Consider the following 72,089-nt stretch of genomic DNA (forward strand, 5'->3'; position numbering starts at 1 on the left):
CCAACCAGAACTGATTGTCTGACACTCCCCAGTGAGATGAACCCGGTACCTCAGTTGAAAATGAGAAATCACCCATGTTCTGTGTCACTCACGCTGGGAGCTGGAGGCTGGAGCTGTTCCTATTTGGCCATCTTGGGCGTGCCCCTGTTTTTTAACCTGTATATTTTTCTCTTGGAGACAATCCCTTCTCTGAATATAGCTTTCCCTGCCTTCATTTAAATGCATTTGCTGCAACTTTAAGAATGGTGTTAAATAGTGGTGCAATAAGAATCTTTGTTTCCTTTGTTAAGTTAGAGGAATTTATATATACATGTTATATATACATGTTAACTATATGTGTGTGTGTCTGTGTGTGTATGTATGTATATGTATATATAGAGATCATATTCTCTTCCAAAGATATGCTGAAAACATACTTTGTGAGTTGAGTAATTATCAGCATAGTTGTCATGCCAACACTGAGCAGGCCAGAGAGGCCAGAGCCTGGAATTCAGCTAAACTAATAAGACCCTAGGAGGTCAAATGTCAGATACAGGAAGCAGGAAAGAGTAGGTGGGTGGTAATGGGCCAAGCAAAGGTCATGCTCAAGGAACCCATAGTGAGACATTTGACCTCTGTTCTTAGTATTTTTAGCACATGACAGAATGGGGAAATAATTTGACTTTTATGTGGTTTCATGCAGGTTGGGAAGATATCCTTGATGGTTCACATAATAGTCTTCTTGTTGATAAGTTCAGGTTTGATTTTTTCCAACAGAAAAGCAAGTGATTGTCAAAAGGGCTTTGAAGAAGGTGGAAATATACTCTCTTATGCCCATAAATTGATATAGTCCAGTTGGAGTGCAAGTTGTAAGGCAGGGGTAAATTGGCTAAGTAGATTTTTTTTTTTAATTTCCAAAAAGAAAGGATATTTTTTAAATGCTTGAAGATAGCTTTGGGGAAAGGTGATTTTCAGTTATAACAATAAGTATGAATTTTGAGTAGTGGCAGTTATTATAAAGACTTGACAGGTCCTTTGACCTTTCCAGAAAATGTAAAGTATATGATTAGGAGAAAGGTGATACTGGATAGAGAAACATGTTTCTAGTATGACCTGAAACATGACATGTGGCAGACGTTAAATGTGAACTAATCAAGGAAATGTGTTTTCTGGGGGAAAAGGACTCTTTCGTTCTAGTAAAGTTGATCTGAAAGAGGTCCTCCAGCAATATATGTAGAAAAGAAATCAGATTCACTGTCTGTTGCTGAAACTCTGACTTTCCCTCTCCATTCCTAGTTATTCAGTGTTGCAAAGATTCAAAACTTTTTGATAGCTTTTAAGGGGAAGTTTGAGATGGCAGAGGGAGATAGAGGGAATTAGTTTTTCTGAGAAACAAGGCAAAGAGAGAATCCTTAAAACTCCTGAATTGTCAACATTGATGTTGGAGCCCCACTCCAGATTCGGGCTGGAGTGTGACTCCACAAGTAGACGTTTTGGAGAAGGAGGAGTGGCTGATGCAGAACCTGTGGCTTAAAGTAGGAGGAGGGAGAGAGTTTTCTACTGAGAAGCATATGTGTTATACAAGCTTAAAGACAAAGTGGAGAAGGAAACAGTAATAACCACATTGTCCCAGATTCTCCTATGACAGGCCATATGCCTGATCAAGAAAGCCATGAGCTGTGTGTGGTGGATTCAGAGTGAAAGTTTGAGTTCTTTTTTTTTTTTTTTTTGCAAGAAGTTATTAACTATAAAAATGGGCATGGCATATGTTCTTCTAAAATGATATTCTGGCAAAATAATGGTTCACAAATACAAAGCAGCCCACACAATTGCAGTATAATTTGTTTTATTAAAATAAAAGGGTATATTTATTTTGTAAGATGTCGTTTACAAGGAAAATCCTCAACTGAACCTCCAGAATTATATTAAGAGCAGTAGGGGTTGAAAGCAAGTAGGATCTTCCTGGAATGAAATATATTATGGTCTTTTAAAAAACACTTGGCCTTTTTCCGGTTTTGTACATGGAGTGAGGAGAGTTAGTTCATCTTTGCCTAGGGAAGAAAGTCCCCCTCTCCTTTGTAGATGAGCACAGAGCTTTTACCTTCCTAACACCCAGACCTGCTGATTTGGAGAGGACTAACTGCAAATTCCCCAAGGACTGGGCCTCCCAAGTCTTCACACTTAATTATTCCTGGTGAAGATCTCTTGGGTGTTCAGTGTATATTGGCTGAATGCATGAATAAACTAATCACTTAATAAGCTTAGGCGAGGGAATACATGGGCAGCCAGAAGCTATTTAGTGTTCATCATTTATTTCTTCAAGGTTTAAAATATTCTCAGGCAGCCTGGGCAACATAGTGAGACCCCGTTTCTACAAACAATAGAAAAATAGAAAAACGGGCATGGTGGCACTTCATGTAGTCTCAACTACCCAGGTGGAAGATTGCTTGAGCCCAGGAGATTGGAGCTACAGTGAGCTGTGATCGTGCCACTGCACCCTGGCCTGGGTGACAGAATGGGACACTGTCTTAAAAAAAAAAAAAAAATCTCAAGTACATAAGGGAGATATAAAAGTATAGAAATATTTCTTTAGAAGTGAACACATTGGCTTTTCAGTATAAATATACTGGAATTTTAGGTGAAAGCAAAATACTTTCTTGGTCTGAACATTTCTTATTAAAGAATATCAGGGTAGTGATATTTTAGTGTGTTAAGATTATTCAACTCCCAGAGCCAAGATGATGTTATCACTGGGGATATTTTGTTTAGCTCAGAGAGTACACTGAAACTAGCTGGTTCTTCCTGCCCTCAGTGTGTTCTGGGAGGCTCCCAGCTACGTCCTGGACTGAAAAAGGCAAGGCTGTTTGATGTTAGAGAAGCTGAAATATTCTGAGTATCTTTCTCTTCTTTCCTCTGTGCCATGGTCTAGTCAACAGGAGGGCAGAACATTGTCCCAGCCTTTTGTAAAGCCAAGATTACCCCGCAGAAGCTACTTGGAGCCGGTTTCCAGTCTCCTGAGCTAAGGTTGCTCCCAAGGGAAGGCAAGACTCAATTGCCTCTGCCTGAAGTTGTTGTTTTGTATAGTATTCTCATAGGTGTGTTGTATAGAGGCTTAAGCTACACTAATGCTTTCTCTCTTTTTAAAAATTCTCTTACTTTCTACCATTTATTTTGGCATTTGTACTCTTTCTTGCAGTTTTCTTTGAATGTTTTACGTTATATAACTCTCATGTGCCTGGCCAAGCCCTTCTAGGGCGTGAGTCAGGCAACCCCTAAGCTAGGTATTCAGGTTAATTTTTTCCCAATGCATAGGTGTTGTGCCAGCACAGTATATCAAATAAACTTGCCCCTGCCCCTGCTTCCTTCCCCACTGTTTCACTACCACATTTCTCACACATACTGTAGTTGGTTTCTGGACACTGCTTTCTATTCTGATGTATTTACCAACCTGTATTGTTTGATTTTGAGGGTATCAATAATTGATTTTTGAATCTGGTTCTGTCACTTTTAGCTTTAATAATTGGGGACTATTTTTAAGCATTTATTCTGTATGAACTTGAAATGATTTTATCTCTTGTGATACATTAAATGTCTATGTTAAGACATCTTACGTACAGAGGTAAATTATGACCATTCTTTTACTGTAAAGGTAATTATATAGAAAAAGCCAAGTAAGTTGCCTTCCTAGTGCTGGTTCCTATAGGTGTTATCGGTGTATTCTTCCAGACTTCTATCTATGCATAATACATACACATGTTCCTATAGTAAGAAATAAATTCATGTGTGTGGATTTAAATAAGTTCACTAGGGAGCTAAAGCTGGGACTGCAGCTTAAACCCAGCATTATGTTGTTCTGGTTTCTTTATTATTACCAAATAAATTATTATAAACAGTTAAAATTATCCCAGTACTAGTCTCTTCGGTGGAGCAGCCCTTCCCATTTTCATACAAGGTCTTATTTTGCCGGCAGCATTCCTAGCTGTCTCCAATTGAGCCAGCAGGCAGCAGCCAGAACTACTTTTGCCTGAGGGTCTTCCCTGAGACAAAGAATTCTGCCCTTGGCCTTCTTACTTTCGGATATTTGTGAAGCCCAGGATCTCTCTCTCTCTCTCTCTCTCTCTCTCTCTGTCTCTCTCTCTCTCTGTCTCTCTCTCTCTCTGTGTCAACTTCTGGAGCAACCAACTATCTTAGGGGCATAAATTAATTTTAATATACCTGGGTGGCCTTTAATCTAGTTCCATTTTTTGAAGTTTTTGGCTTTTGGATAACATATTTTCCTGTGTTAACATAGCCTCTCCCTAATTTTACCTGTTTTTGAACTTGGGATTTGGAGGTGGAGGAATGTAAGAGAGGGAGGAAGGAATGTAAGGTGTCTTTTATAATCCTTCCTTTCTCAGGATCCAGAGTTTTGTAAAAAGAAAAAAAACAGGTTTTTTTTTTTTTTAAAGCATGCGTGAACTAGTTTTTCCTCTGAAAAATGAAACCTTTATTTACTTAATTTTATATCCTAATCATTTATTCACATTTATTTTTTGCTTACTGTTTGGTTCTATATTGATTACTAGGTTACATTTCTCATACTGGGTGCTTATTCTTCCAAGTTATTTATAGATGCTTCACAGTTTTGATCACAAACTAGTAAATAAGGTATCCTCTGATAGGACAAGCAGCACTGGGTTTTACCGGTGGACCTCTGGCAAGTTGGTCACTTTGTGGGAATTTCCAGACCTGAATCTGCATCTGTATAAAAGGAAGTTGAGGTAGATGAATCTCTATGGCCTTTCTTTCTCTCCTAGTTGGTTTTCCAGGATCCTTTCTCACCTTTTCCACTGCCCATATCTTGGGTTTTCCTGTATTTCTTAGTTACATTGCTGTTTTCAGTACCCTCTGTGCCCTCTTCTCTATCTGTGGATTGCTTTAAGTGACATTCAGACAGGCAGAGGTCGAGAGGCCATTTGACATAGAGGAATTCCATCCTTCCAAAGATCTCTTCTCATAACCAGGAGTTTTTTTGGTTTTTAAACAAAACAAAACAATTATCCTGATTGGATCCATGAGGACTAGCCTCACTTGGCTGTGCCTCAGGAGAGATCCAGAATGGCTTTCGTGGACTTGAACAAGCTCAGAAGCATTGGCACTGTCTCGTTTACACTGGCCTTGATTTTGGGTAGAGGTCGAGCAGGCTGAAGTCCCCTCTCTAAAGCCATCATGGGATGGTAAAAGGCATCTGCAAAGTTCCAGCTCTAGCAGGGTCACAACTGCACTGAGATGAACACAAGGGGGCAGCCTTTCCCACAGATTTTTGTTAAATCAGCAAGGAACCGAGTGCAGTTTCAATGTGAGTGCCTGCGTGAGCCTGTGCTCTGTCCACACCAGTGCTCATGTGCTAAACATGTAGCCTATAACTCTGTTTTTTATAAAGAGCTGTAGGGTGAAGGACATATGAATGCTGAGTAGATTTTGGGCTTCACTGTGCTAAAGTTTCGTTAACACAATCAAGGCCTCCTCAATGTAGGTTATAGATTATATCCCCCTGCCTAGCCTAGAGTCTTACACATGGCAGGCAGGCAGGCAGGTTGGTAGGCAGGCAGGCAGGCAGGCACTTTTTATTATTGGAGGCTTAGAGATGACCAAATCATTAATATAGAGGAGTTGAAATTCATTTAGCCTGCTGTTTCAACCTGAAGAATGACTTCAAAGCAGTCATTTAAATTATTTTTGCCTTTTTTTTTTCATTCTCCTGCCCCTCTTACCTTTCTTCCAACTGCTAAAGGCATTGTTTCAATTGTATATATTTTCTTTTATTTTTGTTTTCTCTTCATCTTGGAAATTGAGTTATGGCTCCTTTGGTGGTTTCTAGTTGGAAAAAGCATTATTATGAAAATATATGCTGTTTAGTGAGCAATGAAGCAGAATATAAAATATCACTAATATCCTGAACCCCCTGCAATTAGAAGCACATTGTCACTAGTTTTGTTTTATGTTTCCCAGATGACTGTCAATTTAGCAGTTCAGCACATAATTGCATTGATGATCATATTTCAAAGGATTTGAGTCTATTAATTCAAGCGTAGAATTAAAGTAAAAGTTGTTATTCCTTCACCGTTGTATCTGAATTTATTATTTGACTCTGTAATGGCTGGAAGAAATCTGATATGCTTTGGAAATCAAAGGTAAATTTTATGTACCCTGGGGTAGGGGTAGGGGTGGGAGGGAAAGAGGACTTTTTTTTTTTTTTTTTAAGCTCTAAACAAATGGAGCAATTAGTGGATTTATTGTATAATAGTTGTTTTTCTTCAAAACCACAAGCCTTCAATTTTTCTAAAATGACAATAGTAAATTTTCACTTTCTAAACAGTTTACATAATCAGTTTCATTATATTTGCATTTATTTTGTTAACTGATACTAACAATGATGCCACATTTTTTTTTTTCTTTTCTGAGTTTCGCTCTCTGTCGCCCAGGCTAGAGTGCAATGGCGTGATCTTGGCTCACTGCAATCTCTGGCTCCTGGGTTCAAGCGATTTTCCTGCCTCAGCCTCCAGAGTAGCTGGGATTACAGGCACCCACCACCATGCCTGGCTAATTTTTGTATTTTTAGTAGAGATGAGGCTTCACTATGTTGGCCAGGCTGGTCTCGAACTCCTGACCTCATGATCTGCCTGCCTTGGCCTCCCAAAGTGTTGGGATTACAAGCATGAGCCACCACTCCTGGCCAATGCCACAATTGTTAATGCACTTGAAAGATATATCAAATTAGATTTAACCAACGTTTATTTTGTACCAACTGCATGCCAGGTGTTCACTGAGTCAGTTTTGTTTGTTTTCTTAAGCCTTGAAATAAACTTTGGTGGTAAATTTCTCTTCATTTTGCATATTAAAAAACTGAAAGGGTTTTGACTTGCTCAACAAATTACACTATCCCAGCCATTGCTTGTTAGCTATAATTTTATTTTCTGTATAGTTGTGTAGCTGAGATTATTTGAAATACTATTACTGATTCTCCTCACTTACTATGATTATTAAAAATGAAAATATGCTCTAATGATTTTTGACACTCTGCATATAGAACCTTTGAGTTTCATAGGTGCTGTAGGCCCTTTCTCCTATAAATAAAGAATCTGACACTCACAGAGAGGCTGGGTCTCCTCCAAGGTTGGGCAGCTGATAGTTTGAGAGTTGATCTAGAACCCAGGTCTTTCCCTTCATAAGGGGCAAAACCACTGGAAAAGACAGGCGGAGAAATAGCTGGCTCCTCAAAAGGAAGAGAGAAGCTGACAGTGAGGATCTATCAGTTCTGCTCAGTTTGGAAAGAGACTCTTCTCTGTCTGCTGTTCTCTTCTCTGCTGACTTCCCTACGCTTCAGTTCTCAGCACTCTGAATATACCACAATTTTCATGCCTCTGTGTCTCGGCACATACTGTCTCTTCTCCTCAAGTGTTCTTTCTCCCTTCATTGCCAGCTCAGATGTCACCTCCTCTTGGAAGCCTTCCCCAACTGCATCAGACACATACATCTGGCTCCTTCCTTCCTTTGATTTCCTATACTTCTTTTAATAGATCTCTCTTAGAACATCTATTCCTTTACATTATTTGTGTTTTCAGTTAGTGTCTCGGAGCTCCTGGGGCAAGGGTCTTCATTCTTCAGGCTTATCTCTGATGTTGAGCCTGGGTGCACTTTACTAGGATGCATGTTCAAGTATGGGTGGGAATGAATACATGAATGACTGTGTGCTTCCCTCCCAGGTGCTGCTTCTGGGCACAGAAATGGAATAGAAGTTTGAGCCGGAGGAAAATGGAGTCTGTGGAAGTTCTAGGAGATATTCTTACAGTTAGTCATTAGTTTGTTGGCATCTAGCTTCTAGGTTACATATGGGAAAATTGAGGGACAGTAAATCACAAAGAGAGACTGAAGGTCCAGCTTATTAGGAAACCTGAGTTTCTAGGATGTGGCCACTAGCTTGTGTACATCTTCGTTGATTCTAATGTTCACTGTGTTCACCAAGAATTATTTTCGTCCAAGGGCCTACATCAGTTTAGAGGTATAGAACTTGGAGTAGGCAACAAGGTTGACTGTGTGTTTTTCATTTGTAGATGTATTCATCTGCCCAGACATGAGATGCCCTAGCACTGTTCACAGCCTGAAAATACAGCTGTAAGAGTTAGTGGGTAATAGAACATTAGTCTTACTTAAGTCTTTCTAAATATCTTCACTCCTCAGAGTAACTCTGAGTGTTTTCTGGATTTGAGTTTGGCTCATTAAACTCTGATTTCTACATAATTCAGATACATCCATAGTTTTTTGTATAATACATTTGAAAAATTTCCCCTTATGAGATTAGACAAGTTTATAACCGAAACCAAGTTCGTTAAACCTATGCTAAAATATGAAATTGTTTTTAAGAAAAGCCCAAACAGGCAGAAAGTGACAGTTTACTAGTATAATTATAATGATAATTTGAATGTATTGATATTGAACTCTATATGATATAAAAATACAGTATTTCCCAAGGCCACAAATCATTACCAAGTTTAAATTTATTTTAAAATGTAGCAGATCCATAGTTTTGTTCTTTGTATTCATCATATAGTTTTTTGTGTATCCTGTTTTGTTTTCTTTGCCTCATTGATTACTTGATTCCGAAAACAGGACTGTGGAAAAGCAGAAACAAAGCTGAGCATTTGAACCCATTAACTCCATCTCTCGTTTTGAGTAAAGCAAGCTATTTATTTTCATAACTAGGGAGGCCTCACAACCTGGGTTGCTGAGGACGTCTGGTTTATGCCTGTCGTCTTGGAGAAGTTATTAATAGTGTCTCCTCTCACTGCTTAAAATCCTAACTTGGACAATGAGTTCTATGTGGTCACCCTTATTATCACTGATATATTTTGTCCTTGATTATTTTATGCTTTGATTTTAATAATTTGCATTTTTGACTAAACTTTTCTGCATTTTCAAATTCTCTGATGTTTTGGAAGGTATATCCTATTTTATTTCGATTAATAGCTGCTTTTTGTGTTTTTCTGATCATTCTTTAAATGTAGGTCAGTTCTGAGATGTTCCCCTTTGTGTTCTACCAATTTAAGATGTAGAGATTATAAGTTCTTTGAGTATGGCACCGGATTCATTTTTGTGTCCCTGACAGTATTTAGTAGTCTGCTTTGAACAAAGTACTCAAGAAATAAGTACGGAATGAATCTTAGGAAGCGGTTCGGTTTTATCAAAATGAAGAGCGAAGTTTGGTCTAGTCTGGAATGGTATAGGTGCCTCCCGATAAAGGAACTGGGATTGCACTTGGGCTGAAGATCCAGTCAGCCCAGTGGCTCTACTGACCAAACCCAACTGCGGAAGAGATTTCAATGATCTGTTTTCAACTCCCCTAGGGACTCCCAAGTGAGTTTTCAGTAAAGTCTTCTCCAATTAAAGATCTTTCTCTAAGATTACACTGCTGCTAAGTATAAAGACAAAGGAATTTTCCAGTGCCAAGCAGAGACAGACAGAGAGTAGCCTGGTTCAGCCACTGTGGCTGCTCACAGTGTTAGCGACAGCACTGTGTTCCAGAATGAGGAGAGTGAGGCCCCGAGTTGGGTGGGAGAGCCCAGATGGAACAATAGTTTGCATGGCATGTAAAGAGTTCTTGAAAGAGGTTGAAGGTTTTTGTGAGCACCTTCAGTTGATTGAGCCATGTGTATTTCCAAATAATAGATTTGGCCTCTTAATTTAAAGTAGACATAGTAATAGAAAGCTAGGTGTAGTCAGTAACAGCCAATCACTTATGAGGCAGGGGAGGGAAGAATGACCTTTTTTAGAATTTAAGTTGCAAAATATGCCTTATACTCTGATAGGCAGTTTACAATGCCTGACAAAATGAGTCATCTTTTTGTTTTGCCAAATTTTACTCTAGCTAAGTGCCTCCAAGTTTAGGCAAAATAAGGACAAGTTAACTGTTCTTAAATGTAATAATGCCATGGACTCTCATGAATAGAAGTATTTGACAAGTAGAAAATAGTTATCTTTGACTTTGTGTTCAAAGTATAGGGGTTGCTTATGTGTAAACCTGAAAGGGGATATAATTGGGTATGTATGAGGAAGGCTGTGCATGAATTGAGTACAGGTGCTTTCTAAGTCCTAAGTTACTGCAGAGCTGTTTAGTACAGTGTCTAATACCTGATGGTGCTCAATACGGACTAATGGAATCTAAATTTCTTTCTCTACCAAGATCTCTGTCAAGTATATGTGATCATTAAGTTAACTGTTCTATTTTCAGGATCCAGTAGTCACAAACAATAGCAAAATCCTAGGGTGTTTTATCTTACATTTTAAATAATAAGTAATTCAATTTTTTTTGTTTTAAAAGCAATACCCATTCTTTGTTAACAAATTTAGCTGGTAGATTTTTATTTTGGCTTCACTAATTTGAATTTCAAAAGTTATACATGCTTATCGTGAAAATCCAGACAATAAAGAAGTGTTCAAATAAAACAGTCTCCTCATCTTTGCTACCACTTCTCTGATATAACCATTGATCACAAATCACCTTATAGCCTTCTATAGTTTTTCGAATAGTGCTCCCCTCACACAGGTGCTTTTGTACTTTTTTTTCCTACCTCTTTCTTTCTTTCTTTTAATAAAAGTGGTATTGAATGTATTATCAGTTTGGTGCAGTTCAACAGATATGTATTAAGCTCTTGCTTACACAGTGTCAAGAGCCACTGTACTGTAAGTGTATATAATCTCTGTCCCTGGGCAATTTCTCACATTCTCTTTTGTCATATTTCAAATTCATTACTGTTGCTGTTCTCTTTATAAGTTCACAAGGTCTTTCTACCTCATGGTGTTGTGAAACTCAAATAATGTAATGTTTATTAAAGCACGTAGTTAAGCTTAAAGCAGTGAGTATGACTGCATGATTACTGAGAAGTGGTTATCCATGAATAATTCTACTTTTTGTCACTGCTAAAGGGAAATATGCTTCCTCTGCTTATACTTTAATTATTTCAGTAGGTTCCATACATTTTCAAAACACCTGATTTTACTTATTGTTTTTTTACTTCTTTTTTTTTCTTTTTCTTTGAGACGGAATTTCACTCTTGTCACCTAGGCTGGAGTGCAGTGGCATGATCTCGGCTCACTGCATCCTCCGCCTCCTGGGTTCAAGCGATTCTCCTGCCTCAGCCTCCTGAGTAGCTGGGATTACAGGTGCCTGCCACCACGCCTGGCTAATTTTTGTATTTTTAGTAGAGACGGGGTTTTGCCACGTTGGCCAGGCTTCTCTTGAACTCCTGACCTCAAATGATCTGCCCACCTCGGCCTCCCAAAGTGCTGGGATTACAGGCGTGAGCCACAGTGCCCGGCCTGTATTTTTACTTTTACGTGCAGTAGGCCCGGCCTTCTTTGTCTCAGCAGATGTTTTTTTTTTTTAAATTCCTACTAGGTGTATCTTTAACAATTTTTTTCTTCCATATTCTTGGCTATATTTGATAGATGAGATATAATAGCAGATATTATAAATTTCATTCTGTTAACATGTGTTTTAGAGTCTAAGATTTCTTCTAGCTTGTATTCCATGTTCATTGTTGTTATTTTATCACTAATTAGTTACAGCCAGAGATTTTAAGTCAGTTGCAAATATAAAGTTATTTGTCAGAAAGACCACACACACCTCTTGAAAAATTACTTTCAGATTTGATCACATAATTTCCAAGTGTCTTCCAAGAAAGTGAGCATGATGGCCTTGAGTGAAAAACCTGTGGCACTTGACCAAAACCTCAGTTTGTTTCTAATCATGTCTGGATGGAGTGTAATTTGATTACAGCTGACTGGCCTGAAATGATCCCAGTAAGATGCTGAACTGGATCTGGATGAAAGTCTCACTATTTTCTGCCCTCATCCAAGCACTACGGAATCACTGAAATGAATAAGTTTGGGATTTCATGTCCAAATCCATTTTTAATACTACCACCTTATGTTTTCATAGTACCGTATGCTTTTCAAAATGCTTTTATCTGTAGTATTTGATCTGTGCAGTCTGCTTTTAGCTTCTATATTTCAAAGGCCAGTAATGGTTAGGTTGGAAGTAATACCTATTAGAATAGTGACTTTGAGAACTTTGAAATCATTTCCAGGTGTTTTAGATAGGCTACATTTGAGTGATGAAACTTTAAACTTTCTTTTTTATAAAAGAAAACTTTACTGCTTGAAGTAATCTTTTTAGAAATTAGTAGCCCCAAAGATTTCAGGGTGTGTGGTATTGTTCCTCTTTTTTATATTTAATGGGTGTAACTTACTGCAATGTGAATAATGCATAGTATTTGTAGGGAAAAGTAGGGAAGCAGCCAAGGAGAAAAGATGGGACAAAGAAAACTGTGAGTTTTCTTTAAATATCTGAGGCGATTGAAAGGAATTTTAAGCAATTTCTTGACAAAAAGACTCTCCTTTTTTTTTATTACAGTAGGAATGGCAATCAGATGGAAAAAAAAGGAAAATTGGAGAATAAAATAATACCTGCAGAGTATATATATTTTGGGGGCATTGTTGAGGTTGTACTTGTGATCTAATATCCATTTTTAAGTGTTTTGTAGATATTAAAGTTAATTTGCATACATACATATATATCTATATATATACACATATAATAAATCCAGATATACATGTATTATATATCTATGTATAATACACATACATAACACATGTATAATAGATACTCCTATTAATCAGTATTATCACTTAGATTACACAAGACCTGGAATATGTATTTGGAACAAAAGTAAAATCCCTTATTGTGATTCTACTTGCCAGCTCCTTATTATGGTCAATGTCAGGGCTCTGGGCCAGGCGGGAACTGAAGTAGATGGTTGGCCCTAACCACTGAACCACCTGCCTTGAGCCCCTTGAGGCACGAGAGATGGTGGAGAACCATCGTCACCGCTCAGGGAGCATGCACCAGCCGCTCTGTCCTGCGGCTCTACCTGCATCCTCTCACTTGAATCTCATAAGAACCGTGGTAAGTTGGGATTTTGAGCCCCATTTTTCAAGTGAGAAAACAGGCACAGAGAGGTTGTGACTTTTACACATAGAGTGGTGGGGCAGGGACTCAAACCCAGGTCTGTCTCTTCTCTGGAGAGGCGCCTACATTTGGAGGTGAAAACTACCCCTGTGGCCATATGACAGTCCACTGTGACCGGACACTGAAATGACCAGTCCAGGGGGCTTGTGGGCTGGGGTCTCAGCTTCACCATTGTGCTGCTGGGTGACTTCGGGCAAGGCCCATTCCTCTCTGGACCCTGGTTCCTCATCTGTGTACTGTGTGTGTGTGTGCATGCATGCATGTGTGTGTGTGCGTTTTGTAAAAATCAGCTTACTTTCAAAATTTAAAATATATCCATGAAAGTAAACACAAAGTTAAAATAGCAAATGCTCAGCTCCATGTACCAGCTAATCCTGTTTTACGTATGTGCATGCGCGCGCGTGTGTGTGTGTGTGTGTGTGTGTGTTCTGGGCTACCTCAGAGATCCATTCTTGAAGGGGTGGCCTGCCCCTCCACACCTGTGGGTGTTTCTCGTTAGGTGGAACGAGAGACTTGAGAAAAGAAATAAGACACAGAGACAAAGTATAGAGAAAGAAAAGCGGGGCCCAGGGGACCGGCGCTCAGCTTACAGAGAACCCACGCCGGCCCCATCTCTGAGTTCCCTTAGTATTTATTGATAATTATCTTTACCATCTTAAAGACAGGGGAGTGGCAGGACAATAGGATCAAAGAAAAAAGAGGAAATCGGCAGTAAGACATATGAACAAAAACCTCTGTGACATGAATAAGTTCAAAGGAAAATGCTGTGCCTTGAGATGCATATGCAAACATCTCCATAAACCTTTTAGCAGCATTGTTTCAGTCTATCACATGGGGAGAAACCTTAGACAATACCTAGCTTTCCTAGGCAGAGGTCCCTGCGACCTTTGGCCATGTACGTGTCCCTGGGTAGTTGAAATTAAGAGAATGGTGATAACTTTTAACCAGCAAGCTGCCTTCAGGCATTTGTTTAACAAAGACACATCCTGCACAGCCCCAAATCCATTAAACCTTGAGTCACCGCAACACATGTCTCTTGCAAGGACAAGGTTGGGGGTAGGGTCACAGATTAACAGCATCTCAAATACAGAACAAAATGGAGTCTCTTATGTCTACTTCTTTCTATATAGACACAGTAACAGGCTGATCTCTCTTCCTTTTCCCCACACATTCTGGCTTTGAGTGTGGTATGTCCCATGGTGGGCAGGTCCAAGGGAGGGCATGAGCTATCTGGCTTTGGGACAGGTATGGGGCTGGCCCTAGAGCCTGGATGTTTCTCCCTCTGCTGCCTGCCACAGAGGGGAGTTTGTCTTGCAGGGAATAGCCTCATCCATTAGCACCAATGGTGGGCTGACAGCGGCCACTCCTTGCCAGCCCTGGCTGGAGGCAGACTCATAAATCCCACACCAGGCCGGGCTGTAAATTCATGTGATTCACATCTGGCCTTTTGGAGGATAGAGACATTTGGGGCTGTGGGACTGGCTGTTCTCTCCTGGGCAGAACAGGCAGGTACTGGGGAGAAGCCTCTTCATGGGCCCAGCAGTCTCAGATGGCCTCTCCAAGGAGATGCAATGCTGAGCCCCCTGGATGCCTCAGGCCCAGCCTGAGCCACCTCTGCCCAGGCCCAGGCCACCTCTGCCTGGGCCATTCCTGTGCCCTGGCCCATATATCCCTGGAGGTCACCTTTGTGGACACGCTCTGTGGCCTCAGAGATCTTGTGGGGCCTGTGGCCTGGAAGGTCGGCTCCACCAACCCCACAGTGAGGTCCCCTGCCAATCCACATGGCATTCTGTCTTGGGGCTGTGAGGACACAGTGGGAGATCGAGGCCCAGTCTGTGTATCCCTCATTCCAGGGAGGCTGGGGACCCAAATCCACTGTCCCTTAGGCAGGAAGGGGACAGGGACACTCCTCAGGCCAGGGCTGCAGCCATTTGTCGTCTTTCATCAGGACTTTTGCCACAGTCAGATGCCACTGGAACTCTACTTAGCATTTTTAAAAAATCAGCTTACTTTTAAAATTTAAGTGTGCGATTTAGCTTCTTCTTTAGCCATATTTGTGAAATCAGGGTCTGATATACTAGTCAAATACTCACACACGTACACATACACATGTGCACACACACACTCACACAGACCCATACATATACACATATATGTGAAAATATACACATGAAATATATCCAAGAAAGTAAACACAAAGTTAAAATGGCAAATGCTCAGCTCCGTGTACCATCTAATCCTGCTTTAGGTTTAGAGTGGCTCTAGTCTCCCCCCATTATGGGTGATTCCTTATTGGTGATACAAAACAGGTTCAGCTGGCTCACAGAGCTGAGCATTTACCAGCCATTCTAGCCTTCCTCCACTTTACAGACAAGAAAACCAAGGTCCAGAGAGGTGCAGGGCTTGCCCGAGGTCACACAGCCCTGGGATTAGTGGCCAGCCCGCCTGACTCCCAGTTGAGTGCTCCTTTTACAGAAGCATACTCCCTGTCTGCAGTGTGCAGGGCCCCTTCCTCCAGAAGCACATGTGGACTTTCAGAGGCCTTTTGGAGACTGTGCCCTAACAGAGAGTTCATTGCAAGGTGAGCTTCCTAATGGCAGGCTGATGGGCAGGCGGACGGTCTCCTGGGTCCTGGTGGGACCATGCACTGGCCCCCAGCTCTGTCTGTGCTTTATCCTGGTGCTCATGGCTCCTGCAGCACCTCAGGATTCGGGCAAGAGGGGAAAGGGGAGTTCCAGGGGAGAGAGAGCAGGGCTCTGGCAGCAGCCCTTCCCCAGGGAGCTGCTTACTGAAGAGATCATTAGTGGCACCGGCTCTCAGGCTGGCAAGGAAGGTGGCCTCATTAGCAAGCACCTTCCCCTGCGCCACCTCCACCTTCCCACCTGCAGGCTTCTGCCACCCACACTGCCACTGCCACCACTGCCATCACTCCAGAGATGCGGCACGATGGGCCTCCTGTTGGGGACAAGGCTGCCAGCTCAAGGGAGCCAGGAAGGAGATGTGTGTGCAGGGTGGCAAGGGTGCGTGTACACTGAACACACAGACACACAAACACTGGCACACAGATACGCTCATATGCATGTACACACATACTGCATTAATAGAGGTGCACACATAGGTCTAGCGCACACACAACACAGAGATTTGCACAGTAACACGCGCAACTCCCCAGACACGCTGTGCAAGCGCACAGATCCAACAGAGACGTGTATACACAGGGGCGAGTTTCAGCGTGAAGCCCCACAGGGCACACGTATAGAGACCCGTGTGGAACATAGGCGCACGTGCACCCCAGGAGATGTATGCATGTATTCACACAAACATACAGTCCTGTCTCCAGACTCTGGAGTGTGCATGGAATTGTACACACATGAGTACGTGTCGACAAACCTGCAGACAAGCCCGGGGCATACCACTGTGTGTGCAGGGATGCCCACATGCACATGTACATGCACACAGAGCACACATCAGTTATTCTTTTCTTGGAATCTAACAAGGCCCAAGGAGCCGGGAGTGGCTAATTCCCTGGAGGAAGTGAGGAGACCAGAGCTGAGGACACATTTAATTAATTCTTCTTATTCCCAACAGAGAGAGAAAGGGGGGAAAGGAGAGAGAAAGGAATGAAATGAGAGAGAGAGAAGAGGAGAGGGGAGAGGGGCAGCAGGCGGGTGAAGGTGAAGTGGGGAGGAGCCGGTGTGGGCAGTGAAGAGGCTGAAGGACCCCGGGCCCAGGGGCATTAACCTGCTCAGCTTAGGGCAGGCCCAGGGACCTTATCCCTTAGCCCCAATCTCAGAACCAGACAGGCCATTCAAGGTCAAGTAGTGGGACTGGTGCAGAAGTCCACCTGCAGTGCCCCCTCCACACAGCTCTGGGGTCAGGGTGCGCACGTCTTTCACCTGCTCCCACTGAGTGGAAATCTGCCCCCCAACCCCAAACTTCCCACCCTCAGTCCCACTTCTGCTCTGTGCCTGCATTGGCTTAGGGCCTCGGGGGCTCTCCTATCATAGGTCCGGGGTGGGGGCGACACAGCTGCCCAGGGAGGCCCCTGTTGGGCACCAGGACAGCTCCTCCCACCCCTGCCCTGACCTCAGCCTTCAGACAAAGTCAGGGAGACAGAGATGGATAAGGACAGGGGCTCTAAGCGGGAGGGAGGATGTGAGCCAGGAGAGAGGGGAGGTGGGGCGGGGTGGGAGTGAAATAGGGAGATAGGGGGCAGTGAGAGAGATGGGGAGACACTAAGCCAGAAATGGAGAAAGATGTGAGAGAGGCTGGGATGGTGAGACTCAGACCCAGAGACACACAGAGAGGATGCTAGAGAGAACCACACAAACAAAAAAAGGTCTGAGGGTCCGGAAAGGCAGCCAGGCTCTGCAACTCTCCCTGGTCAGGAGGGAGTCACTTCGCCTGGGGCATGAGCAAGGAACCCTGGCCTAGAGAGGATGCTGTGTGACCCCACCTCTCCGAGCCTTGGCTGCTGGTCTACTAAGCAGGGGGACCGGCTCTGTCTCCGAGAGGGCCCTGAGGCTCTGCAGAGAGGCTGGTCTGGTCCTTTTCTTCCCTCTACTCCCTGCTGAGTCATGCGGGCCTGCAGATGGGGTGGGGGGCTCCCTTCCGGGGCCCTGAGTGGGCAAAGCAGGTGAGAGAGGAAGTCGCTGTGGGGCTGGTGTCGTGTGCTGCAGCCGTGAGCATGGAGTGATGGAGCGTTTGCCCGGAATATTGAAAATGCATAAATATCCATTTTCAGGCACCAAGGCAGATATAAATACAGAGGAGAGGGTGTGCAGCCCTCAGCCATAATTTACCAGCTCTGCTACCGGCGGGGGTGTGGGCACTTGTGCTTGGCTGTCAAGAGGCTTTTCCAGGTGGCTTTATGACCGCCAGTGGCCATCTGGATCCCTTCTCCTGGAGAAGTGGCTCCTTGGGATCCACCGCCTGGGGTGAAGTGGGGCAAGGCAGGGGGTGTCATTCCTAGGCCTGCTCCATCCTAGGCCTTTGGGGCCTCTCCTGCCTTCTCCTCCTCCAGCATCTCCTTGCTTGGGAGGGACGGAACTACATCTGTGTCAGGCCTGGTGTGTACCCAGCCCTGGTGCACTTGGATAAAATCAGAGGCATTCCAATCCTGCCCATGGGTGCTTCCAGGCTGTGAAGCATAGATGACACCCTAGGTCCTGCCCTTAGAAACTCAAGGGAAACGGATGGTAGAAGGGTCTGGATAAGCCAGCATAGGGCAAGACTTGGGTCCGCTCTGGAGCAGGCCAGAAGCCAGAGAGGAGAGACACATGGCCAATGGTGGCCTCCAAGAGTCTGGCCGCAGCCCAGCACACCCAAAGCCCTCAGCCTGGAGGGGAAGCAGCAGGACCCGGGGTGGAGGTCATGGCCTGCTGGCAGGCAGCTTTCTGGCACCCTCCAGAGAGGACATGGGTCTTGCCCTATGCTGGCTTTTCCAGACCCTTCCACCATCTAAGGAATCTGCTCATTCTCAAAGGGGAGACAAATGGAGGCCCCAAGGCAACTCCCTGCCTCTCCCCCCAGAGCTGGAGCTCAGACTTGAGCACCCTGATCCCTGTCACCTTCACATGCTGAGGGGCATCTTTCTCTTTGGGTTGGGACCCTGTGTTCAGGGCATCCACCTTCCCACAGCAGAAAGCCACCAGCCTCTATTGGGGGATGTGGAGCATTCTCCCTTCCAGGGTCCCCGAGCCTCCTCTTCCCAGGAAATGGAGGCTGGGCTTCCCTGCCCTGAGCAGGAGCCTGCACTGGGAGGCAGGGGCTGGACAGCCACCTGCTGCCTGGGCTGAGCGGTGGAACCTGTTTGTGTGGGATGTAGGCATTGAATCATGAACACATCAGGCCGAGTGGCCTAGGGCCCTGCACAGAGCAGGGCCTGGGGTCAGGTGGCATTGGTGGGGGGCGTGGAGGGGGGCGGAGGGGGGGCTCTGTGGAGAGAGGGCTGAGGCTTAGGTGGGGGTAGCAGAACCGCGCCTCCTATTCCTTGCCTGCCTCTCTCATGTTTCCCTCCCCCACTGTCAACAGGGGCTCTCCGAGGAGGCAGCATCCCCACAGTAAGTGATGCCTGCCCGGGCCCTGCCCTCCAGGCCTGTTCTGCCAGAAACACCCACAGGTCAAGGCATCCAGGTGCCTGGATAGACAGCTGCAGGCCAACCCCTGGCCTACCGCAGCCTTGGCCAGCCACTCTCCTGCGGCTGCAGGAAGTGGGAGGTGCTGCAGCCGCCAGGCCCCCCGCTCCCCCACCGCCAGGCTCTCCTGTCTGTCCTAGTCCTTGCGTCGGGTGCGAGGGCACAGGCCACAGGCCACAGGGGATTCTCTGGGTCTTCCCCGGGTGACTTTGCTGTTGGCTCTGGGCCCCACACTGGTCCTTCTGTGCCATCTGGGCGGCAGGATAGACGTCTGCGGGGCACATTCTCCACAACCCCTTGTGTGCTGCTCCTGGTTCAGTTCTTCCAAGAGGAGGTGCTGGCAGGCTCCAGTACCTGCATGAGAGGTGCCTCTCGGCGGTTCCAGCATCAGCTCAGTGGCAGTTGCACGAGCACAGCAGTGAGTGTAGGCTGTGCGCTTCGGCTCAGGGCATCTCTGGATCTGCCTCCTCCTCCCAGTCCTTCCCCCATCACCTCGGCAGCCTGGCCATCTTGGAACTCCTGGGATGCTCCTCATAATGGCTCTAAAGCCCTTGTTCCTCACTTCTTCCTGGAGGGGACCCCACCTTGGCTCTGGGTGGCAGGAAAAGCTCTTTTCCCCTCTGCGAGAATGATCCCATCTTGCCAGTTAAATGGAATGGTCTTCCCTGAATCTGTTCTCTGGGTCATGTGTGTGCAGCCAGGCCTCTAGCTGCAGTGGTAACAGGGGCCTCTCCTCACTGGCTGCTCCCCAGGGTCTCCTCTGCTCTCTCCTCCCTTCTCATAGGCTTCTTCATCTTCCTTGGGGTTCTGCTCCCCCATAACTCGAGGTTCCACCATGTGGCCCTGACCTGCATTCTGGCTGCTCTAGAGGCGTGATCTGGCTTCTGCCTCTGCATGAATGAACTACATCACTTGGGAGGTCCTGGTTCCAGTTACTAGGGTGACAGTCTGGCCTGAGTCATTTATGACCAGGCCAGAGGTTCTGTATGTCCCAGGCTTGGCCTCTGGGGTCAGACATTCATTGCCTTCTGCAGGGCAACCAGGAGCCATGGGGACCTGGGGATGAGGCAGTTTTCCTTAAATCAGGGTGGGAAGCAGGAAGGGGCCTCAACCACAGGGCAAATTAGCAACTGAGATGGCATCAGCAGCCTTGCCCAGAGGCGACGCTCGCCCCAGCTCCACCCACCCTGCCCAGGCTGCAGCAATGCCTGCTGTATGCTCAGCACCAGGTTGGACTTCTGGGGGAACTAGATGAACAGGACTCAGACCCTGTTCTCAAGGAGCTGAGGGTCTCTTATGGGAGACAGAGAGTCCTCAGATGCCTGAATACCAGGCTCTAAGGAGCACGAGGTGCGCAGGGAAGGGAGAACTCAGCTCTGGCTGAGGAGTTGGGGATGCTTCACAGAGGGGGCGATATTTGACTTGCGCCACAAGGTGGGATTTTAATGCGTGGTTGGTTCCAGGGTTGCTGGAAACATCCCAGAGAGAATAGAACCACAGGAACAAAGGCCCGCCTCAGTAGCAGAGCGGGAGGAGCTGACGACTAACTTGTGTAGTGAGAATGCTCAGAGCAGTGGGGATTAACCAAAAAGTAGACAGGGTGTGGCTGTTGCTTGGCAGGCAGCGGGAGGCCCCAGAGGGGTCCCCATGGGAGGAAGAAGGCCCACAGGGAGGCAGGGTGGCGTGGGGTGTCAGGAGGGCCTGTTTGGTTGAGCTGTTTGTCTGGGTAGGGCCACCCATCTGGGTCTCCTCCTGGGTCCCCAGGGCCTGCGTTCAGAACTGGGCAGGCACACAGCCCTCTCCAACCCAGTGCCCCCAGCTGCAGCCTGATGGCAGGGCTAAAATTAGCCTGGTGGCTGTGGGGGCAGTGGGAGAGACAGTCATGGGACTCACCCCCACCTCTCCTCTCAGAGGGAGGGAGAAGGGCGGCTGGAAGTAGAAAGGACCCAGGCCCGGGCCTGGGGTGGCACTGGGGCACTACAACAGCAGGAACCTGGGACCCCTCCGGCCTGACTTAGGGCACAGGAGCTTGGGGGTAGGAGCAGGAGGGCTCTGCCTCTCTCCTGGCCACCCACTGGTGCACTGCTGGATCCTGAGGGAGGGGTGGTTGGGTTTTGAGTACCCAGTGCCCTGACCCACTTCTCCTCCTCCTGTTTGCCCAGGTCCTCTGGGGCTCCTCTCCCGTGGTCGCCATGGGAACACCAGGTGGCTGAAGTTTGCTTGAGCCTAGCTCCCTGAGACGAGCTGTGGGTCAGGGGACGTAGAGGGAACTGGTCCCCAGCCTGGGCTCTGAGCACCCCTCCCCTGGGGCCCAGAGTCTCCATCTGAGCTCTGCCCATCTAACCCTCACCTGGTCTCATCCTCGCTTCCTCCCTCCCCCACAATCCACACAGCCTTCCAGTCACCAAGTTCTGACTATTCCTTCCACTTGCACAATCTCCCTGGGAGGCATCTGCTCTGCACCAGCCTGGCTGCCTCAGGCCTGCTCCACCCCTTCCCTCTCCCCTGGATGACAGCAGTGGCCTCCTAGGGGGTCTGGCTCCTTCAGTCTGCTCCTCCTGGGTGCTGCTGCTGTCCTCAGGATGAGCCCTGCCTCTGACCAGCGCCTGCCAGTCTGGCAGCTCCTCTGCCCCTCCCTACCCCAGCCTGGGCTCCTACCACCCAGGGATGGCTGCATGTGTGAAATGGGTGGGTGGTGTGTTGACCTTCACTTCTGGAACCACATTCTATGGGTCAGTAGCGTCTTTCTGGAATTAACAGGTATACCTTGAAAATGGGTTCCCTGTGGAATTGGTTTGGGAAGCAATTACTTTATCAATTCTGGTACATGGCAAATTGGTCTTATTAATTTTATAAAAATTATTGACAATCATTACCCAAAAACAAAAATCTTTCACTTTTTAAAATTGACTACTTAAATTTTACCTAAAATTACCAAACATAAACCTTTAAAAAATACTATGTGTTTACTAATAGTTCCAACAATAAAAAAATGACTTACACCAGACCAAAAAAAACAAGTCATTAAAATTCAATATAACTCAACTCAAAAAACAAAATTGGTTACTGTCATTACAATATTACAAAATTTTAATCAGCCTATTAAGATTGTATGTAATTCTACATATATAATACAAACTACAAAAAAAGTTAAAACAGCTCTGATCAAATATAAATAATCAGTTAAACCAACTGTTTAATTTGTTACAACAAACTGTAAAAAAAAAAAATTCCCTTTTTATATTACTCATATCCAAACACATACTAATTTACCAAGGCCTTTAACTAAAACAAATGAACAAACTAACTTACTAGTATCATCTACATTCATAAAAACACAAAAACTTCATGCCTTAACTCATATAAATACAGCAAAACTAAAAAATAAATTTACTATCACATAAAAACAAACAAAAAATATTGTACAACATTACACCCAGTGTCAAATTCTACACCTGCCCACTTAAAAAACAAAAGTTAATTCCAAAAGTCTATGTCCTAATACATTATGGCAAATAAATATCACACAGATAAATAAAATAAAAAATTACACATACAACAAAAATCCCTTATAATTCCCAAAAACAAACCATAATTAAAAAACTAATAAAGCACTCAAAACTCAATTAATTAAACAAAAAAGTAATAAAAAGTATAACACTCCCCAAATACAACTTAATCTAACACTCTATACTTTAAATTTTTTAAACATTTATAAAAATCAGACCACTACTTCTACAAAACAACATTTTACTAATTAAAAAACCCACATAAAAAAACTAATTAAAAAAACATAAAAAAAACTTTACTTGTGTTTCACCAAAAAAAATCAACTTCCTATTTAAATACCCACTAAACATTTAAAATTCTACAATAAACCATTAAAAATACAAAAAAAAAACTCCACAAAAATAAAAACACCACAATCAAACATCATTAACTCACCAATAAAATAATATATAAAAAAATAAAGTCGCCATCCACCAAAACAACAAAGCCACCAACTTAAACACAATTTAAAAAACTAACACAGTTAACTAAAAAACCCTAAAAAACACAAAAGTGACACAAACTTCAAAAAATATACTAGTAAGTCTCCCCATGTCTACAAAAACAACTACAACTAATTATACTTACTAAGCCTATGTACCTTTCCCACCCTTAATTCAAACAGTCACATAAATAATCCTATTAAAATATATGTTAATACATGGGTACCAGACCCCACAAATAATCGTTGCCCTGCCCAACCTAAAAATATAATAATACTAATAAGTATTTCCATTAAATATTATCCTCCTATTTGCCTAAAGACACCAAAATATTTAATACCTACAACCCAAAATTAGTTAGTAAAAGTACCTACTATCAATACCACCAACAAATTTACTTATCACATAGTAAGTAAATGTCACTCAAACCACAAATAATTTACAGAACTCTTCTTTTCAAAGATCATTAAAATCTAAACCTAAAAAAAACCTTGCCCCCCCCCAAAATTCCCAAAAAATCAAAAGACCCAAAAGTCTTAGTTTAAAAAACATGTATAACTAATACTTCAATACTACAAAACAATAAATTTAAAACTATTATAAACTAGGACCCTCAAAACCAGTTATAATTATACGGGCTAAACTCACTTATGTTCACAGGCCCCATCCATCTGGCCCATTAATCCGGCCTATAATAATAATTTAACTAAAAAACTAAACCAAATTTATAAAAAGTTAAAATCACGCTATTCATAAAAATAAAAGTAAAAAAAAATTTTTTTACTATGCCGAAATGTATACGTAGGCCAGATTTATACTTCTGTCCACCCAAACATCTCAGTGTAGTAAAAAGTAACAGAACAACATTGCTGCCAGTATATCTCACCTCCAGCCACAGGGCGGTTTTCTCCTATCTCAAAATAAAACAAATGTACAATCGGGTTTTACACCGAGGCATTCGGTTCCCAGGGGCATACAAGAGATGGAGGCCTTCCTCTTTTACTAATCCTCCTCCACGTAGACCCTTTATGGGTGTCGGACTGGAAGACGGTCAGGTCTTTCCCTTCCCACAAGGCCATATCTCAGACTGTCTCAGTGGGGAAAAACCTTGGACAATACCCAGAGTTTCTTGGGCAGAGGTCCCTGCGGCTTTCTGCAGTGTATTGTGCCCCTGGTTAATCAAAAATGACAAATGACAATAACTTTTACCAAACATACTGCCTGTAAACATATTGTTAACAAGACACATTCTACACAGCTCTAGATCCCTTAACACATGTTTCTGTAAACATTTCTGTAGACACATGTTTCTGTAAACACAAGGTTGAAACTAAAGTTACAAATTAACATCTCAATAAAACAAAATAATTATTCAGGGTATAAATCAAAATGAGGTTTCTTATGTCTTCCTTTTCTACATAGACACATTAACAGTCTGATCTCTCTTTCTTTTCCCTACAGACACTAGGCTTCCCTTCCCCCTGGTGCAGCCGGACCTTCTGTGGTGTCTTGAGCAAGCCCCTGGTGCTGTCTGGGCCTCTGCGGACTCAAGGTCTGGCACCTGACTTATACCCTGTTGTGATATCCTGCCATCTGGCCCCATATGGAGTCCTACAGGGGACTCTGAGACCCAGGCGTGAGCACTGGCTCAGGCCCCTCTCAGAGGTCTGGTGGTCCAGCATCTGTCCACGGGCCTCCTCTCCTCGTCCTCTTATCCAGGCTCCTGCCTCTGCCACAGTTCCCCAGAGGTGACCTTCAGCCTGGCCCAGGGGCTCACACACTCCTGAGGGAGGCAGGGCCAGACTCAGGCAAGGCCTTGGGGGACACATCCCAGTGGGCAGGACACTCTTGGGGGTGGAACTACAGGGAGGAGAGGCAGGGCAATTGAGGCTTGAGGTGCCTGGCACCACTCAAGGTGAGCAGCCTGCTCCTTTTCCTCAGTCTCAGATGGAGCGGAGGACAGAGGTGGGGAAGAGAGGCCACTGAGACAGTAGGGCTTGGTTATGGATGACGGGGGTCCTTGTGTGATATAATTAGGCTTTGTGTCTCCACCCAAATCTCATCTTGAATTATCCCCATTTTCCCCACCTGTCAAGGGAGAGACCAGGTGGAGGTAATTGGTGGATCATGAGAACGGGTCCCCCATGCTGGTCTCTTGATAGTGAGTGAGTTCTCATGAGATCTGATGGTTTTATAGGGGGCTTTTCCCACTTTGTTCAGCGCTTCTCCTTCCTGCTGCCTGGTGAAGAAGTTTCCTTGCTTCCCCTTCACCTTCCGCTGTGATTGTAAAGTTTCCTGACACCTCCCCAGCCATGCTGAACTGAGACTAAATTAAACCTCTTTCTTTTACGAACTATCCAGTCTCGTGCAGTTCTTTATAGCAGAATGAAAACAGACGAATACACTGTCCCTGCTGAGGGCTGGCCCGGCTGGGCTCTCCCTGCATTGGCACTTGGGTTGCCAGTAGCAGTGGTAGTGCTGGCGGGTGGGAGCTCTCCCCTGCTCCACGTGTGCTCCTGAGATGTCCCTGGCACCAAACCACCTTCCCAGCTGTGGGCATGGATGAAGGGAGGGACCAAGATTTCCTATTGCTCTTTTTTGTGTGTGTTTTGTTGTGGGTTTTTTGAGATGAAGTCTTGCTCTGTTGTCCAGGCTGGAGTGCAGTGGTGAGATCTTGGCTCACTGCAACCTCCGCCTCCCAGGTTCAAGCAATTCTCTTGCCTCAGCCTCCCCAGTAAATGGGATTACAGGCCCCCACCACCATGCCAGGCTAATTTTTGTATTCATAGTAGAGATGGGGTTTCGCCATGTTGGCCAGGCTGGTCTTGAACTCATGACCTTAAGTAATCCACCCACCTCAGCCTCCGAAAGTTCTGGGATTATAGGCATGAGCCACCACGGCTGGCCTTGAGATTTCCTGTAACTCTTGAAGTGAGAGGCCCAAGAAGGGTTGGGAGCATAGATGTTTGTGAGTCCATGGGGGCCAGCACTCTGTCTGTGGAACCCGGGGTGAACCTTTCTGTGCCCCGGGGCCTCATTTGTCTACCTGGCAAGTTTGATATTAGACCAGTCAGGGCCAGGGTTTCAGCTGAAACTCTGGACTCAAATCTCACTAACTAATAAGCTTCAACAAACCGCTGAACCTCCTGGTACCTCAGTCCCTACATCTGTAAAATGGAGATGACAATGTGATGTTCCTCCTAGAATCGTTGAGAGGATTAAATGAGTTGATCTGTATCAGTATCCATGTCTGTCTGTATGTCTGTGTCTATATCTATATCATATGGTATATACCATGTTAGTGTATTTCAATGCTAAGTATTATCATTGTTACCAGGTCCCAGGCCCTTTTGAGAATTCAATAAAACATACTTTTCAGAAAAAATCTGCATCCACATAACTAACGCGGTGCACAATTTTGAGGGGTCATGAACAGACTGCAACTTGGCTGTGCTGTGTGGATAGTGAACGTCCACACCTATGGCAGTCTGACTCTAATGTGCTTTCTTTAGTTGAAATTTTGGGGTCAAGTTAATATACTCAGATAGCTCTGGGATCAAATTAATATACTCAAATAGCTCTAAAGGTTCAAAGATAAATAGTCACTTATACCCTGCCTCCCTCCTGCCCCCCAACCCCATACTCCTCTCTCTGGCACTGGGCCACCCAATCTGGCCTCAGCCTTAGCTGTGAGCTGTGGCGCCCAGAGTCCAGGGAGCAGGACTGCTTCTGTTTCCTCCCCGTGGCCATGAAGCTGGGTTTGGCCCCTGTGACTCACTGCCAAGCTCCGTGGTCCTGCCTTCTGAGGGGCTCTTGGATGTGCTCTGTGCCTCCGCCCCTCTGTTCCTCCCCAGTCTAGATGTCCTCCCTTTCCTGCCTTGGTGGTCTCCCTGCTTCCACCCTTGTCCCTCGCTGGCAGCCAGAGTGAGCTTCCACCTTGCACATCCCACCATATCCCCTCCTGCCTACAACTCCTGGGTGGCTCCCCATGGACTGCAATGATCATCAGGGCTGAAGGAGAGAAAGTTGTGTAAGATTCATGATTCCCAGCATACAGGAAAAGCAGAATTCTTACCAATAAACTTGATATCATCAAAGGGGGTCTGGGATTGGTCCAGGGGCCTGTAAGGTCGCTGTTTGGGAGCCAGGCCTGCAAGGGCCCCTCGGGTGGGGGTGGGGACGAGGCAGCTGGGATAAAATCATTTCATGCAAATGCATTGAAATGAGGCTTTGTGGCAGGTTTAACAAGCTGCCAGGAACAAAGGCTCTGTGATCATCCTGTCTCCCACCTCTAACCAACTGGCTAGAGTGAGAGTTCCTTGGGGGCCTGGAGGAGGGACTGTGGAGCATGGAATCTCAGGCCCTGGACCTTAGGGAATTAGGAGAAAAAACACACCTCTGAGCTCCACCCTTGCCCTCCCTTATACCCTCAGTGGGTGCCCCTTGCCTACAAGATGAAATGCAAACTCCCCTTGGGCACACCCAATACTGAGCTTCCAGCTCATAGTTGAACAATAGTCCCTTTCCTTTTAAAATGAACCTCAGGTGCACACCCCTAGTTAGGTGTGATTGTATTAATCACACCCCTAGTTAGGATGCGCTCTTACAGGGCTCATACAGGGCCACCGTAATTAGTGTTTGCAATAACATAGCAAGCACCTTTAAACTCAGCTTAACCCAAGATCTAGAACCTTAACAACGTTTGTACCTACCTTTTTGCCCCTCAGAGGTCAGCACTATGCTAAATTTTGCATGTATCACCCCCTTATCTTTTTTTTTTTTTTTTTTTTAAGAGATGGAGTCTCTGTTGCCCAGGCTGGAGTGCAGGGGTGTGACCATAGCTCACTGCAGCTTCAAACTCCTGGCCTCAAGTGATCCTCCTGCATTGGCCTCCCAAAGTGCTTGGATTACAGGTGTGAACCACTACATCCAGGCCTCTTGCCCTTTAAAACATAATTCCTTTATTCCTTTTTCCTTTTTTTTTTTTCTTTTTTTTTTGGAGACAGAGTCTTGCTCTGTTGCCCAGGCTGTACTGCAGTGGGAGATCTTGGCTCACTGCAACCTCTGCCTCCCAGGCTCAAGTGATCCTGCTGCCTTAGCCTTCCAAGTAGCTGGGACTACAGGCACTCACCACCATGCCCAGCTAACTTTTTTTTTTTGTAGAGATGGGGATTTACCATGTTGTCCAGGCTGGTTGCAAACTCCTGAACTCAAGTGATCCGCCTGCCTCGGCCCTCCCAAGGTGCTAGGATTATGGGCATGAGCCAACACGCCCAGACTAAATTTGTTTCTGTATCAGCTAGGATAAACTAGGTCATACCACAATAACAACCCCCATTCTCAGTGGCTTGCCCTGAAAGGCTTCTTTTTCTGCCAATGCAGTTTGGCAGAGGCTCTGCTCATTGCAGACACTCAGGGACCCAGGCATGTGGATGGCACAGCCACTATCTAATGATACTGTCATTTCAACTCCAAGTTCTGGGGTTTGCTTTGGTTGGGGGAGGAAGTGAAGAATAAGAAATATGTACCAGTTCTTAGATGTTTCTGCTCAAAAGTGACACTGATCACTTTTGCTGACATTTCACTGGCCAAAGCTCTTCCCAAGGCTATCTCTAATTTCAAGAGGGCATGAAGGAAAAATGCCGTCCAAAATGAGGGAAGAATCAGAAGACTCATTGAGCATGGGTAATGCCACCACAACCACGTATCTGTGGATGCCTGAGCAATATGTTGCTGATTTGAGCTGTTTGTGATCTTTATAAAAAGGCATCATGTTATATATGATCTTCTGAGATTTACTTTTTCACTCAATATTATGTTAAGATTCACACATACTATTGTACATAGTGGTCATTTTTTTCAATTTCATTGCAGTACAGTATTCCATGGACAGATTCTGCCCCATGTATCCGTTTTCCTTTCAAAGGGCATTTGAGCTGTTCTAATTCGTTTGCTGTAATGGACACTGCTCCTGTGAATGGTCTCTTGCAACTTCATTTTGATTTCATCATTCCAAGCTGCAGATTTTGAGCTACTGGCAGCTCCTGAGAGTTCTGTGCAGCTCCTGCCTCAGTCTTTAGGCCCCAGGCAGTCTGGCCTCTCAAGGTGGAGGCTCCTCAATTCTCTGTGGTCCCTCCCAGCCAGCTGAGCAAGGAGCCAGCGCACAAGGCTCCCCTCTGTGCAGCAACTTCTGCTTCCTGCCGCGCTCATCTTAACAATGGGAGGCAGGTCTGGGGTACAGGTGAGGGCAGCATGTCAGATGTGAAGCTTCTTCTGAGAAACACCCATTGTGCTGGGTGCTGGAGATGCAAAGAATAACTCATTCATTTACAAAACAGACATTTATTTCCTTCCTTTTGTGTGCTGTACTCCGTTAGACTGGGATCACAAAGATAAAGGACCTGCCCTCAAGGAGCTCATGGTCAAGTTGAGGAAACAGAGACATAAGTAAATGACTGTTTTTGCTGACATATATGAAGTGCAGGTGTCTAAGTCTCACTGTGATTTTATAAATCGAAGTATGTCTAGTCATATACGTCTCTATGTCTCTATCTGCCTATCTAGTAAACATGATTTTATTTATGTAAATTTGATGTCATCTATACTGGGACAGAATGAGCAACCAGATCTTGATTGATGGGTATTATTTTTATAGATCATAAAGCTCCTGAGCTAATACCTATGTTTTAAATTCTTCTAGTTGGGTCACTTTAAAATTTCCCTAGAGAGATGGGCTGGCTACAGCTTTCAGATGCGCTTTTGATCTTCTCCAGGTCTTTATCTTCTTTTTTTATTCTCAGTTGCTGGTGGACCAAAATATCCCTGCATTCCCTTGGGAAGTTAATCTTCTGCTTGACCCTAGTGTTATAGCAATGCTTCCACTGCTTTTGAGCCATGGCTTACATTCACATCTGAAATGCTGGAGAAAGAACCCATATTCTACCTCTGATCAGTCGTGTGGCTTGTTGCTGCTTTAATTAAGAATACCTACAGGAAGTGATCCTGGAATCTTTTCATTTGTTTGCGACAGGGTCTGGTTATGTTGCTTAGGCTGATCTTGAACGCCTGAGCCCAAGCATCCTCTTACTTCAGCTTTCCAAATAGCTGGGGCTATAGGTGTGTGCCATGGTGCCTGGCATGCTGGAATCTTTATGATGATGTCTTGGGCTGCTTTGTCCAGCCCCCCTTCAAGAGGGTGGCATCGTCATATGTATCCACAAATTAGGGACCTTGATGTGGACAACCCAGAAGATATGGGTCCCCAGATGAGGGTGCCTCTGACTCTGCTTGTGTAGAGAACACGTCGGTCGGGGAATTCACTGAGATGGTGGCGCACCAGTGTAGTCTTGAAGAACCAGCTCGTGTTATCCAGGAAGAGGAAAGGAGTTGGAATTCCAGGCCAAGAGAATGGCGTGTGCAAGGGCACAGCACCATGAAAGGACCTGGTGCCAATAGGAGGCAGTGAGTCATTTGCAGTGGCCAGGACAGAAGCCCACTGCAGGGGATCTTGCCATGTTGCCCAGGCTGGTCTCAAACTCCTGGGCTCACGCAACCCTCCCGCCTCAGCCTCCCAAAATGCTGGGATTATAGGTGTGAGCCAACACTCCAGGCCTTTAACCATTTTTAAATGTACAATGCAGTGGCGTTAAGTACATTCATAATGTTGTGTAAACCTCACTACTATCCATTTCAAGAACTTTTTCATCATCTCAAACAGAAACTCTACCCACTAAACAATTACTCCCTGTCCCCCTTCCCGTAGCCGCTAGTGACCTCTATACTACTACATGTCTCTATGAATTGGCCTATTTTAGATACTTCATGTAAGTGGAATCGTACAATATTTGTCCTTGTGTGTTTGTGTGTCTGGCTCATTTCATTTAGTATAATGATTTCAAGTTTCGTCCATGTCGTAGCATGTATCAGGATTTCATTTCTGTTTATGGCTGAATATTACTATTATGTGATGGAATTCTAACTTCTTCCTGGAAGCACTGGGTTGCCAGGAGAGTTTTATAGTTGGAGGACACCTGCTGTTTAGGACAGTTTCTGACCCTGGATGTGAGGATGAGGAGGAGGTGGAGGCCTGCAGGAGACTGTGGCCAAGGTTCAGCAACAGAATTCTGACCCTTTGAGCCCTGGTGTGGTCTCACCTCCTCCGGGAAGCTTGTCCTCCACTCTGAAACCTCCAGGGCCCTTTCTGTCTTCTGCATTTCAGCAGCTGAACTGCCCAATCTCTGCTATTCTTTTTAACCTTTTGGCGTGTGAGGACTGTGCCCCAGGCACTCTGGGACTCCCAGGCAGGCCCCCAGCTTCTCCTCCCTCTGACCTCCACAGCACAGCCCCGTGTGTAGCTGAGGCCTCAGTGGACACTGGAATTGGGGCTCAGGGAGGAGGGTCGCCCCAGATATCTCTGGCAGGCATGCCTCTGGCGGAGTCCACTCACGCTCCTGCCTCTCCTGCTCCCAGCCCTTCCTTTGGGTTTCGGCTGCATCCCACCAGCCAGCACCCCACCCCTAGCGCCCCTGGAAGATTTCATATCTGAGCTGGGTTGAAGGAGACAGAACAAGCCCCTGGGTGTCAATAACAGGGTTATAATTCAGCGGGATGAGGCTGAACCCCCCTGGAGTCTCATAGCATTTTTCCAGCCCCAGCCACTTCATTACTCTATTGCTGACTGATGGGGCTCAGGAGAGCTGTGGTTCCAGCAGCTGCCCCACTGCCACACCCTGCTTGTGATTGATCAAACTGCAATTGGGCTGAGCAAATTCATGCCCCTTACTGCCCACTGTGCTCTGTTCTCCCCTCCTTTTCCTTTTGTGCTCCTGAGGCTTCCGCTTTGGGCGGTGGAGATTCAGTCCCAGTTGCCACAGGCCTTGGGCTTGTGAGGTGCTGCTACCACTCTGGAAGCTGCAGACTCAGGTCTGCTTCTGCATTATGTGACCTTGGGCAGGGGGCTCACCCTCTCTGAGCCTCCATCTCCTGCCCAGAGCAATAAGGGGGTTGAGCCAATGTGCTCTGAGGCTTCATTTAGCCATGACTACTCTGTGGCTTATTTTTTGAGTCTTCAATGTGAATTTGTATAATGTTTCCTTCTAAGACTGTGACAGTGTGAAGGAATTGGGTGGGACCCGCTTTCCCTCTACTCCCCAGGAGTTCCAGGCAATCGGGGCATCACTCCTCCTTCCCCTTGGGGAACATATTACTAGCCCCAGGCTGGTGGGCTGGTGACTCTCTTCAAGGTTGCCTTAGAGTCCAACCTATTAGGTCAGAGATCATGGGGGAATCCGATGCCATCCTGACTCGATCAATGGGAGCCCACAAAGGGAGAGAAGTGGCAGAGCTGGCCTGGCAGAGAGCCCAGAGCTGCCTCCAGTCTCTGCTCTAATTATGCCCACAGATCGCTGGATGCCTGCACACTCTAGAAGCTCTGTGGGGAAGGACATTTTACAGATGAGGGAATTTACCAGTCCGGAGTTTTATAAGCGCAGTGCTGGGCCAAGTCACTCTCCTGAGCAGTTGTCAGTGATTTACCTTTCTTCCCAAGTAGGCGGAGATACTAACTAAAGGATGGCTGGGCCTCACTTTAATCAGCTGTAAAGAAGAATGATGATTTTCTAACAAGAGCTTTCTTTTTCTGTCTACCTTGAACACTCTATTTCTGGTCTTGTGAGACAACCCTCCCTGCTGACTGTGAGTAAAGGTGAGCCTCAGACACCATGTGATGGAGACAGTGCTCTGTCCATCAATGCCACAGCTCTGCCTGGTTCTAAGGTCTGCCAGACTCCCCAAGGGAGAGTGAGAGGAGCCTGGACTGCTAAACAGCATCCCCTGGGGCATTGACATTGCCTGTCTCTGGCCTGGGGAACCAGGTCTCATACACAATATTGGTCTGAATCAGCCCCAGAAAGGAGACTTCACAATCTCCCTGCAGTTTGGGGGTGGTCTGGGGAGAGGGGAAAAGCTGAGGTGGTGAGGGGAGGCAACCTGGGTTCCAGTTCTGGTTGTGCTGTTAATCATCACATGACCACAGACAAGTGCCTGTGCCTCTCTGACCCTCAGCGATGGCCCTGAACTCTCCACTTCACTGGGTGTTGAGAGGATAAACATGAGGCTAGGGTCCCAAAAGTATCTGGCGAAGATTTCTCTCCCAGCCCCTTGGTCAACACATCCATGCCTCTATCTAAAGTCCATCCTCAAATCTCCAAGAAAATCAAATATAATTGGATTACCCAAACAAATTATAACTTTTCAAAGATAGACACAGAATGAAAAGTTTTTACAGCATGTAAGATGAGATTCAGCAGCGCGGTTGTGATAGATGAAATTGTTTCACCTCTCTACCTCTGTTGTGTTTTGTTTCCTATTTTAAAAAGTTTTGGTTGGGCGCCGTGGCTCACACCTGTAATCCCAGCACTTTGGGAGGCCAAGGCGGCAGATAGTTTGAGCCCAGGAGGTCAAGACCAGCTTGGGCAACATGGTGAAATCCCATCTGTACTAAAAATACAAAAATAATTAGCCGGGCATGGTGGTGTGCACCAGTAGTCCGAGCTACTGAGGGGCTGAGGCGGGAGGATCGCTTAAGCCCGGGAGGTTGAGCCTGCAGTGAGCCAAGATTGGGCTACTGCTCTCCAGCCTGAGTAACAGAGCGAGACCCTGTCTCAATTAAAAAAAAAAAAAAGTTTGCTCCTTTCTTTTCTGTTTTCATCTTTCTACTTTCTTGGGGCTTATTCTTTAGTTCTTTTTCTTCCTTTTTGAGTTAAATCACTGATATTTGCTTTAAATCTTTTTTTTTTTTTTTTGAGACGGAGTCTCGCTCTGTCACCCAGGCTGGAATGCAGTGGCCGGATCTCAGCTCACTGCAAGCTCCGCCTCCCGGGTTTACGCCATTCTCCTGCCTCAGCCTCCCGAGTAGCTGGGACTACAGGCGCCCGCCACCTCGCCCGGCTAGTTTTTTTGTATTTTTTTTTTTTAGTAGAGACGGGGTTTCACTGTGTCAGCCAGGATGGTCTCGATCTCCTGACCTCGTGATCCGCCCGTCTCGGCCTCCCAAAGTGCTGGGATTACAGGCTTGAGCCACCGCTTTAAATCTTTTATTTACTTTCATAAATTCATTGAAGGCCTTAGCCTTCCAAATATTGCCTTAGCTGCACCTCACAAGCTATAAATTGTATTTATAACCTTTTGTGGTTACTTTTTTCCAAATTTTTTCATTGTGGTAAGATATGCCTAACATAAAATGTATCACCTTAACCATTTTAAAGTGCAGGGTTATTGGTATTAAATACATTCATAATGTTGTGCAACCGTCACAATGGTTCAGATCCATAACTCTTTTAATCTTGTAAAACTGAAACTCTGTACAATTAAATAATGATTCCCCATTTCCCCTCCCTCAAGTCCCTGGCAACCACCATTCTAACATCTATCTCTGTGACTTTGACTCTTCTAGGTGCCTCATATAAGTGGAAACATACAGTATCTGTCCTTTTGGCTGGTTTATTTCACTTAGCATAATGTTCTCAAGATTCCTCCAAATTGTAGCATGTGTCATAGTTTCTTTTGTTTTGTTTTGTTTTTTATTTTTGAGATGGAGTTTGGCTCTTGTTGCCCAGGCTGGAGTGTAGTGGTGCAGTCTTGGCTCATTACAACCTCCATCTTTCAGTTTCAAGTGATTCAAGTGATTCTCCTGCCTCAGCCTCCCGAGTAGCCAGGATTACAGGTGTCTGCCACCATGCCCGGATAATTTTTGTATTTTTAGTAGAGATGGGGTTTCACCATGTTGGCCAGGCTGGTCTCAAACTCCTGACCTTGTGATCCACCTACCTCAGCCTCCCAAAGTGCTGGGATTATAGGCGTGAGCCACCACACCTGGCCTGTTTCCTTCTTTTTTAAGGCTGAACAATATTCTCTTATATGGATAGGCCACATTTTGTTTATCCATTCATTTTTTAATAGGTACTTGGGTTCCCTCCATGTTTTAGCTATTGGAAATAATGCTGCTGTGAATATGGTGTACAAATATCTCTTTGGGACTCTGCTTTCAATTCTTTTTGAATATATACCCAGAAGGAGAATTGCTGGATTATATGGTAATTTTATTTTTAATTGAGTTTTTAATTTATTTAATTTTTATTTTTAATTTAATTTTTAATTGAGAAACTGCTACTTTCTACGTGGCTGTACATTTTACATGCCCATCAACAACACACAAGTTTCCAGTTTCTCCACATCCTAATTAACACTTGTTTGTTTGCTCATGCTGGGAGTAGCTATCCTAATGGGTATGAGGTGGGATCTCACTGTGGTTTTAATTTACATTTCCCTAATGATTAGTGATGCTGAGCATCTTTTAACGTGATTTTTGTCCATTTGTATATCTTCTTTGGAGAAATGTCTAAGTTCTTTGCCTTTTTTTCTTTTTTTTGGAGACAGGGTCTCACTTTGTCTCCCAGGTTGGAATTCAGTGGCATAAACATGGCAAACTGCATGTTGACCTCCCAGGCTCAAGTGCTCCTCCTGCCTCAGCCTCCTGAGTAACTAGGACCACAGGCATGCACCATCTTTCCTAGCTAAATTTTCTATTTTCTTGTAGAGATGGGGTTTCACCATGTTGCCCAGGCTGGTCTCAAACTCCTGAGTTCAAATAAGCCACCCACTCCAGCCTCCAAAACTGCTGGAATTACAGGTGTGAACCAACTCACCCAGCCTATTCTAGCTATATATATATATATATATATATATATTTTTTTTTTTTTTTTTTTTTTTTTTGAGACGGAGTCTTGCTCTGTCACCCAGACTAGAGAGCAGTGCCACAATGGCTCACTGTAACCTCCACTTCCCGGATTCAAGCAATTCTTGTGCCTCAGCCTCCCAAGTAGCGGGGAATACAGGCGTGCACCACCATGCCTGACAAAGTTTTGGTATTTTAGTAGAGACAGGTTTTCACTATGTTGCCTAGGCTGTCCTTGAACTCCTGAGCTCAGGCAATTTTCCTGCCTCAGCCTCCCAAAGTGCTAGGATTACAGGTGTGAGCCACTGCACCCAACCCTAGCTGCTAATCTTTTATCAGATTTATGGTTTGTAAATATTTGCTCCCGTTCCATGGGTTGCCTTTTTACTCTGTTGACAATGTTTTCTGATGTATGAAATTTTAAAATTTTGATAAAGTCTAATTTACATATTTTTTTCTTTTGTTACCTGTGCCTTTGGTGTCATAGCCAAGAAGTCACTCCCAAAACCAATGTCATGAAGATTCGCCCTATGGTTTCTAATGAGTTTTATAGTCTTAGGTCTTATATTTAGGTATTCGGTTGATGTTGAATTAATTTTTGTATGTGATGTTAGGTAACAGTCCAACTTCATTCTTTTGCATGTGGATATCCAGTTTTCCCAGCATCATCTGTTGAAAAGATTGTCCTTTCCCCCACTGAATGGTCCTGGTATCCTTGTCAGAACTTATGTTCCCATTTTTGCAAGGGTTTATTTCTGGGCTATATGTCTGTCTATTTCTATTCCTTTGGTCTGTATGTCTGTCTTTTTTGCCAGTACCACACTGTTTTAATTACTGAAGCTTTGTAGTAAGATTTGAAATCAGGAAGTATGAGTCCTACAGGTTTGTTTCTATTTTTCAAGATTGTTTTGGCTATTTAGGGTTCCTTAGGATTCGATATGGCTGGTCAGATGTGGTGGCTCAGGCCCATATTCCTAGTGCTTTGGGAGACTGAGGTCAGAGGATCACTTGAGGCCAGGAGTTTGAGACCAGCCTGGGCAACATAGGGAGACCCTAGCTCTACAAAAAATTTGAAAAATTAGCCAGGCATGTGCTTGTGGTCCCAGCTACTTGGGAGGGTGAGGCTATGGTAACCTGTGGTCATACTACTACACTCCAGCCTAGGTGACAGAGCAAGACCTTTCTCAAAACAAATTTTTTTTTAATTCAAAAAAGGTGTTCCTAGTTTTAAAAATTTTGGAAGGATTTGGTGTTCACTCTTATTTTAATATTTGGTAGAATTTACCAGTAAAGCCTTGAGGTCCAGGGCTTTTCTTTGTTAGGAGATGTTTTATTATAGATTTAATTTCCTCACTAGTTATGAATCTATTCAGATTTTCTCTTTCTTTGTGATTTAATGTTTGCAGTTTTTGTGTTTCTAGGAATTTGTCCATATTCCATCTTGGCTATCCAGTATTGGTGCACAATTGCTCATGATACTCTCTTAAAATCCTTCTTATTTCTGTAGAATTGGTAGTAATGTCCCCACTTTTGTTTCTGATTTTAGTAATTTGAGTCCTCTTTTTGTCTTACTTCATCTAGCTAAAGTTCTGTCAACTTTGTTATCTTTTCTTTTTTTTTTTTTTTTTTGAGATGGAGTCTTGCTCTGTCACCCAGGCTGGAGTACAGTGCATAATCTCAGCTTACTGCAACCTCTGCTTCCTGGGTTCAAGCAATTCTCATGCCTCAGCTTCCTCAGTAGCTGGAGTTACAGGCACCTGCCACTACACCCAGGCTCTTTTTTGTATTTTTAGTAGAGATGGGGCACACCCAGGCTCTTTTTTGTATTTTTAGTAGAGATGGGGTTCACCATGTTGCTCAGGCTGGTCTCGAACTCCTGACCTCAGCCTGCCTCGGCCTCCCAAAGTTCTGGGACTGCAGGCATGAGCTGCTGCATCCGGCCCTTATCTTTTCAAAGAACCAACTTTTGATTTCATTGATGTTCTCTGTTTTTTAATTCTCTATTTTGTTTATCTCTGCTCTAATCTTTAGTATTTTTTTCCTTCTGATAGCTTTAGGTTTAGTTGTAAAGTAATTTGAATTTTCTCTCTTTTTTCTTACTTCATCTCGCTAAAAGTCTGTCAATTTTGTTGTCTTTTTAAAGAACCAACTTTTGATTTCATTAATTTTCACTTCTCTATTTTATCTTATCTCTGCTCTAATCTTTAGTATTTTCTTCTTTCTCATAGCTTTGGGTTTAGTTGTAAAGTTAGGTTGTTGATTTGAGATCTTTCTTATTGTTTAATGTAAATATTGATAGCTGTAAATGCCCCCCTTAGCACTGCCTTTGCTTTATTCCATAAATTTTTGTATGTGACATTTTCATTTTAATTAATCTCTAGGTATTTTCCAATTTCCTGTGTGATTTATTATTTGATCTATTGGTTGCTTAAGAGTATGTTGTTTAATTTTCACAGATTTGTGAATTTTTCAGTTTTACTTCTATTACTGATTTCTAACCTCATTCTGTTGTGGTCAGGGAAGATATTTTTCATGATGTGTATCTTTTAAAATCTATTGAGGGTTTATTTGTAGCCTAGCATATGGTCTATCCCTTAAATTGTCCCATGTGCATTTGAGAATGTGTATACTGCTGTGGTTGGGTAGAGTGTTCTGTATGTGTCTGTTAGAACTAGTTGGTTTATTGTGGTAAGTCCTCTATTTCCTTACTTACCTTCTCTCTGGTTGTTCTAGTCATTGAGAGTGTGATATTAAAGTCATTTGTATTTCAATATACATATAGTTATAAGTTCTTCTAATGAAGTCCAAGGATATTCATATCTCTATCATCCTTGTGGACAAGTAAAGAAGGTTTTAAAATGTTTTCTAGAATCTTGGTAGTATCTTTTTTAAAAAAACACAACTATAGCTATTATTATTATAATCATTGTTATGGTCAGTAGCTCAATTTACATCTATATTTACCAGTTTTGCACTCACTTTTTTTGTCACACCCTAATTTTCTCCTTAGGTTCACTTTTTATCTTGCTGAAGTACATACTTAGGATTTCCTTCAGTGAATTTCTCTTGGGTATAAACATTTCCAGTCTTTATATGTATGAAAATGGTTTTTTTCCTTTTTAATCTTGAGTAATTATTTAGCTGCAAATGAAGTTTTACCCTCCATTTTTTTTTTTTTTTTTTTTTTTTTTTTACACTCAGTACTTTGAAGTGTTTGCTCCATGGCTTTCTGGCCTCTTTTCTCCCTGGCACGGGGTCTGCATAACTTTTATTAGTAATTTCTCTCATTGCTATAAAGAACTACCAGAGACTGGGTAATTTATAAAGGAAAGAGGTGTAGTTGGCTCATAGTTCTGCATGCTGTACTGGAAGAATGCCTGGGGAGGCTTCAAGAAACTTCCAATCATGGTGGAAGGCAAAAAGGAAGGAGGCACACCTTACATGGCTGGAACAGGAGGAAGAGAGAGAAGGAGGAGGTGCTACACACTTTTAAACAACCAGATCTCATGAGAACTCACTATCATGAAAACAGCAGTGGGGAAGTCTGCCCCAGTGATCGAATCACCTCCCACCAGGCCCCTCCTCCAACACTGGGGATTATAATTTGACATGAGATTTGGGTGAGGACACAATTTTAAACCATATTATTCCACCCTGGGCCCTCTCACATCTCATGTCTTTCTCACATTGCAAAATACAATTTTACTTTCTCAATGGTCCCTTATTTCCTCATTAACTCAAAAAGTCCATGGTCCAAAGTCTCATCTGAGACAAGGTAAGTCCTTTCTGCCTATGAGCCTATGAAATAAACAAGTTAGTTACTTCCAAACTACAATAGGGTTATAGGCATTTCGTAAATAGTCCCTTTCCAAAAGGGATAAATTGTCCAAAACAAAGAGGCTACAGGCCCCATGCAAGTCCAAAACCCAGCAGAGCAGTCATTAAATCTTGAAGTACCAAAAATAATCTCCTTTGACTCAATTTCCAGGCCACACTGACACAAGGAATGGGCTCCCAGGGCCATGGGCAGCTCTGCCCCTATGGCTTTGCTGGGTACGGCCCCCTTGGCTGCTTTTATGAGCTAACATCGAGTGCCTGTGGCTTTTCCAGATGCACAGTGCAAGCTGACAGTGGATCTATGATTCTGGGGTCTGGAGGATAGTGGCCTACTTCTCACAGCTCCAGCCCACTTCTCACATGCCCCAGTGGGGACTCTGTGTTGGGGCTCCAACCCCATATTTCCCCTCTGCACTGCCCTGGTAGAGATTCTCCACGTAGGCTCTGCCCTATAGCAGACTTCTGCCTGGACATCCAGTCATGTCCATGCATCCTCTGAAATCTAGGCAGAGGCTCCCAAGCCTCTTTTCTTGCCCTCTGCACACCTGCAGGCTTAACCACATGGAAGCTGCCAAGGATTACAGCTTGCACCCTCTGGAGCAGCAGCCTGAGATGTATCTGGGGTCCTTTTAGCCACAGCTGGAACTGGAGTGACTAGGACACAGGGAGCAGTGCCCTGAGGTTGTGCAGGCCAGTGGGTTTCTGACCAATATAGTCAGGTGGCCAGCCTGACCAATATAGTGAAACCATTTTTCCCTCCTAGGCCTCCAGGCCTGTGATGGGGAGGCTGCTGCTAAGATCTCTGAAATGCCTTCAAGGCATTTTCCTCATTGTCTTGGCTATTAACATTTGGCTCCTCTTTAGTTATGCAAATTTCTGCAGCTGGCTTGAATTCCCCCCAAGAAAAATGGGTTTTTCTTTTCTATCACATGGTCAGGCTGCAAATTTTCTAAACTTTTATGCTCTGCTTTCCTTTTAAATACAGATTCCAGTTTCAAATCATCTCTTTGCTCATGCATGTGATCATATGCTGTTACAAGCAGCCAGGCTACATTTTGAATGCTTTGCTGCTTAGAAATTTTTTCCACCAGATACCCTAAATTGTCACTCTCAAGTTCCACAGATCCCTAGAGCAGGGGCACAATGCCACCAGCCTCTTTACTAAAGAATAGCAAGAGTGACCTTTACTCCAGTTCCCAAAAAGTTCCTCGTCTCCATCTGACACCAACTCAGCCTGGACTTCATTGTCTGTATCACTATTAGTATTTTGGTCACAACAATTTAACAAGTCTCTAGGAAGTCCCAAACTTTCCCTAATCTTCCTGTCTTCTAAGCCCTCCAAACTGTTCCAGCCTCTGCCCATTACCCAGTTTCAAAATCACTTCTACATTTCATGTATCTTTAGAGCAGTGCCACACTTCCCAGTATCAATTTTCTGTATTAGTCATTTCTCACATTGCTATGAAGAACTACCAGAGACTGGGTAATGTATAAAGAAAAGAGGTTTAATTGGCTCATGGTTCTGCAGGCTGTACAGGAAACATGGCCAGGCAGGCCTCAGAAAACTTACAATCATGGTAGAAAGTGAAGAGGAAGGAGGCATGTCTTACATGGCCAGAGCAGGAGGAAGAGAGAGAAGGGGAGCTGTTGCACATTTTTAAACAACCAGATCTCATGATAACTCACTATCACGAGAAGAGCAAGGGGGATGTCCACCCTTATGATCCACCAGGCCTCTTCTCCAACATTGGGAACTATAATTTGACATGAGGTTGGGTGCAGTGGCTCAATGACTGTAATCCCAGCACTTTGGGAGGCTGAGGCGGGTGGATCACTTGAGGTTGGGAGTTCAAGACCAGCCTGACCAACACGGAGAAACCCCATCTCTACTAAAAATACAAAAATTAGCCAGGCATAATGGTGCATGACTGTAATTCCAGCTACTAGGGAGGCTGAGGCAGGAGAATTGCTTGAACCTGGGAGGCAAAGGTTGCGGTGAACTGAGATAGCGCCATTGCACTGCAGCCTGGGCAACAGGAGCAAAACTGCATCTGAAAAAAAAAATAGTAATTTCACATGAGATTTTGGTGGGGACAAAGATCCAAATCATATCACTTGTCATTCTTTGGTAGGTGAAAGATCTTTTCTCTTTGGTTGCCTTTAAGTTTTTGTCTCTTTTATATTCTGCAGTGTACTACCATGTGCTCAGGTAGTGGCTTGACTGTACTGATGATGCATGGCACTCAGTGTTTCCTTTCCTTTCAATCTGAGAACTTATCTTTCTCTTTAATTCTGGGAAATGATCTGCTTTCATGTTTTTGACTATTGCTTCTTTTCCATCCCTTGGTTCTCTTCTCGATATTTGTTCTTTTTAATGAAGCTTTCATATTTTTCATCACTTTATCTTTTTTATACTATTTTCTATGTAAATTCTTAATGTAAGCTTATAAATCACTATGTTTTTCTTTGGACATGTCTAGTCTAAAATTTGTCCCATTATTGAGTGTTTTCTAAAGAGAACAAGGTTTTACTAAGTTGCCCAGGCTGCACTGAAACTCCTGAGCCCAAGTGATCCTCCTACCTCAGCCTCCTGACTGGCTGGGATTACCGACATGCTCCACAGTGCCTGGCTTCCTTCAGTTTTTTTTTTTTTTTTTTTTTTTTGAGACGGAGTTTCACTATTGTTGCCCAGGCTGGGGTGCAATGGCACGATCTCAGCTCACTGCAACCTCCGCCTCCCAGGTTCAAGCGACTCTCCTGTCTCAGCCTCCCAAGTATCTGGGATTACAGGCATGTGCCACCATGCCTGGCTAATTTTTTGTATTTGGTAGAGATGGTGTTTCACCATGTCAGCCTGGTCTTGAACTCCTGACCTCTGGTGATCCACCCGCCTTGGCCTCCCAAAATGCTGGAACTATAGACATGAGCCACCACGCCCATCCTTCCTTTAGTGTTTTTTTGTTGTTGTTGTTTTGTTTTTTTAAAGACGGAGTCTCACTCTGTCACCCAGGCTGGTGTGCAGTGGTATGATCTCAGCTCACTGCAAGCTCCACCTCCCAGGTTTACGTCATTCCCCTGCTTCAGCCTCCCGAGTAGCTGGGACTACAGGTGCCCACCACCATGCCTGGCTAATTTTTTTGTATTTTGTAGTGGGGACGGGGTTTCACCCTGTTAGCCAGGATGGTCTCGATCTCCTTACTTCGTGATCCGCCCGCCTTGGCCTCCCAAAGTGCTGGGATTATAGGTGTGAGCCATCATGCCTGGCTTTCCTTCAGTGTTTTAAGGAGTCCAAATAGGCTTCTATTTAGTCATTTAAATATTTCCCTACTGTTTGTTTTTTCTGCAATAAATAAGCCTCTTAATTGTTGATTTTGCTTTGGCATCAATCTTCTTCATGTTTCTTAAAATTTCACTCTGCACAGTCATCTTGAAGGGCAGTTTCTCTTTCTCTTGTTGTCCCTGTAACTATTGGTTTTGCAGTTGCTCCCCTTAGTTCTCTGAAGTCTCTAGTACAAAACCAGGCCTTAAATCAGTTTTTGGATTTTTTTTCATTGTTATATAAAATGTTGGTTTTACCTCTTTTAAAATATGCTACTGTCTGATTGGGCCGTCATAACAGAATTCCAGAGACTGGGTGGCTTAAACAGCAGATAATTATTTCTCATGGTTCTAGAGACTGGAAAGTCCACGATCTAGGTGCTGGCAGATTTGGTGTCTGATGAGGGCTCTCTTCCTGGCTGTAAGCAGCCACCTTCTCACTGCATGCTCACATGGTCATTCCTCGGAGCAACCATGTACAGGAAGAGGGAGCAATCTCTTTGCCTTCGTCTTATAAGGGCACCAATTCCATCATGAGGGTCCCACACTTATGACCTAATCTACACCTAATAATCTCCCAAATGTCCTACCTCTTAATACTATCACATTGAGAATTAGGGCTTCAGCATAAGGATATGCTTGTACATATATATATATATATATATATATTTTTTTTTTTTTTTTTTTTTTTTTTTGAGACGGAGTCTCACTGTGTCTCCCAGGCTGGAGTGCAGTGGCGCGATCTCGGCTCACTGCAAGCTCCGCCCCCCGGGTTCACGCCATTCTCCCGCCTCAGCCTCCCAAGTAGCTGGGACTACAGGCGCCCGCTACCGCGCCCGGCTAGTTTTTTGTATTTTTAGTAGAGACGGGGTTTCACTATGTTAGCCAGGATAGTCTCGATCTCCTGACCTTGTGATCCACCCGCCTCGGCCTCCCAAAGTGCTGGGATTACAGGCTTGAGCCACCGCGCCCGGCCTGTACATATATTTTTTAACATAGATGAGTGTATAGCAATTCTGTATCCCATATTACATCATAAACATTTTTACTTATCATTACAAAGTCTTTAGTATCATTTGAAAGGTCCTTACTAACAATTACTTAGCCTTGCTCTCAGTGTTATTTCTATTTACTCCCTATTTAAGGTAACCTGATAAATCTTCTTGGTGTGAAACTTATCCATACTGTGGACTGTGTCCTTAGGAAAGACCCCAGAAAGGAATGGCAAGGTAAAACTGGGAGCCTGTGGCTGTTGATACCTGTCTAGAATGGACAGGTCCATCCCCATGACATTGGAGTGTGAGCTCCTGTCACCCACAGAAGCCCTAACCCCACCAGCAGCCCCAGCACGTGGTGAGTAGGGGAGGCACCTGGACAATGGTTAGTGCTTCAGACAGTGGGTGTTCTCCAGTGAAGATTTCCTGCATTGCAAACTCTTTGGTTCCTTCAGGAAACTTCTGACTGGGCCCCAGACACAGGGAGCAAAGTGTTCAAGAGAGCAGAAAAGCTTCTGGCTCATGGGGTCAAGCTCCTGAACCAGATATGAGGTTTGATACAAGGCACTGGAATGGCCCAGGTAAACAACTCGTGAATATTGTTTTGAGGTTCCCGCCTTACAGATTGTTAAACTGTTTTCTCGTACAACTTCATAATTTTCGCAGACTAAACCATTTTCCAGAGGAGATGGCTGAAGCTTGGATTGACCAGAGCAGTGCTTCTTGAAAGGTTCTGTGGGTTTGAGTCACGGGGAATCCTATTAAAAACACAGATTCTGGTTCAGCTGATCTGGGGTGGGATCCAAATTGCATTTCTAACAGGCCCCCAGGTGATGGCGATGCCGCTGGCCTGAGGACCTCACTTGAGTAGAGAAGTGTGAGGGGACTTATGCAAGCCACATGCATCCTCAGTGACTGAGCTGGAACCCGTGTCTGCCTGACTCCAAAGCCTGTGTCCTCTGTCTGCGGTTGCCATGTAGAATCCTGCAGTCCTACCACTCACTTTGCAGGTGAGGGAGGCGAGACAAAGAGGTTTCCGCTGGAGGGGAAGGTGGCTTTGTTCAGAGAGGGGGCTGCCTTTCCCAGGCCCACCCCTGACCTTGAGATTTGATGAGGAAGAGAGGGATGGAGGGGATGATCTCCTGAGTGGGGAAGTGCCACAGCTGGGTAGCCGTCAGTGTTGGGAAAATTAATTTTTTAATTAAAAACATGTCCTTTTTCCCCATTCTTCTTTCCCCTTTGCTTTAATGTCTCAGTCTAGAGTAATAATGAGTTGCTCTGGGGAGGCTGAGTCTTAGAAAAACTGTTGGTGCGACTGCTGAGGAATTTATCTGATTAACTTGGGCTCAGCCTTTGAAAAGAAGAGAAAGGGAAGTAAAAAGAAAAAGGGAGGAGGGAAAGCTCCAGCTCCCCATCGGTTTTCTGGCACAAAACTTAATCACAGCGTCAGAGAGGCCGCCCCCGAACAAGGTGGCTGGGGACTCAGCATCCCGGCATTCCCCTCCCCAGGCCCCAGTGGCCCTCTGCCCTAGCCCAGGCCCCACCTGTCCTCTGGGTTGCCTCCCAGGGCCTGGAGATGTCACTGTAAGTGGCCCAATGTCAGAGATGGGGTCTTAGATTGGATTCCCGGAAGGCAGAGCCTGGAAAGGGGTCTGGTGCTTTCAGTGATACGCATGAGAGGTTAGATGAGGATGTGGTTCAGCCAAAGTCTGGTCTGGATCCAGTCCCCTGGGAAGCTCTGGTGCTTGCACTGCACCGCAGAGTTGTCAGGGCACAAGGGGCGGCTTTTGTTCCCAGATCTGCCTGATGACTGTGGGTTGCACACGGAGGAGAGTATAGCCCCCAGGAATTTCCTGATAAGTTTGGTCTCCACTGGTTGAGGGCACTGCTCGCTAGAAGGGCACAACTGTGAGTTGTTAACAGCCAACACCGCCTGCAGGTGGTAGACAAATGTCCTAGCTGGAAAATGGGGTCTGGGTGAGGTACCAACAGCATCTACTACGGATGGACTGGAGGGGAGGCCTGGTGGGGTTGGAGAGAAATGGGTGGATTCAAGAGCGATGCTGGAGGTAGAGTTGATAGCACTTAGGGAGTGGCTGAGTGGGGTGGGTGTAGGGGGTAGGGACAGGGGACTCCCAGGCTACTGGTTTGGGTGACTGAGTGGCTGGGGGTGCCAGGTTGGAGCAGAGATGTAGGGGTCATCTGTGTGAAGATGGGAGAAGGTGGGTGGGCTTGTGTGGGTGGGCAGGAAGGGAGAAGAGGTGGAGCACAGAGTCCTGGACACCCCACAGGACTGGGGCTGGCAGAGGACAGGGAGCCCAGGGGAGTTTGAGAAGGTGCAGCCAGGAGGACAGGAGGAAAACTAGAGAGGGTGGGGTCCCAACATCATCTCTTCCCTCCTCCATTCTCCCAGATGCGTTGGACTCAGTCATTGCCTGTCTCCTCCATCAGTGCGTGTTTGTGGATGAAGGCAGGAGACTGCTTTGAGGAGCCTGAAAAGACTGTGATCCCCTTGAGGGTGGGGACTATGCCTGTCTTGATTAGTATTGTGACCCAGCCCCTATCATGCTCCCTGGCACACAGTAGGTGCTCAATAAGCCTTTGCTGAAAAATACAGTGGCTAACACCCATATAGCACTTACCAGGCCCAGGTCTTGAATAGAAATTCATTTAAGTCTGTGAGGAAAGATTCAATGCCTTGTTTACCCACATCCTATGCGTTTCCACAGATATCTTGGCCATTCAAGAGACCTTTGCAAATTTTCCACTTAGAAGCTATTATTATCCCCAGTGTACAGATGGGAGACTCAGAGGCACAGAGAGATTAAGTAACTCACCCAAGATCACAGATAAGTGGCAGAGTTAGAGCATGAACCTAGGCAATGTGACTCCCAGGGTCCCTGCTCTTAGTGCCTGTGTGAGTGAGTGAAATTGTTGCCGGTGTTTTTCAGACCAGGGCACATAACTGCTTCATGTGGCACATGCACACAGAGCCACATGAACATGCAGCCACATGCACACACAGCTACATGTATGCACAACCACATGTACACACTGCCTTATGTACACGCAACCACCTTGACATGCAGTACACAGAAGACAGCTCTTGTCTGCTGCAGGAGAGGGTAGTCCACAGCCTTGAGTAGGGGCCCCTTACTGTACAGTGCTCTGCTCACACTGGACTGGCCAAAGCTACTTCAGACCCAATCCATTGCTGCCTTTACAGCCCCTGAGGCCAGAGGGTGTTTAGGTTGGGGGTAGAAAGGGACAGGTGGAAAGTTCTGGTGTCAGGCAGGACATCTTTCAGTCCCAGCTCTGCCATGACGCAGTGTGGCCCGAGCCTCTTTGAACCTTAGTTGTCTCATATGCAAAATGGGACTAATTACACGTTTTCCTCAGAATTTGTGTGACAGTTAAGAATGATGTATGGTGTCTGGCACACAATGGCTTGGTGGTGCCACTATTACATGGAGTAACCATTTTTTGCTACATTAGCCATTTCTTTGCCTGACATTAGAAAATGTAAATATGGCCTTGCAGTAACTGGGCATTTTGCGTGGCTGCCATACAGAGGCCCATTCAGCCAGAGGGCCACTGGCCACCTCCAGCCCGGCAGGGATGAAGGCTGAGGTGGGAGGCTGAGAGCAAGGGCTGGGAAGAGACGCAGAGCTGGGAGCACCCAGACTGTCCTGGACAGGGACGTCTGAGCTGGACATCTGTCATCAGCTCTCATCCATGGCTGTACATACAGGGATGCTGCAGAGGTGAGGCTAAGGACTCCTGCTCGGGCCCACCATCAGCTTATGTGCCCTGAGCCCCCAAGGGCCACCACATCACATAGCTCTGCAGGGTGGGGGGTGGGTGGGTAGGTATCATTCATACTGTAGTCTGTGAAGCAGGGTTCCAGGTGTGTGCTTCTCACATAAAAAATGTTCCCTGGAGCTGTGCAATAGGGCCTGAGATCTCTTCAGGGCAGTAGTCTCACAGCTGGGAAAAACCAAGCAAAGCAGACAGCTTCCTCCTAGGATCCACCTGCTGCATGGGCACCCAGGCCAGGGCAAAACCAGTTTCAGCTGTGTCTAGTGCTCCCACTCCTGGCACCCAGGTCTCTAAGTAATAACCCTGAGTGTGTGATGCCTGAACCCCTAATAGAACACATCTTGCCCTGGTCCGGACTGGGAGCTCTTGAGGATGGGGCTTGGGCCTCCGCTTTTCCCCACCTTTCTCCCACCAAGCACAGGGCTGGGCACACAGAAAACAGGAATCATGTTGGAAGAAAACTGTGAGATTAAAATACCCAAGTCTGTCATTCCTCTACTGAAGAGACATTTACTTACCAGCCTTTAACTGTGCCCTGGACTTGACCGGGCTGGCAAAGACATGAGGATGGACCCCTGTCCTCAAGGGGTCACAGCCTTGTGGGGAGACAGACATGTAAACACACAGTGAGGGTCCAGTGTGACCAGAGCTGTGATGGATGTGCAAGAGGCCTCAGGAGCACAAAGATGAACAGAGGGCACCCGAGACAAGGTGATCCTGGGGTTGAAAATTAAAGAGTTGGGTGGGGGCTTACCTGGTGGAGGTGGAGGGAATGCGTCCCAGGCGCATATGCAAAGGCATGGAGGTAAACAAGAGCCGGGCCCAACACGGGATCTGTAGGCTTGAGTGGTGCAGAGGAAAGAGCCCTGGACAGACCAGCTGGGTCCCAGTCCCATCTGCTTGTAAGTACCCGAGTGACCAAGGACAAATTCTCCCCTGCCTCCCTTTCTCTGGGCCACCGTTTCCTGATCTGTGTAGTAGCAACTGGGCTACATCATCCCCAAAGCCCCTCCAGCTTGGAAGCTCTTGGTTTCTTCCAGATGTGGCTGGAACCCTGCCTACCTTCCAGAAACACACCCTTGCCTACAGATGCTGGGGCCCTCTGGGGAACGTGCATAGGTTGGTTCTGGTTAATCTAGGCTTAACCCTCCGAGTGCCAGAACCTTTCACTTCATTGCAAATAGTTCTGTCCCATGAGCAGACTGAGAGTTTGGGCCCACCTTCCTGGGAATACCAAGGTTGAAATCTGCTGGAGTGTGGCTGACATGGGACTCCTCCACTGGGTAGTTCTCTGCTCTGGCCGACTGGGTGACAGGGGGAGTTCTGAGCTGGGACTGTCCTCTTTGAAGACAGCCAAGCCCAACCATCTCTCTTGGCATGGGTTTGCTTCTTTGTGCCCACTGGCTTCTCCCTTTTATAAGCATCACCAGCCAATCAGCTCATGCCTTCCCTCCCATGAAAGGGAAGTGACCAATCATATTTGGTCTGGTTTCTCCGTTGCTAGGTGCGGGAGGCTACCTCCTCACTGCCAAGGGGCTTGGATTTTATAAGTCCAATCCTGGGTCTGTGCTGATCCCAAAAGTTCAGGGCTCCAGGAAGATGGATTTAAGATTTCCTGAGCACAGTATCCAGTGGGTTCTGCCAATAGTCAGGGCTGAGGAATTCAGGGGAAGGAGAGAGCAGCTGGCTCGTGGCAGTTCTGGAGAGCTTCCAGGAGAGGGCACTGAAGGAGGCATTTTCAGGCCCTTCCTGGCCCGCCTGGGCTGTTCTTTTCTCTTCACGGAGGGGCCTCATCAGACCCCTATCAGCAGGCTCAGGACTCCCATCCTGGTAGCTTCAGGACGCCTCCCTGCCCCGCTGTCGGTCCTGGGACTGTCCTGGGCCCTGGGCTTGAACCTGCTTCAGGACCCTTCCCCCCAGCCCTCACCCCACTGACACCCAGAACTCCTGTAGAGGGTTGGGTGTGGGTATTACTCCAAGTGTGAGCCTGGGTCCAGGCATCCCTCTATGGCTCCAGAGGTTGGGGATGGAGAGGACCCAAGAAGTGACATGGGAAGATTCAGAAAGAAGGGGAGAGCATCCCAGGTGGGGAGCCCTGTGAGAGTGTATGTGTGTATATCTGCCTGTTTACACATGTGTGTGCATGAGCTGGTGTTTCCATACATGCCTTGGGCATGTGTGTGCATATGTGTAAAACACTGAGAAAGGACATTGGTGCTTCCATGTCTTAGGCTTGTGAATTTCCTCACCTCTCCAGTCTCCCATGAGGAGCTGTGTTTTGGGTCCTGAGCCTAGTTCCCACCCCTGCCTACCCCCCCAATGGAGCAATTTCTTGATTAAAAAAATTAATGAGACTTGCACATAACAGACCCAGCATCACCACCAAATGGAGAAAACTCCAATCAATCCATCATCCATTCCCACTACCAAAGCCACTAGCAGCCCACCTACAGCCTAGTTTGGCCCTTTCTGGGGCCTGGGGCCCTGCTCCACCACAGAATGTCAATCAAAAGGATCCACTTCCAGCCCTGGCAACATAGTGAGACCCCGTCTCTATAAAAAATAAATGAATTAAGGCTGGGTGCAGTGACTCACGCCTATAATTCCAGCACTTTGGGAAGCTGAGGCAGAAGCTCGAGACCAGCCTGGCCAACATGGCAAAACCCCATCTCTACTAAAAATATAAAAGTTAGCTGGGCGTGGTGGTGTGCACCTGCAGTCCCAGCTATTTGGGAGGCTGAGGCAGGAGAATTACTTGAACCTGGAGGCAGAGGTTGCAGTGAGCCAAGATTGCGCCACTGCAGTCCAGCCTGGATGACACAGCGAGATGCTGTCTCAGAAAAGAAATAAGGTAAATGAATTATCTGTGTGTGATGGCACACAAGTGTAGTCCCAGCTACTCAGGAGGCTGAGGTGGGAGGATCGCTTGAGCCTGGGAGGTGGAGGCTGCAGTGAGCCATGGTCACACCACTACACTGCAGCCTGGGTGACAGAATGAGACCCTGTTGCAAAAAAATTTTTAAAGAGCCTACTGAGGATGGAGTTGAGGAAAATCAGTGCCTCCTCTGCCCCCAGGCTCCTGGCGTCCTGCTCCTCACAACAGCCTGGTGTCCTCATCTGTGCTCAGACCAGTTCAGTCTGGTGAAGCCCAGGAGGAAAGGGCTTGCCTGTGTTCCCTGGGCTGCAGGAAGGATCACCTCACTGACTTGGGGCGGCAGCAGGAGGAGGTCTGGGCTGAAGTCATGGCCCACCCGCTTAAGGCTCTGTCCCTTCTGAGCCTCAGTTTCTACATCTTTAAAAAGGGACCATGATGCCTGAGGCTCAGATGAGTGTATGGAAAGGGTGTCTTATTCCATTTGTGCCACACTAACAAAATGCCTGAGACTGGGTGAGTTATAAAGAACATAAACTCATTTCTTACAGCTCTGGAGGCTGGGAAGTCCAAGATCAAGGTGCTGTCAAGGTTTGTTGTCTGGTGAGAGCTGCTCTTTGCTTCCAAGGTGGCGCCTTGAAGGCTGCATCCTCTGATGGGGAGGAATGTGATGTCTTTTCATAGTGGAGTGAAAGAGGGTGACCCCATACCCACAACTCCCACAACCCCCCCCTTTTTTTGAGACTGAAACTTGCTCTGTTGCCCAGGCTGGAGTGCAGTGGTGCTATGTGGGTTTGCTGCAACCTTTGCCTCCCAGGTTCATGCAATTCTCCTGCCTCAGCCTCCCAAGTAGCTGGAATTACAGGTGTGTGCCACCATGCCCAGCCAATTTTTTGTATTTTTAGTAGAGACAGGGTTTCACTATGTTGGCCAGGCTGGTCTCAAACTCCTGACCTCAGGTGATCCACCGCCTCAGCCTCCCAAAGTGCTGGGATTACAGGCGTGAGCCACCACGCCCAGCCAGCCACAAGCCCTTTGATAAAAGCTCTAAACCATTCACGAGGGCAGAGCACTCATGACTTAACCACTTCCCTAAAGGCCCTACCCTTCAATATTGCAGTACTGGGAATTAAGTCTCAACATAAATTTTGGAAGTGACAGAAATACTCAGACCACAGCAAAGGGGCTCTGGGAACTGGGAAGTACTGGGCCCACACTGCTGATATCCACTGAGCCTTGGTCAATGGGAACATCTAAGGGAACCCAGAAATGGCAAGTGTTTGGCCCACACAGTACTTTAAAAAAAATTGCATTAGTGGCCAACCTTTAACAAATGGGCATTTCCTGAACAAAGTCTGAATTTTGGTTTATCTTAAAAAATCAGGAGGCCTGGCAGCCCTGAGATTGTGTGCCCATGTGGGGTGGCACTTCCCTAACCCCTTCTCAGGGGTCCACTCCCTCTTAACTGCCTAACTCCTGAGGAGTGGGTGACACTTGTGACCCCTGACCCTTTCAGAACATATTAACATTTTTGGATGAGTCTTTCTCAGTGGCCCAGTCAAGTGAGTGGCCCATGGTCAAGTGGGTGGGAAGGAGGGCACAGCTGCCTCCTGGACCCCTCAGTGCACACTCCCTCTCTGTTTCCCACTCTCAGCCCTGGCAGTGTGCACTGCCAGACAGGGAGCAAGGAAGAAGTTGTGCCTTGGGGGCGACTGCTTTTCCTTTCTATGAAAATCTAACACTTTGACCATTACCCACACGACATTTTCTTTGAAGGCCCAGGGACCCAGATGGACAGATTCTCCCAGAGTAGGTGTAAGCAGTGCCAGGCCAGGCATTCCTTTTCCCCTTGACCCCTCAATGTGGGTTATTTTCCTCAGGCAGAGGTGCTGTGGCCAGCCTGTGGGGGTCAACCGTTTGGGGCAGGGCTGGGACAGCTGCTGTCATCAGGCTACAAAAGGGCAGACTGGAGTTTCCAGATTCACCCCTTCTCAACTGCGTGACCTTGGGAAAATGCCTTGATCTCTCTGAGCCTGTTTCCTCATTTGTAAAATCTCTTCTCCCACATGCTCTCATAAAGATCAAATGGGATCAAAAGTGTGTAAGAGAATGGCCTGGTATAGGTCAGGAACACAGTTGGTGCCCAGTAAGTATTTGCTGAAAGGAGTTGAAGGTCCCCAGATTCAGTGATGGAGCCAACAGTTACTGTGCAATGGAGACTGATTAATGAGGTCCAGTGTCCCAGTTGGCTGGGGCTAGATATGACAAGAGTGAGGGACCTTTGCCCTGGACCTTGCTCCTTCCAAGCTAGGGTAACTGGGAGAATGCAGGGGTGAGGAAGCAAAGAGAAGGGGCATAGTTTCTCCTCTCTCCCTGCCTCCCACCCTTGTTGTGGGTGCATAGCCCTTTCCCCATAAGCTGGGCCTCTTCCTTAAATGGGGAGGGGCCCTGCCTTCTTCAATAACTAGAATGTGGCTGCCTGGTTTCCAATGGGATGGGAAGCCTGGGGGCCCAGAGAAGTGGTGTGTGGAGGAAACAGCTGGCCTCATATTCAGTTTGTCATGGAGCCACCTCATGGGGCTGCCCCATCAGGACCTCTCAGTGCAGCCTCTCTAGACCTTTACCTAGTTTTAACTTGAAAGCACAAGAGGGACAAGGATATTCCAGGTCCCCCAAATCAGGGGGCTTTAGCACAAAGGGGGCCTCCAGAAGGAGGAGTTGAAGGCCCTTGGATCCAGTGGTGGAGCCAGCAGGGTTACTCTGCAATGGAGACTGATTAACGAGGTCCTGTGTCCCAGCTGGCAGCCTCTAAAGTGAAAGCTTCCTCCCCGTTTCCCAGAACACTGCCATCTGGCCACGTTTCTAAGATAGCAATGAAGACCACTGCCTTCTTCCTGGGTGTGCTTTCTGGAGCTGCAAGTTGGGGGTGCACAATAGCGTGTGGTTGCTGTCCCAGAAGAGGGGGCTGCCCAGGGCAGTTGACAATAATGGTAGTGATAACGACAGCCAATGACATTTACTGAGTCCCAGGCTAAACACCTCCTGATGCACTCACCCCAGTTCTGGGGTTACAGAACAGCCCATCTCATTAAGGCATCTCCATTACATGGAAATTCAGATGGGAATGGAGCCATCCACAGGGAAGAGAGAGAGGTGCGTTAATTTATGACTTTCGCAAAGGGACTTTTCTTGCTGGGGTTGGGGGATCTAAGAAACAGCTCCTCCTGTGTGTTTAGGGTAACATTCCATGTCCAAAATGTCGATTCTCCTGCCTGGATTTAAAGAACATGTTTAGAGAACCAGGTCAGCTTTACGGTCTCCAGACCACTGGCTTACAGCCAGGAGAGGTATTTCAGAACCCTGGAGAGCGCCTCAGACTCCAGGAGGTGGGTGCAAAGAGGAGGCTGGTTTTTTAGAACTGGCTGGTCCTGCAGGGTGAGGTAGTTTATACCTGTAATCCCAGCACTTTGGGAGACCGAGGCAGGCAGGTCACCTGAGGTCAGGAGTTTGAGACTAGTCTCACCAACATGGAGAAACTCTGACTCTACTGAAAATACAAAATTAGCTGGGCATGGTGGTGCATGCCTGTAATCCCAGCTACTCAGGAGGCTGAGGCAGGAGAATCGCTTGAATCTCGGAGGCGGAATTTGCAGTAAGCCGATATCATGCCGTAGCACTCCAGCCTGGGCAACAAGAGCAAAACTCCTCTTAAAAAAAAAGAGCAGCCCAGCTTGCTGCTCTATGCTGAGTCTGCAAATACAGATGTCTTATTTTCTGCATCCTAAAAATTGTGAGCAAATAGCAGCTGTAAGTCAAATCTTATCCCCAACACCATTCTGCTTGGCTCTGCGCTTGAGAGCAGCCCTTGGTTGTTTTGATAAGCAGGATGTTGAATGATTATAGTCACAGCCTCTGCAACCTCACTACCTGAAATTAAACCTAGACTCTGCTACTCTCAGGCTGTGAGACTTTGGGTGCATTAAGCACTGTATGCCTCAGTTTCCTCATCTACAAAATGGGGATGATAAAGTACTCACTTCCATATGTTATTGTGAGAAATATATATGTAACTTAGAGCAGTGGATGGCATGGACTTATTGCTGTAAAAATGTTGTTGTTTTTAGCCCTAAGCATTCTGCCCCAGCTCTGATGCATGGCCAGGTTTTTCCCATGGTACCCCTGGTCTTACCTGCAGGGTCAAAGGCTGGGAATAGGCAGATATTCCTTGGGCTCATAAGCCACTGGAGTGTCTGCAAGGCTGTCTAAGGAAGTATTAGTTTGCTAGGTTGGAGGCCCCACTGCCCTGGGCCAGGGAGTCTGGGACCTGATGAGATGCTGGACCTTGGCACCAACCTCCCCCTTCTTTTTTCTTTTTCATAGTGGTTCCAAGCATGGCCTTTAGAGCCAGAAAGACCCAGGCTTAAATCTTGGCTCTGAGGTTTACAGGCCATGACCTTGGCGAGTCATAATTAGCCTCTTGAAGTCTCATCTGTGTATGGGTCTAACAGTACCCTTGATGTGGTTGTTTAGAGGATTAAAATGAGAAAATGTAGTGCAGGCTGAGCACGTGTGCATGCTGTAAGTGCTTCATAGTGGTGGCTGTCACGTGGTTGTTATCCTGACGTCTCTGTCTCACTTTAGGTCTCTGACACTCCCCTCTCCCTCCCAGTGAGTGAGGCTCTCCTTCCTTTTCCTTGATTTCCAGGCTTGGAAGTGTGAGAGGACTTGGAGGCTTTGGATCTGGCCCGCCCAGACTCAACGTCAGGGAGAAAGGTTTTTAGAAGACAAGATCCGGGGCTGGTCTCTGGCGGCTCGCTTCTTGTGGCCTCACTCCTTCTCTCTGCCTTGTCTTAGTGTCAGTGCTCTGAATTTCTGGACAACTCCTTTGTGCCTTAGCCCTGGCCAGACACCCCTCTTTACCCCCAGCTCTGCCCCATTCCAAGAGCAAGTGGCGAAGCATTTACCTTACTAACAGCTCAGATTTGACAAGCATGAACTGAGCAGGTTGTGGGCCTTACCACGTGAGTTAGTTCATTTATAATCAGCATTTAATTAGCATCTTTCTGTCCAGCATTGTAGGAAGCACTTTACACACATTTTTGTTTAATCATCCAGCAGCCTCTAGAAGCAGTTATTATTACTAATTTCATTTTTTAAATTTTCTTAAAAATTTTTTGTGGATACCAGACGAGTCAGTCAGATATGATTATACTTTGATCTTACAGGGGAGGGCAATGGGATCCAGAAAGGTTGGGTGATGCTTGGGCCTCACGGAGGGGCACCTTGGAGCTACAGGGAGGAGAATTGAGCTAAAGCTTACACAGCACTTCGCAGTGCCCAGCAGACAGAAGGTGCTCAGTAAAGGGGACTAAGCCCTGTCATCCTGGATGTCCCATGGGACCCTCAGCCTGGTTGACTCCTCTTTGTGCCCTCTCCCCCACCCTTGTACCAGCTCTTCCATTGGTCAGAGAATGTATTAATTTGCATTTGGGCCAGATGCAGTGGTGGAATTTCGGGTACTGTGAGAGTTGGGTAGTGGGGACACAGAGAATGGCCACTGGCTCTACGGCTGAGGCCTTTCCTCACTTGCTCCTGCAGCCACATTCAAGCAGGACTCCCAGGGGCCAGGCTGTGGAATCACCCACGATGATGTGGTTCTGGATACTGTGATGTCTGGGTTCATGAACTCTCACTGGTGGATCATTCATTCTGCCCAGGAACTTGAGCACAACCCCACTCCCTCACTCCTCCCCTGCAAACTCTCTGGGCCTGGGGTGTAGGGGGAAGTGGGCCAGGGCTTCAGGAAATCTGGTCTCTTTCTGCCACTGTCACAGGGCCTGGCCTTGACCAAGATGCCCACCTGGGTTGCACAGGAGACATGGCTTCTCAGTTCAGCTCTGCTATGAACAATTCACCATCAGACCCAGGGCAGGTATTGACCCTCTTTGAGCCTCAGTGTCTTCTTCTATAAAATGGGAGGGGAGAACTGGCTGTTCTCTGAGTGTTCTCCCAGGCCTGCCATGCAAGGCAGTAAAGAGAGAATGCCTGTCCTCCCCTCTGCCTGCCCCATCAGGGGGTATGTAGCCAAGGACAGGGACAGAATAGGATGCAGGGAATGAGGCAGGGAAGAGGGAGAGTCTCAGATGGCCCCTCTCTGGCTTCAGAAACTGGTAAACTCAGGTGCTGTTTACTGAGATGAGAAAAGGGCAAGGGTGGACTTGGGGAGGGATGATACGTTCAGTTTTGGATCCATTGCATTTGAGGTGCTCAAGGGATGGGCCTAGGCAGCCAGCATGGAGCGTAGCTGCGATTTGAACTAGGGGTATCTGCTTCAAAGGCCATGCTTTCTCTGGCACACACCCCATGCAGAGGGTGAGGTGCACAAAGTCAAGCTACTTTGAGGCTACTAAGGGCCAAGGAGGGGCCACAGAGAGTTCGTGTTCAGAGCTGGAAATAGTAGAAGTGGAGAAAAAAGAAGGCTTCATCATGGAGGGCTTCCTGGAGGAGGTCATCGAACCTCGCATTTTGAAGATACCAAGAGAAGATGAGTCCTGAAGGAGAACAGTTGAAAGGGTCCCTGAAGGCTATGCCCAAAAAGAATATGTGACTCCCTCAAGGTCACACAGCTAATAAGTGGCAAGGCCACGGTTGCAGCCAGGCCTGCCTCATTCCAGGGCCTCTGCTGTCAACCTCACAGGACACTGCTCTCAGGGATTGGGCCCTAGCAGGGGGAGAGGAGTCACAGAGTTGAGGGGGAGACTTAGTCTCTCCCAGTTCAGGCCATCTTTCCCTAGCCCATGCATGGTCAAGTTCCAAATAAACAAAGAGACAGCAGAGCTTTGACTCTCAAAGTGGCAGGACACAGAGTCAGGATTATTCTGGTTTTAAAACAGACCTGACTCTAAGTATAGGGCCGTCCATGAAGGTAGGTAGGTTGAGCAACTACTCAGTACCTGCGGGAGAAGGTGCGCTTAGAGTCTCCCCTGCCCCTTAAACTGGTCGGCCACCATGTCTGAGAGTCCATTCACACACCCTGACTTTGGAATAGACATTGTCCAATGGAGCTCTTCCCCAGAGGAGCACATTTTTGGCCCTACTCATCTCACACAGAGGGAGCTTAGTAGACACTTTTCTCCTAGGCGGAAGGGGTGGAGGACGCTGCAAGGGGACCCTTTCTCCCAGCTTTGCAGAAGGTCAGTCTGCCATGCGGGAGACAGGCTCACCTGACAGAAGGGCAGGGAGCCACTGGGCACACCAGGCTGCAGTGGTAGCAGCAAAGGTGAATGCCAGCAGCTTACAGCAAGTGTGCAGTGTCAAACGGGGTGCATTACTCTCCCTGCAAATTAAAAATTAAAATTAACCACTCATATTGATTTCCTTTCCATCTGTTTGCTCTCCCATGCCAGTCAGATGCCTGCCTGCTCACCCAGCCCAGTACATCCCATCCTAATGCCAGAGCTGGACAGCTCAGGCAGCTGCAGAAGTCTCTGTAAAGGACCTGGGGGACCTGCAGGCACCTCATTTCAGCCTTGGGAAATTGGGTAAGGGTCAATCCAGCCAGACTCGTGACCCTGAGACCCAGTGCAGGCCTTGGAAAGGGGGACAGGCAGGAAGTGAACATCACTCTGGTCCAAAGGTAACACCTATGCTGGGCTGGGAGGCAGAACTCTACAGAATATTCCTGGGGCCATCATTAATTGATGTCACAAGCCTGGGCAAGTCTTGTTTTTTTTCTCTGACTTGTTTCTCCATCTGTGGAATGAGGATGCGGGCAGATGGAAGAGGTCCCTGTGGGTTCAGCGCTGGCCTGTGGGCTGTGCCAGCCTTCCCAAGAGACTGACCTCTCTCACCCACCTCCAGCCAGCCTGAGGAGCTCTGGATAGAGCTGTCTCTGCAGTAGGACAAGAGGGACAGCCTTTATCCCATGCTTGGAGCAGTCATTGCATGCAGCTGTCCCTAGAAGAGTAAGGCCTTGGGCAAGAAAGCTGTCTCTTCAGACTCCTTGCCAGGAGAAGGGTCCTCACCTGAGGCCTATCAGCCCCAACACCCCAGCAGCAGGGGAGGAGGGCACTGCCCAGAAGCCCCTTCAGGCTGCAGCACTCCTGCCCTTCCAGGGACAGCTGCATCCAATGACTGCTCACAGCAGGTGTCCGGATGAGGATTACCTAGAACAAGGTTGTGAAGCCTGGCAGGGGTCAGCTCACAGAAAACAGTTACTCTGCTGAAAAAGCCTGGGGGTCCCCTCTGGCCCCATCCTGCTCACCGTCCTGCTCCTTTTTTTAACAGTGGAGGCACTTTCATAGGTTTCTGTCTGTGCTCATGCTGGTCCCTCCTCCCTCCCTCTCTCCCTCTCCCGTCTTCTTTCTTGCATTCTTGCATTCCAACACATCCATGTGGCCAGCACATACTCCCTGAACCCCTGCAGCTCAGAAGGCACATGGACCTAGTCGTGCTTCCACCCCCAGAGTACTCCCCACGCCCCCAGGCCCTTTTCCCCTGCCCAGTGAACCATCGCCTCTTGGTTCTCTGGGAGAGCCAGATTCTGCTGATTCCTGCAAAGATGCGTTGCCAGGCCCCCTCTTCCTTGGTTCCAGGCTCCATGGACTTCTGACTCTCGCTTCTGTGACCCTGCTGGCCTCCAGCCCCCACCCCAACACTGTGCCCACTCCAGAACTTGGAACCTTGGCCTTCCTCTGTGCTATCCATGTGCCTGTCTGCCCACAGCCTGTGTGTTCCCTGAGGATAGACCCCGTGGGCCTGCCACAGGGCCCACCATGGTGAGTGGGAACTGCATGGCCAGTCACTTCCCCAAACTGCATATTCCCAGGTCCCCAAATTCCCACGCACCGCCCCGCCTCACTCCTCGGCCTCTGAAAGTGCAAGTCCAGTCCCATTTCCAACAGTCAGGGTCCATTCTCTGCCCAGATTCCCGACACCCACAGCTCCTGCTGCCCTGCTGCCTCCAGCACCACCCTTTCCTGAGGCCCTGTTGTGTGACTGTGCTGGACTGCAGGGATCCAGCGCCTGGATGGCCATAACCCTGCACCTTGGTTTCTTTATCTGTACAATGTGGATAATCCCGGCTCCTGCTTCCCTGGGCTGAAGGGCGCCTTCCCTGAGAACACACATGCAATTAGACTTGTGGACAGCAAAGCACTCCCCACGTTCCAGGTAGGCATGGTTAGTATAGAAAAAGCTGATGTGGCAGACTGTGGATTGACCTGGGCCCTCTCAACAAGCTGGCCTGGACCCTGCTCCATGAGCTCAAGACCCTGTGCTGACCTGGGGACAGTGCCTACAGGGCCATCCCCACCTCTTTAGGCAGGGTCCTTAACAAGGTAAGGCAGCCTCCCAAGCAGAAACTGCAACTCACACAAGAGAGACGGCAGGGTGCAGTGTCTCCTGGGAGGGAGGAGCTGCTTTCCGAACCTGTGAGGGAACACTGGGGGATGGGAAATGGCACCCCACATAGTCCTGCTTCTTTGGACCTGCCCAAGCAGTCTAGGATGGGGTGAGGCAGGAGGGCTTGCTATGGTGGCCTGGGCCAACCCCTTCTGTCTGGAGCCTCAGTTTTCCAGCTGTTAATGGGTTCTATAATCCATGGGCTCACTGGTGCCCATGGCAGCGATACAGTCCTACTCGGGGGATGCAGCTGGCTACAACTTTCCAGGGAAGGTTTTATGAGGTCAGCTGGTGTGTCTGTGGCCCACGGTGGTGCTGACTTCAGGGTCTCAGGAGGATGCTTGACAGGAAGGAGCACTCCAGACAGAGTAGCTGACGGTTATGGCAAGAATTCCAGTTCCCACCATCCTCTCTTGTCCAGGAAGCCAGGAAGAGTAGAGAATCACACCCTTCCACAGCTGGAAAACTAGAGGCCCAATAGTCCAGCTGAGCACTGACAGGCCAACAGGGACTCCCGGGCGTCTGATGCATTTACCAGGTAGAGACATGGGTGAGGGTGCAGGTGAGGCCCGGGGTGGGGACAGGAAGAAAGCTTCCTGGAGTGCCCTCCTTGGGAAGGGCCAGGGGCAGGCTCAGGGGCGGAGGAGGGATGGGAAAGCCTAGGCCAGCAGCAGGCCTCAGGTAGCTCCTCTGCCCACTGCAGGGACAAGGCCCTGGAATCTGGCCTGGGTGGAGTCATGCTGTATCTTCTCCATTCCCTTATTACAGGCTATGGTCCAGGATCAACCAGAGATAGCAGAAGATGATCAGTCCATTCTTTACAATTCTGGGGGACACGGAGTGGCAGGTGCTGCCCGGAGGCATCCAGCTAGCATCTGATGAGAGGCGGGGCCAAGGCCTCTTGCTTCCTCATGACGCTGCCCACTCAGCTGCGCAGTCTGAGTTTCCAGGATGTCCCGCCTTGTGCCAGGGCCTGGGCATCAGAGAAGAGGGTGGAAGTGGTCCCTGGGTGAAGGGTGGTAGGCTGGGAGATAGCTGGAGAAACAGTGGTGGCACTGTCTTCTGCTCTGAACCTCCAGGGCCAGCCCAGAGCCTCCAGGCTAAAACCCAACTCCTTGCTGGTCCCACTAGAACCTACTGTCCTGACCCATGCCACCTGCACCTCCATCGCGAATCCTCTCCTCATGCTCTGGTCACACAGCCTTTCTCTCTTTCCTCTAACCATGGGGACTTTGCACATGCTATTCCCTCTCTCTGGAGTCCCCACTTCTGTGGGTCATTGTCTACTCAACCTTCTGGTGCTACATCGAGTGTCACTTCCTGAAGGGAGCCTCTCCTGACCCCCTAATCCAGACCAGACCAGGTCCCCAAAGACCTCATCATAGCACTTGTCCCAGTTGTCATTTTACATTTGTGTGCATGGTGGTTTGGTTTCCTCTTGTCTCCTCTAGACTCTAAGGTCTCCACTCTGTATTCCTCATGCCTGGCGCAGTGTGTGGCATGAAGTAGGCCTACAACTCTTGTTCACAGAAAGAATAAAGAATGTTGGCTCTCACCTCCCTGAGCCTTGCTTTTTTCTTATCTGAAATGGGAATGATAACACCAAGATGAGCATGAGGGTAAGCCAATGAACAAAAATCTTCTGGCCACACTCTTGGCAGAGGAGGAGGGAAGAGGAGGGAGACTGGGATAGGGAGGGAGTGGTTGATGCCAGCTGCTTAGGGACGGAAGGATTTGAGAGATGTGTGGAAACCAAAAGGTGGTGGGGACAGGTGGGGAGAGAGGTGGAGGTGGGGAGATTGGATGTGTTTAGAGATTGTAAGGAGACAGCCCAGCTGGGTGGGGCATTTCTCTGAACCCTTGGTGACCTACTTTTCAGCCTGGCTTAGGAAGCCAGGGGTTTCAGAGGAAGTGGGTGGGAAATGCCCACTGCCTCCTCAAATTCCATGTGGGCCACTCTCAGTCCCGGCTGGACCTGGCATGATGATTAAATCTGGGACACTGCCAAAGTTCTCCATGACTGGCCTGTGGAGATGGCTGGAAACAGCAGAGCAGCCCTGGGCAGGCATTTGTGGGGGCACTGACCCAGACTCTGTGGTGGGAAGCAGCTGCCAGCTCCTAGTAGAGGAGCTCCCTCCTGGAGCTGCCCAACTGGTCTGGTTCCTGGTCCTTGCCCCAGGCCCCCAACTACTACTGCTCTGGCCATGGAGTGGGCCTGGTTCATGCCATGCCTCTCTGTAAAGCCTGCTGGAAGGAAGAGGTGGCTGGCCACCAGCACAAGGACAGGACACAAGGGGATCCCAAAGAGGCCTCTGCACCTGACTGCCTTAGTGCAGAACTCCTGGGTAGAGGGCCTAGGCTCAGACTTGCTGGGGACAATAATGACATAGACTTAGGCTCATCATCCCTGTGGTACATACCAGCTTGCTCCCATACTTAGAGAGGGAGTTAAGGCTCAGAGAAAGTATGCCACCTATTTGAGTTTGCACCACATAGCTGGGCATAAATTCCCAAGCACGGACACAAAGGCTGTGTGTCTCCCAAGACAGCAAAAGTAAGCGGGAGAACTGGATGGGGATGCAGGCTGGGATTGCTGCTCCGTGTGGATGTCAGAGACCCTGGGGAAAGGCTGTTTGTCTCCGTGTGGCTTCCTTAGGGTTCACCTGGAAGCCCTGGGAAGATACCTCAGGAGGCGTGCTGAGCCAGAGCAGGCAACACCTGTGAGCTCATCTCGCTTGGGGCCCCCAGGAAATCTGTTACGGAGGCAGAAAGAAAATGGCCATGGAAGGAGGGAGAAGGGAGACAACAGGGACTTTGGGATGGGCCACAAAGTCAAGCTCAGGCACAGGGAAGAAAAGGCCATTTGCTGCATGCCCGCTGTGTGCTGAGCCATTCCTGAGCATCGTCCCTCGTGGATTCTTCGCCAGTCACCTTACTGGCAATGTATTTTTATTCCCATTGTACTGAGGAGGACACTGAGGCTGGAACCGACACTGGATCTGCCTGATACCAAAGTCTGGAGTCTTTACAGGGCATCTTCATGACGGGTGGGTACAGGAGCCTGGCTCTTCCTGGACTCACATCACAGCCACAGCACAGCCTGGGCTTCTCCTACTTCCAGCTCTGGTCAGTAGGGGGAGGCTGTACTGCCTCTGGCTGTGGATATGGGCACAGAGGTTGGGTCTGGCCTTGGAGAGGAGGAACAGAAGAGGAGGTGGCCCTCTGGCAAAAGCTGCTGAGTTTGGGAAGCCCTTAGCCATACCTCTGTGATGGCTGAAAGGTGGGGGTGGGCGCTGCTGCCTAGATTTGCCAAGCAGCAGCTCTCCTGCTGCCCCAGAACAAAGTCGAAACTCCTCAAATCAAGGATTTACAGCTTCTCTTCCCTCCGAAACACCCATCACTCCGTTTCCCACTTCCAGGTCTTTGCACATGCTCTTCTCTTGGCATGGGATCCCCTTTCTGTTCCTTTCTGCCTGGCCAATTCTTACTCATCCTTCACTACCTGGCTTCAATGTCACCTCCTCCAGGACCTCCTCCACCCCCCACGGCTCTATCACACTTTCCTTATTCTTGTTTTCTGAAGGTAGGAATGTGTCTAAATCATCTGTGTGTCTCCAGGACCTAGCACAGGATGGGGCACATGACAGAAACTTCCTGAACAATGGGCAAAATGCATCCCTCTGCAGGGCTGGGGAGCAAGGGACAGTCTGGGGTGGAAGTAAGGGTGGGGAAGGGGCCCTGAAGACGAAAAGCTCATGTGCCAGACTTGTCCAGGATCAGGCTGACCGGGAGCCTAGGGGTGCACTTTACTTCCCCGGGGTGTCATGAGGGCCCAAGGAGATCTTGGATGTGAGGGAGCTCTGCAAAGAGTAGGTCCCTGTACCAACTCAACTTTGCCTCATTCCCTGGTTCCCCTGATAAGGCAGAAGGAAGGAGGAGGCCGACTCGGCCTGGTGAGTGTCCAGGGTGGCAAGGATTGCAATCTCAGCGGTGGCCTCAGCTCTCAGAGGCAAGGAGGAGGTGGGACTCTGGGGATTGAGGGCCTACCTTGCGACTCCCCCTCCTATGGGATCTAATACCATATCAGAGCTGGGCATGGGCTCAAAGATGATGGAAGCCATGTCCTTACAAAGGGGGTACACTGAGGTGCAGAGAGGGGTAGGTATTTGCCCAACGTCACACAGCAGGAACGGGACGCCATCCCGTGAGCCCTGTTCTCCCAGCATAAGAGGTGTCTTCCCCTGGAGTTCAGACTCGGAGAGCAGCTTCCCTGATCCCCCTCCCTCGCCCCGCAGTCCAGGGCGCTCAGCCTGCACCGCCGCACACCCACTGTGGGCCCAGAGACCTGGCTGCTGAGCGCCCCCTGGATGGTGTGGTCCGGGCAGCTCCCGACCGTCCTTCTTGACTCACCTCCAGCCCGGAGGGCCGGGCTCCACCGCGGCCGACAGGGCGTCGCCAGCACGGCCGCTGCTGTGCCACCGCCCCGGACTGTTCCCGCGCGGCGAGGTCCCCTCCCCGGCGCCCCCGGGTGGGGCCGGTAGAGCCGGGTGCGCTAGCCCTTTAAGCCCGGGCGAGATGAGAGCTGTCATCGGCAGCCGAGGCTAGCGCGGGACGCTGCCACCCTAGCGCCAGGCTGAACCTAGTAGCCGCGGAGAGCAGACGGGACGGCTGGGCCGGGCGCGGCGCGTACCCTCGCGGCCCACTGCGCCCTCGAACCCTGGGCCTCGCGAGCGGCGGGCGGCACCCGCTGTAATGCGGAGAATGTGAGAGGTAGCGCAAGGCGGTGGGGAGGAGGAGGCGCGGGAGAAAGCAGCGGCGAGACAGGCGGAGAGCAGCAGGGAGACCGAGGACCGGGCTGGGCAGGTGGGAGAAGGCAGAGAGGCGCCGGAGAGGCCGGGCAGGAAGGGGGAAGAAGGGCGGCGGCGCAGCGGAGGGGGCCGGCGCTTCGGCCGGGAGTGCGGGAAGCCCGAGTCGGCACCCGGGCCCGGGTTCGGGCTGGGAGCGCGACCATGGCCCGGCTAGGCAGGGTGCGGGAGCCGCGCCGCCCGCGGGGTCCCCACCGGGAGCAGCGGGGCACCTGAGGCCGGCGGGTACGGGAGGGGCGCAGGGCCGCGCTCCGAGGGCTCGAGCCGGCCCGGCTTGGGGGCCTTTGTGACCGCCCCAGGAGAGCGAGTAGGGAGAGCGGAGCCGGGTGGGCGGCGGCGTCGGGTGTGCGTGCCCGGGTGTGCGAGTGTGAGCGCCGGACGGTGGGGGCGCGCGGTAGGGATTCCGCCGGCATCGCGCCGTGGCGAGCAGGAGGCAGGAGCCGGGCGCCCAGGAGAACCGAGGCCCTCTCGCGCACCACGCCGCGCGCTCTCGTGCACACACACGCACTCCCTGCCGCGGTCGCCGCCGCGGCCACCATCGTGGATCTGAGCCCTGCGCCGGCCCCCTCCGCTGCGCAGCCGCACTTCTTCCCCCTTCCAGCCCGGCCTCTCTGGCGCCCCTCTGCCTTCTCCCACCTGCCCAGCCCGGTCCTCGATCTACCCGCTGCTCTCCGTCTGTCTCGCCGCCGCTCCTGAGGAGCGGGAACCGGAGCCGGAGCGGGAACCGGAGGCAGCCGAGCCGGGGAATGCCGGCCCGAGCGCAGCCGCGCGCGCACGGCGCGCTCGGGATGGTGAGCATGGTCGAGCTGGCCCCGCTACTGCGGGGCCGAGGCTGCAGTGGCGCAGGCCCCGGCGCCGGGGTGTCTGCCCGCGGCGGCGCCGCGTACGCGGCCTCTGATTGGGCGGGAGCCTCGAGCGCAGCAGCGGGCTTTAGATGCCTGGTGCGCGTCTGTAGGGGGGCGTGCACGCTCGGGGCTGGGAGGGGACGCGCTCGGCACCCCAGGTCGTGACAGTGCTCCTGCCCGTCGCGCGGCCCCGCCTCACCCTCCCCTGCCGCTGCAGCCCCGGCGACTTGCGGCGACTTGCAGCAACTTTGTGGAGACCCTGGGGCGCGGCGGGCCGGGAGGGGTGGGGACGGAGGCGCTTTCGGGGTGCAACTGCGGCCTTTCTCTCCAGAGAAGAGAACGCGAGGGGAGTGGGGCGGGGCCGCGGGCCGGACCGCCTGGCAGGCTGAGGGGTGCTCCTCCACTTCCCCAGTGGCTCAGCCGCCGGCAGTCTGGGACACCCACCCAGCCCCGGGGCGCCGCGCTGAACCTGCTCCGGGTGCCGGACTCAGAGGACCCCGACAGGGTCAGGCGAGACCGCACGGCGACAGCTCCCAGGCCCAGGGCCCCGCAGGTTGTCTTTGCAGGCAGGCGGAAGACACCGAGGTTGAGTTGGGGGAGTGCAGAGACGTGCCCGGGCGTGTATGTGTGTGTCCCATTGCCTTCTGCTCCTCTGGACGATGGCTGGAAGAAGGGAACTTGCTGCAAGGCGCGCCCCACCAGACCTGGACCCTCTGGAGCTCCCAAGAGGCTGGGGATGGGAGGGGGCGTCTCCAGGTCTGCTGGCCTGGTGCCCCATCCCTGCTTGGAGCCATGCCCCCGCGTGCCTCACTCTGCATTGAGGTTGTGGCTGTGCTTTGTACCCTCTCCCCTTTTGAGTCTCCTCCCACACTCTGGACCTGTGCTGGCTGCCTGAGGGAACACCCCAGTGAGGGGAACACCTCTCACTGCCAACCCAGCCAATGCTGTGGAAGACGGGATGGAAAGCTGTGGTCCAAGATGGTGCCTCCGCGAGGGAGAGAACCCCATGTCTCCTGGAGTGAGAGACTCAAGGAAGGGTCATGGGTCAGGACTCCTGCAGGCTCCTCATCCTGCTTGCTTCCAGGGCAGGTTTTTCCTCCTCTAGGAAGCCTTCTCTGGTTGCTACTGAGTCCTTCCAGTTTGAACTTCCCTGGGGTTGTAACTGCCGGGATCCCAAGCAGCCCCCATCCATATGCCTTCTTTCCTGCCACTCGCCGTGTGAACCTATGTAGTTAGAAGTCTTGATCTCAGCCTGGATGCTGTGTGGAGGGGTGTGGCGGCTGGAGCAGTCAGTATCTACCTGGGTCTCTGTAGTATGGTAATGTCTATGGTGATATCAGCTTTCAGGCTTAAACCTTACTTCCACCTCCATTAGCCCTTGGAATCTCTTAGCCGCTTTGTGAGAATGCAGGACCCATGGGCAAGGTTCTTATCCATTTCACAGAGGAGGATTTTGTGGCAGAGATGGAGGCAGTCTTCTAAGTCTCTGGACAGCCCTTTTCCACTGCGAGGGCATCCAGTCACCCTCTTCGGTGAGGCATGGAGGGCACCCAGGCCTTCTTTATTTACCTGGCAGGCGGGCTCCTGCTGTGTATGGCACGTTTACCAGGCCAGCGGCGGCTGTTCTCAGCCAGAGGCAGTTGAGCAAAGGCTTCTGGCCTGTGGAACCTTTTAACCCTAGCCTGGTTAAATATGTGCTTCCTGGATTTGGGGCCAGAGGCTGTCTGAGCTTTGCTTGATGGTTTGGAAGCCCGGCTCCTGTCATCCTCTGCACAGCTCTCGGAGTTCACTACCATCCCAGGGATCCAAATCACTCCCCACCCAGCCTGGCACTCTATGCTGGGTACTGGCATTTTCCTTCGGCCCCAGAAGCCTTCTTATCCTCTCCATCCTAGAGCCCCTTTGTGGGTCAAAAGTTTCCCCATGGTGATCTAAATGTGCACTGAGGGGGACTGGAAGGGACTCCTAAGCTCCAGACTTTTGCCTCCTAGGTGTTGACCAAAGCTCTGTTTGACATTCAGGAGGCTGGAGCATAGCAAGACGCCTAGCTTGGCCCCACCCCTGGCCCACCCCCCACCCATCGGTGCCTGCTTGAACCCCTGCCACGGTTCTTCTGATACCTCCATTCCCACCCCAACCAACTCCAGCAAAATGAACCCTTCATTTAGGGTCCCGAGCCATGGTGAGGAGGAGACCAGGGGCACTTCTTTGGCCCCTGGTCTATTCTGCCAGGGGTGAAAATTCCAGCCTGGGGCTTCCAACCCCTACTGACTGCCCCCTTTAGGAAAACAGCCACTTTCCCACCCCAACCTCCTGACTGGGAGGTAGCAGTGCCCAGTGTGACCCCCTTAATTTCCCTCCCCAGGCAAGACCTGACCCTGCCATATTTGGGTTTTAAATTATAGAAGTATTCTAACAAATCCAGTGGTAAGAATTTATTGAGTGGCCTGGGTCTTGGGGTGACTCAAGGGAAAAAGCTGCCCCTGACCACTCAGGCATACCTTTGTGGGGGCTGAGGGCCACCCTGACCAGTCTCAGAGTTTCTTCTGTGGGCTTCTCGGGCCCAGACCCCTGTTCCCAAGAACCATGCCTTGCTTCTTACTCTCCAGGCCCTGGAATCCTACCCTTGAGCCTCACTTCACATTTGGAGGCATCTTCTGGCTTGAGACCTGGACTGAGTGCTGGGGATACCAATCATGAGCCTGGGCCCCTCCCCAGATGGTCTCTCAAAGGGGAAACAGATTTGGACCCATACCTCTGGGTATGAGCCGAGCGGGCTGGGTGATCAAGAAAGTCAGTGGGGGAGTGGCAAGGGGCTGTTTCAGAAGGAGGGGGCTGGCAGGGTCTTGACCTGCTGATATTTTCTGGGACTTGGTCGATGCTTAGTAAACAATTGACTAAATGAGTGAATGGCTAATGTGAATGTGAGTGGGGGCTTTCTAGGAAGATGGCATGGCGCTGGCAAAGGCATGGAGGTGGGAAGTGCTGGGCAAGGATAGAACATGTTTGCAGTGGAGTAGTTGACACGGGCATGGAGAAGGTTGGCACCAGACAGAAGAGGATCCTCAGTGCCCATCTGAGGAGTGTGGGCTGATTCTGAATTCAGGGCTTGCAGGGTTGAAGTTCTGGAGAGACACAATTAGATTTGCGATATAAACTGCTCCTCTAGTGGTCGTGGGAGGGGTTGTCCGGGAGCTGGGAAGACCTGGGTGGGGTGATCTAGGTCGTCAGAGTTGGGCGAGGGCTCAGGATTCATAGGCCCCACCACCTGGGCATACAGAGGTGGCAAGTGTCCTGAAGTCATAGATGCAGTCTCCAGTACTGACCCTGCCACTGTGTGCACTTCAGTAAACCCCTGAGGCCTGTGGGTCTGCCTTAGTTTCTATGTCTGTAAAGTGGATGTGTTTGTTTGTCTCCGTGGATAACTGGAGTGAGTTTGAGTGGGAGTTTGTAACCTTAGAAGAGGGCTATAAATGAAAAGGGGTAGAGGACTACAAAGGAAAAGGGGTAGAGGAGTAGTGAGGCGATACTATTTGATAGAGGAAGAGCTTGAGGCCTAGAGCGGGGCAGTGACCAGCACAAGGTCACTAAGCAAGTTGGGAGCGGGCACTGCAGTCTCAGGTTTTTCTGGCTATGCCTGTGCTTGCTGGGCAGGGGTGGGTGGGGCGACTGAGGCCTCGGGGCCTCTGCAGGGCCTCCGTAGGCAGTTGTTTCAGCACTCCAGCTGTCAGAGAGCACGTGGGGCCATATGGCCACATCAGGGGAGGTGCCAGCCTCCGGAGGAGGGATAGCAGCTGCCACCATGGCCGTCTGGATCTATGTGGGAACTGCCAGCCACCAGGGTCAGGGTGAGAGGGGCCAAAATGGAACTTCGGTGTCCAGGTTGGTTTGGACATGGAGGCTGGACCTTGGCAGGTGGCCCAGTTCCAGCACCCACCCGCCTGGACAGCCGGATAGACAGCTCCATGCCCAGGACTGATACAATTAGCTCAAGGCCAGCCGTGCCAGCCACCCTCCTCACGTGCCCCTCCCAGCTCTGATGGCCTTACCATGGGGTGGCACCGTGCCTCTGATGTCAGGGTCACTGGCCTCAGTGGAGTGTGTGTGTATGTGGCATGTCCCCACACCCTGAGCGCTGATTCTGAAGCTCTGAGACTTTGGGGTGTGGAGTGGCTCCTCAAATCAGCCTGGTGGATCCAGAGGGCCTGGGCTTGGATGCCAGATGGAAGTGGGTTTGAATCTTGGCTCAGCTGCTTCAAGCTGGGTGAGCTTGGACAAGTCACTTTACTTTACTGAGCCTCAGTTTCCTCATGCGTGTCATGGGGGGATGATATCTACCGTAGCCCACTTGGAAATAATGCATGTAAAGCAGCCACTGCCGACGGCATTGTAGGATCTGAGTAAATGTTAGCTGATGTTTTTGCCCTCTGCAGGAAGGGGAAGTGAGTCAGGTTGGAGTTTCAATGTAAAGAGGAGCCCTATTATTTTTATTTTCCAAGGCAAAATCTGCTTTATAATTTTGTGTTTTTATACTTCTTCTTTTGTTTAGTCCTCATGGTAGTTCTAATAAAGTAGGCAGACAGCATTGTTCCATTTCACAGATGAGAAAACTGAGGCCACGGTGAGAAGTGATTCTCCAGAAGCCACACAGTGAGTTAGGCTTAACACTGTCTCTGGATTCCTGGTCCATTGTTCTTGCTTCACAGTGAGGCTTCCCAAACTTCTAGGGTGGAGACTGGTGGGGGAGTGGCTTTGTCTTCTGTCTATACCAGTTTGGAGGTTCTAGAGACTCCCTTCTTGGCTCTGTTTCCATTATAGGTACAAGGACAGGCTGTCATGGTGGCTGGTAGCCAGTCTCAGCTGGGAATGGAATGAGGGATGCTCAATAGGGCAGCATCTGCTGTATTTCTCCGACTGCCCCAGCACAGAGTGGGGCTGAGATTGGGGGGCTTCCTGGGGAGGAGGAGAACCCAGTGATAAGTGAGGGGTAGCCCTTCACCTCCCAGGCAACCCTGGCCATACCAAGGCAAGCAGTCCTGAGCCTTCTGGGGCAGGGTGGGGAGGGCACTAGGCCCTAGCCCTTTCTGGTATGTAACCTTGGACAGATTACTGTCCCTCTTTGAGCCTCGGCTTTCCCCTTTGGACACTGGACAGAATGATCTCCCTGCCTGCCTTACAAGGCTGTTTTTGAGGCTCTAATATGTATTTTTCTACATGGCAGGGCATTATAGAAACATGCTATTTCACGGCTGTAATTCCAGGACTCCCCTGTCCTACAATTTGATGATCTATGATCATTCAATGAATCACTGTTTGGGTGCCTCCTCCGGGCCTGGCTGTGCCGGGTGCTATGGGGACAGAGATGAGTAAGACCAGCCTCTGCCCTCTTTGGGCATGCAGTCTGGTGGAAACCATAGACAGACCTTCCCAAGCCCAGGCTGGCTGTCGCACTCTCACCCAGCACCCTTCCAGCACTCCCTGTTACCTCCAGGCTGGCGTCCCGACCCCTCGACACCTTGCACAATCCTATGTCCCACCCCAGCCCTCTCTCCCAAGCACCTCTCTGTGTCCCCAGGCTCCAGCCAATCAGGTGTGCTGTCGCTTTCCTCCTCCATGGTCCTTCCACCTGAGAGTTCTCCCCCATCTCTGATTCCACCCTCTTTTTAAGGATCAGCCCAAATGCCACATTAAAAAAAAAAAAAGAAAAAGAAAAACTTTCTCCTGGTCACCCCTCCTGGAAGCAGCCCATCCTTCCTCAGAACTCTGAGAGCAGTGTATCAGCTTTACATTTAGGAAACATTTATGATTTGCTGTGTACCCACTGTGTGCAAGGCCTGGGGGGCAGTTTGTCTTTCTTTTGACTTGGGATCACCTTGGTGGTAGGGACTGGGCTTATCCATCTTGGGTTCCTAGTTGGGGGCCAACTAGGCTGATCGGGGGCATGCAGTGCCTCCCTTGGGGCCTCTGTGGCCACTGCCACTTCCTCCCTGGGTGGTTCCTTGTGCCTGGGGATGTGGGCTGGGCCCAAAACATCTGTTTGAGAAGCTCCTGAGTTATGGGCTGCTTTGCTGCTGAGACACTCACCGTAGATACAGCCCTCCCTGTCCCTGATGGCTGTGCCAGGCTGGGGCGGGGCCACCCAGTCACTGGCCATACATAATTCTCCCGGATGAATTGCACGGCACTCAGCAATTAGCTATTGATCATTTGGGGTACTGATAACTCTCCA

This window comes from Papio anubis, chromosome 7, assembly GCF_008728515.1.
Source record: "Papio anubis isolate 15944 chromosome 7, Panubis1.0, whole genome shotgun sequence".
NCBI lineage: Eukaryota > Metazoa > Chordata > Mammalia > Primates > Cercopithecidae > Papio > Papio anubis.